Source organism: Haliotis asinina, chromosome 7 (genome assembly GCF_037392515.1).
Source record: "Haliotis asinina isolate JCU_RB_2024 chromosome 7, JCU_Hal_asi_v2, whole genome shotgun sequence".
Classification (NCBI taxonomy): domain Eukaryota; kingdom Metazoa; phylum Mollusca; class Gastropoda; order Lepetellida; family Haliotidae; genus Haliotis; species Haliotis asinina.
In genome coordinates, this window is record NC_090286.1 from 34,319,791 (window position 1) to 34,391,879 (window position 72,089).

Sequence of the window (72,089 nt, forward strand, 5' to 3'; positions counted from 1 at the left end):
ACTTGATAGAAACAGCGTGGTAGTAATGTATCGATGGGGTTACCGTCATTTGTGGAGCTTGACAGTGTTTTGTTCCTATTTACATGCACATGGCTTCATTGGAATGCATGGTTCTGTCATCTGGAACTGAAATGTAACGTTACTGATATCAGGATGTTATACAGTTACTGTACAGAATTACCAATATTGACCACAATTATGAAGGGAATATGCATCGTTATGTTACATATCTGTGGGCACAAGCAGTGGGATTCAAGTAAATCAAAACAGACATTCATCTATTGTTTTATTTTTTTTCCAATGTACATCAGAAACATGGAAATGTAATGACCTAGGGCATCAAAACAACATTCCGAAATCTGTGTGTAATAAAATGATGCACACAATCAAGTGACCTTGTTTCAACTTCTTCAATGCAAAAGCTGTGACCAAACCTAAACAGAGAATTGTCCTTTCTGGAACTACCATTGTCGGCACCCTTTCCATATTCACGAAACATGTATATTTCAGTGTAGACGGTTATCAAGGTGAAAAATTACAAAGAAGAGAGAGCATATACATATAAAGATGGATGTATGGTTTCGTCGGTAATTTCTGACAACAGCGGGATGGGGTCAGGTGAAGAGAAAAAGACCCGGACAAGCCATAAAGCTATTATGCAGGACGGATTAAATGGTAAAGCTGATCGGATGCTAGCTCATAACTGATTTGTGGAGTCTGTCGCTTGTTTATCTCTTTGCTTCCATATTCCTGGGTCGTCTCTTGGGGCGGTTGTTCGCCACTATTTCTCCCATTGTAACCGACAGTTCCTTAGTCGGATTGCAGCCCAACCCAGGCCATGCTATCTGGTTTCCTTTGCTTGGCTTATAGGTACAATGAATTGTTTACTGTAAACTCCTCTCTATCAGGGCGAGTGAATGGACCTGACCGCAGAGGCATCTGTGGGTCATCAGAGACGAAAGTCTGAAAAGGCTGAAAAGGGGTCGTGGAGTAGCCTAGTGGTTAAAGCGTTTGCTGGTCACATCGAGGATCTCTGTTCGAATCCACACACTCCTGCCTCAGCTGTGGTGATATAGCTTGAATATTGCTAGAAGCGGTGTAAAACAGTACCTTCGCTATAACTAGCCCCATACCAGGGAGTGTGTGAGCGTTTTTGGTTGAACGCCGCTTAAACGTTTGCAAAATTTGACGTGTGGGGAAATCCGGAAGGATAGTTTCGACTGTTAATGATAATAAGTGATGTTGAAATGGTGCTCCACTTTTGTATGGAAACTTATTAAGTGATATGTCACGAAATGACTAAAGTATATTGATTGTTCTCACACAACAGGACGCGAAATGGCTGATCCTCTTAGTAATTTTACGAAGTGACTGACCTCTGACCGTACCTGACAGTAACAGACACGCAGTGTAATTGTCGTGCTAATTGATATTTTGGCATCATGATGATATATTCTTTAGTAAACAAATATAAATTATCAGTTTGATTTCACGACCTCTGTAAAACAATGGAATCTACGTTACTGCCTTTTTTCTTGAAATACATATAAATTCAACGAGACATGGGCGGTTGGGTACACTTGTGGTTAAAACATTCGTATGCCACGAAGAAGGGCAAAACCGTTCGTTGACTATATGTCGACTACAATGAGGATGGAGTGTCCACGTGCATGTATGATAATAATGTTGTCACTAACATGACGGCATCGAACGTTCCTCGGGCTATCTATCAACAGCGGGTGTGCTTGCCCCAGTCTCGAATGTGCCACAAATCTATAATTTCTCTATGAGTCTGTGGACGTGGGTTTACAAGAAATCGGTATATGTTTTCTTGGAATTGTCTTCTCACCTGTCTTTATTCGCTAGACTTTTAGCCCATGTGTTTCTTTCTGAAGCATAATCTTTAGTCAAAACAAATGGCATTAGCATTGCTGCAGCCACTGAGACAATTTCCATGACATAGCATTGAAGTCAGTAATGTATTTCCCATGAAACCCCATAACTGATCTCTGAAGAAATACGTGTCAAACAAGTACGTCATTTTGTAGTGGTTTCGGTCCACCTCGCTTGGTCATTAGGTTACGCCGTCTGTAATTCATCGGGATGTCGTTTTAGTGCTTAATATATGAACTTGATATCAACATAACACGCTCCTGCTTATTCAAATTAACTTGGTCCTCTATGGCAAACGAGTCATATACTCATTATCTCGTGTCTCACCCTTTTTCCACAGTGACATTTTCAGATCATTGCATCGAGAATAGTCTGCACTGAAGAACCTTGATAAGGGGGTTAAATCATCTGAAGAGGTCGTCATATTCAGTCACGCTCCCGATGTTTCCTGTGAAGTAATTTCTCTCATCGAGGAAGTCATGAGATAGATTGGTATGTGTAGGTGTCGCGACAACCACCAAAAAGGGTTCCTTTATCGCTTTGCGAAAGGAAAGACCTTCATATGTGTACATGTAGGAGTCTTGTCAATATTGAATTTGACCAACCGTATGGCAAGACTAGTAATTCCCTGGGGCCCTGTCCTTATTTGAAGCTATCCAAGCCATGCCTCAGAAGGCTCTGTCATAGATCAAAAGGAACAGTTCGGGAAGTTTCAAGGAACCAGAGACGTTAGCAAGGCTTCCTTTGTGGTAATTACGTTACATGTTCTGTCTTTTATACTGTTAATATTTACCTTTGGCAGTCGTCCTATCGTTATAATGGTTCATGAAGACCAGTGGTTTTGGGATGCCTGTCATCTTGTTGGTGTGAAAATTGATTCAGCTTCAACAATACAAACAGTAAATTCGGCATGTCTCTTCTTATTAGGAGGCGTTCTTCTGAGAATATGAGAATCTTGTATGAATACAGTGTGGCGAATGCGTCTGATGTTCATAACAGGTTTTTAGGGATTGGGGGTATGTGGTAGCACAGGTCTTTATTCCACAAGAGAGTCGCTCATGGTGACCGCGTGGTCTTTGTTCATGCCGTATCATTAATAATCACTGATTTGAGTGGCAAAGATATGCCAAGAAACCTTACACTTTTCCATCGCAGCGCTACATATCATACACTAGCATCTAGCGTTGCGCGTTAGACGACTGTTCATGTAGGTGAAGTAAATGAAGCAAGTGTCTCCTGCCTCTGTAGTGGTATTGTTGGAATATGGTATAAAGGTTTTCATCATTCCAATTACTGGAAAAGTCTGATGCACACAAACCTTGAGCACAAAGTTCAAATCGTTGATTAGAACCCACGACTTGAAGCTTCTCGGTCGCCTTAGGAACGCACATCCATGCATCAAACTGCATAGTCTTAGATCACTGGCTTCCATTCTGTTGAGCCGACCCATAAAGATTCGGAGTAGAAAGGATCTCCAGCTGCCCATGCTTACCACAAAAGGCGACTATATTTGTCGTAAGAGACGACTGACGGGATGGTATTGGGTGGTCCGGCTTGCGGACTTTGGTGACACGTGTCATCGGTTCCCAAATAGGAAGATCAAGGTGGGATAGCCTTGTGGTTAAAGCATTCGCTCGTCACGCCGAAGATCCGGATTCGATTCCCCACTTGGCTACAAAATGTGAAATCAATTTCTGGTGTTCCTCGTCCTTATGTTGCTGGATTATTGCTAAAGGTGGGACAAAACCATCGTGAATCACTCACTCACTCCCTCTGTGGCGTTCAGGACAAATGCATGTACATAGATCGTCTTTTCCAGCCATCATCATACACCAGTAACAAGATTATCGATTCCAGCGGAAACATGCAAAACTCACATCGCGTATGTCTATAAATTATTTATCAACTCTACGCATGAGACTGACGTTAAAAATGATTTTCTGTATATTCATATCATACAATTAACAGGAGCGAAGGCTACATGGCTCTGACCCTGTTTTGTATGAATGCTATTTTGATTTGATAAATCAGTTATGTGGGTATCATTACACACATTAAACAGCGAGATTGTTGTAGACGCGACTAACTGGATTGGCCGGTCAACCCACGCCAACCCAAACCAATCTCACTTTATGATAATATTTGTCATGTTTGACATCATTGGGGTATACCAGACACTGGTATCCAGCTTAAACTGTAACATGAAATCTCAGTAGCCTAGCACTGTAATCATGGCATGCGCATGTCCAAGCAGCCACACACCTACATCCACGTGTTCGTCGAAATGTGTTTGCAGTAATCTAGTGGTCCTATGGCTGACATCATTTTAGTGATCCCTAAATTGTGGCAATACGATAATGAGAACCCAAAATATTGGGTCCCCACGTAGTCTTCGATTGTTTCATTCGTCGAATCATTTACTCACACACGTGCACGCACACTCACACACACTCACACACACACACACACACGCACACACAGGCCACGTGTAGTTGGACAGGAGGAAATATCAGTAAACAGGGATAAAGAAACGTACATTGAATTTTGTTGTATTGTCAAGTATTTGAGAAGAAATGCACTCATCTTTGTGTTATATATGTCGATGTGACTTTTTTCTTAGCTTCATTTAATGTCTGGCATGGGGCTGTTACAGAAACTTTGGGGCGAATTCTGGCTCTCTGAGAAATATCCACCATGTCCGTCAATGTTATTTGTGTCGAACATGGATTAAATGTTCAGATTTGAAATTGGCCATAGCTGCATATTATTCTTGCGCAGAACTACATCCCGGGAACATTCCAGCGTTATTGTTTGAGGTCAGACAAACCATAATGCTTCTGACTTTAACCAAACCAAAGTAATCAAACTGTATGTGTGTGATCTGGTTTGACACTCATCTTGCATAAATTCAAACCAAACAAGCGACCTTTTCAAGATACAACAGTTCAAAACATATAATCTAACAGCGACAGTGGTGTCATTCCTTCGTGATATTTCAATGTCAGCCTTGGTCCCGAAGACCCATTAGCGTGATGACTGTCTTTTGAAACATCAGTGGCGCTGTATGGCGTCTCTAGGAGAGACGGAGGCACGCTAAAGGTGACCCGCACTGTCTATTATTCATATCATTCATGGCCTCCGAATTGGAATAATTGCTCCCAAACTGTCCGTATTATGTAAAAGGTCTTGCGTACTAGGTAGCATCATTGTGAGGATGAAGTGCGCGTGCATGTATGTTTTCTGTGTTGTTTAGAGTATACTTACGCATTAAAGAGTGTATTCCATTTACTATTTATATACATAGGCCAGAATACAACTGCACGTAATTACAAACATATCTCATTGAATGAGTTTACGTTTATGCCGCTTTTTGCAATGTTCCAGCAACATGGTCTGTGTAACATACACATACTATATATTCAGTGATACCTTTCAAGGACCTTCTATTATACACAAAACCTTGACCTTGTAATGATGTAACTTTTACTTCGTGATAATTGCGTGGCCTTTCATGTGATCTATCCTGTCTGACATTGATTTATATCTTCGTGTCGTGACCTATGTAACCCTAAACCGTATAATCGATCTATTGCTTCCATATGTTTTCAGGTACACTGTAATGGATGTATTATATACCTCTGTCGAGCTGCTGTGTCATGTTCTGTGAATACTTTTCCATTGAGGGGCGTGATTTTAACTGGAATTTCGTAACAAAAGAGATATTGATTTTCCTCTGTACAAATTCGCGTGTATAGATTTTACATGGCAGATGTCGTTTCGTGGAAAACATTTTGAATGTGTCTGGCTCAGTTTTGCGGAATTTAGTGCTATTCATTGCATGTGAAATCCACCATTTTTAGAAAAAAATGGTGAGGTGCTCTGATGCTCTCTCCATTTGTTTGGTTGATATATATTTAGTTTTGCTGTTTGAACAGGTGAGGAGAATGTTTGATCAATAAAACCTCCCAAGAGTGTAGGTAATATTCATGGAATAATATATAATATTTCCATCTTACCATTACTCGACGGCAGAACGACTTAACTGGAAAGTTGAGTGAAATTCACTTAGCCCATAGCAAACCATAGCTACGACCACGGTATGTTGTCTTTCTAGGTAGCTGGCATTGTAAATTAGTAGCCGTTACTCTGGATTGGTGGGGCCAACCACACACAAAAGTTCAGGCTATTTAGTCATCTGCAAGTTTTTCGGTCTTGACAGGGTCGTGTAGCTGGGGTTTTTCATAGCATTTTAAGATTATTTCACGTATATCCACGCATTCCCTGGTAGTCCGGGCGTATTGAGATGTCATTCAACAGTTCAACATGGATACCCAACTCAAACATGGACACTCCGAGTCTGATATGAATATCCCACTCAGAAACGGTAATACTGATTCAGAGCCCAGTACAATATAAAGACCCAACTCTACACAGTACACTAAATCAGAACTGATAAGTGTAACATAGATACATGTCCATCTGAGACACAATATACTATCACTCAGTTGAATATGATGACATTGTCAACTTGGCATATTTCCACGAAACAAAACTGATGTAAAATCACGGTCGCTGGCTATAAAAGGGTAGAAGAATCATAAAGAGAAGGGGGTTTCGTCTCCCATATGTGAGGCATCACAGAGCACACATAGCAGATAGTGTTTAGCTATGCCACCAGTATATCCAGGGTTTGCTGGGCATTAGTTAAAAACTGCAACACACCGTACAAATTGAACAGGCTTTCTTGTAGATTTAATTAGGAGAGCTACTTGTCTCTCTCCTGTGAAGATCAAGAGTCGTTTATTTTCAATTAAACACTAGGTTTTCAACTTCTCGTAATTATATTGTCATTAGCAGAAAACGAAGTGAATGGTCTTTGTTCCGAACTAAAAGATAAGATTTGAAACATCACCTGCCGTAATAGTATACAGCAGTATAGCATCGTATAGCCAGAAGCAGACTCGCTTCGACGAATCAGGTCACTGTAACCAAATTAAAACAATGTAGTGGAGAATCAAAAGTAACACTTGCACGGAAGATTTGATGGTTAAGGTTTTCCGCTGCTCTAGACACTAGGGGGACACTAGAAATGGTCATCAAACATTGTACGTATGTGTGGAATCGAACCCGGGTCTTCAGTGTGACGAGCGAACACCTTAACCATTCGGGTACCTCACCGCCCCTGTACGAAAAAACCCACCCTCAGCAAACCATCGTCCATACTTCAATGAAGAAGGAATTGTTCCTCCTGTAAACACGTGCTCAAGGATTTGTGCATCCTAAGGCATGTTGCCCAACTCTGTTGTGAAAGTGTCAGCGGAAGGAGAAACGACGTGTAATTTCCCTCAAATCTCCGGCTTACTGCGTCTCTAATTTTATTCGATTAACTTCGATTTGATTTGTATTTATAGAATTTCCGTCTGTAACAGTGAGACAAAGTAATTAGGGATTAGCGTGTTCTTCATTGATCTGTAAAAATGGATCAAGAGAGCAAGGGAGAGGTCTAAATGGCAGCCACGTCCTGGTCTATGATCTTTACCAGCGCCATCTGTCGCGAACGTCCTGTATCTGCAGACATGTCTGTCATACCATGGAACAATCGACGATGCACTTGGACAATGGTTACGACCATCGTTGATGGGATCAAAAGGAGCTCTAATAGATTAATGTGTGTAACTAACGCACTAAGACCGATCCATGTGGACAATGCATGTCCCACGTTTATGTCCCACGATGCGACATTTTGAGAAGGATGCAGAGATGTTCCGTTTGTTATGTAAACCATTGCCTCCAACAGTTTCTGATACTTAAGAGCAGCCTTTAACAATAAACCAATCCTTAATTTGTGACTGAATTAAACACTTATACATCATCAGTAATTATGCACGATATAATTGTTCGAATTCATGACTATAGAAACTGACGGTAAAAAGTCTCTGAAGAAATGTGAAAATTCCTCCAACCATATCTTTTCATTACTAACATACTGACCCTGTCAGAATTAGTAAATCGAACGATCACGCTTTTGTTTGCAGAACACCTTTCGTAAGGGATTGATCACTAGGGCTTACGTTTATTTTTATGGCGTTTTTGTCGTTGCTGATTGGATACATCCATGTGTCTTGTCGTGGGATTGCAGTCAGTTACCTCAATTATGTCAAGAATGTTTGTTTGTGGTTAAATAAGAATGGAAATTCGTCAGGGATCTATATTTGCAAAGCACTGAAAAAGGCTAATAAGCTATAAGCTTATACCCCTTCCCGTCTCGTTTCTACCTTTTCCTTTCTTGAAAGGTATTAGGCGATACACCTACACCTTAAATCCGTATTTAATGTGCTGTTATTTTATGAGCTTTCCGGGGGAAGTGAGTGGTATTTTGATACACCACTTAAAATAATCCAGGAGGTGGGTGTTTCAGGACTACATAATCCGGAGTTCCAAACACGGACCAACGTTCGTAACCGATAGCAAAAGACAAACCTCACACATTTTAAAGCTGGTACAGTTTCCTCGCCATTTACCTAGAACTTTCGACTGAATCAATGTTTGCCTGCAGGACTGACGGCGAGACAGTGGGGTTACCAATGCACTCTTTTTCACTAGTTAGTCTTTAGCCGCCGTGGACTGACAAGACTGTTGCGAGCACAAGTCCAACTGTTGTATGCGTTGAAACTTCTGCACCATTCCCAACTGATAGGAACTTGAAATCTTTATAAAACTTGTCAAGTTGTTGATTTGAACAGTCTTTGGAGCACTCATCAAAGTGCATCATATCTCGAGGACAGAGGTGACCTAAACAATGCACCAATTCAAATCCCAAGTATTATAGCATAGTGTACAGAATCAGATTCAGCAATATGATGGGAAGAAGGGTAACAATATAATCCATTGCCTTTCTCAGGGAGTGTCAAGGCAAACTTGAGCTTATGTTTCTTTGGGTAAATGAATTAGATTCACAGTTGGCAATTTTGCCACACCAACAACAAAACAACACAAACCCAAAACAAACAAGCAAAAAATCACCATTTGCATGTGAATGTTGTGAACAGGTCTCATGCGTAAAACACGTTATCAGATGTACAAATATCTATCCCGAAACAGGCAGGCACCACCGATCATCTGAACCCCTGCAGCATTGTCGGATAGAGGATGTGTTTCACCTCATTAATACGTCATACCATTAACGTGCTATGCTGCCTAGCGATCGGCATTTAACCAGGCAAATCCGTACACTGTGACTGAGTCAAGTGTCTATGTAAAGGTATATGAAGATGAGGTGGCACAATAAAACCGGCACTTAATTATAAACCACAATATCACATCCGTCAGCTAACGTCACCGCCATTGCCAAATGAGCATGTTTCAGGAAGGTCGTAAGAATGTCAAAATCCATATCATTTGGCTTGTGTTACAACACCCATCTCAGGTCTTAAGCCATCAGCATTGTTATTTTCTATTTGCCATATCTATAATGCTTTTGGCATGGTGATGCATTGTGCACTTCGCGTACTAAATTACATCGGGGAAAGAGGACATTACAACAACATAGCAATACATAGGTAACAACATGGAGAGTTGGAACAACCACACAAACCTAACATCTGTAAGAGAGCCTGTCCCATACAACGATCTTACTACAGCGATTATCAACTCTCCATCAACAGGGAGACTGTCAGTGTCCATATAGATATAGTATTACTGACCTTGTCCAAGCTAAGGTCAAACTTGTACTAACAATTAACTTTTCCATTCAAGGTGATTGAAATGGTGCCAAAAATTATCTTATTGATATTATTATATAATTGATTTTTACTCCATGGGGAGGTGACATTTGGTGGTTCATTGTGGCCTTATGGTCAAGTGAAATTTCTGTACGCATTTACATTGCTGTGTAATTGCACAAGGCTGCCGTAACTTCGCAGTTAGTTGCACATCTGTGGACCCATCTTAAACCAGGAACTGTCAGGAAACGACGCGTGGCATTGAAATGATCTTCAGCCGTCCTTTGGTAGCCTGATCCAGACTAAGTTGCCACTTTTGTGACTGAACAAGCTACATAGACGGTGAAATGGTTCGGTAACGCTTGTGTTAGAATTATTTATGTTTACTCCTAAGTCTGATACGTTCCATTTGCTTCAGTTACCTTAGACCAACATGAACAGCCTTTTCCGATTCCTCGTTATTGGAGGACACAGAAAGGACGTTGTTCATCACCCTTAAAATAAATTTGTCGAATTGAACCTGTCCGTCGGTTGTTGCGCCTCAGGAAATGCCGAATTTGAAAGGGTCGTAGACGGCTACACCCTTTCAAACCAGCGTGTAACTATCTTTGCCCAATGCCATTTAGAAAGTGGTCAACAAATGCAACATGCATGCATGCATTCAGATTAAATTCCAGTTTCAATAACAGGATATTTTCGAATATCGGTCCAAAGATTGACAAGTACAATAATCTTAAACCAGTAAGATTAGTGCAAACGTAATCAAATCTATATTCTTTTATACCTGTCTAGATTACAGGTGAACTGGCGATGGCAAATTAAATTACAAAAGAAACGACCTGCTCCTTTCTTGCAACAGTCTGAGCTCGTCATGTCCCATATATACGTAAACACATTTCGAAATTCGCATCAAACGAATTTTGATGCTGAAATAGATGTAAATACCAATGTCATTAGCAATGTTCGCCGAGGACTGTGGTTCATTGATCGATCTGGCGAAAGAGACTTCTGAATTCTGTGTCATGAACGGTCCCACTTCACACCTGTTCTTTTGGATCATTCCTACCTGGAGATCATACAGTGTGTGTTTGGTGGAGTTGAACACCCGAATAACACGTGACAGTTGAATTATTGATGCATTTGTACAAAATATAATGATATAGGTCTGGGCCCCGTGAAGGTCCCGGGGTAGAATAGGCCTTCAGCAACCCATGCTTGCCATAAAAGGCGACTCAGCTTGTCGTAAGAGGCGACTAACGGGATCGGGTGGTCAGGCTCGCTGACTTGGTTGGCACATGTCATCGGTTCCCAGTTGCGCAGATCGATGTTCATGTTGCTGATCACTGGATTGTCTGGTCCAGACTCGATTATTTACACACCGCCGCCATATAGCTGGAATATTGCTGAGTGCGGCGTAAAATTAAACTCACTCACTCACTCATCCAGGTCTGGATCCATCAGCGTCAGCATTTTGTGTTCATGAAACACATTTACTTCAGTGTTCGCAGGTCAAGGCAGTGTAGACCTACATCATTCCTCCTAGTGCCTCACTTCATGTGGATGAAGTTCGTGAAACATTTTACACAGCTTCCACATTGATCCCTCTTTATGTTCCTCCAGTTTCGTCATTTTATCCAACTGATCTCCAAGCACTCCATGATTAACACAAAGCTATGCATTTCGGGCAATTTAAGTGGACATTAACCAATCTTCAGGTAATGTCCACACCGGAAATCATTAAAAAGTTATTTTAAACATCGATTTATGTGCAATACAATCACGACTCTGGTGTACCCATGCTTACGATGAGGCTATATAATTTCCCAGGCAAGCACGGGACGTTCCCCGATGGCATTAGACGTTCATGGTGAATGGTCAAGGTCTGCATCAATATTTCTATTTCCTTACCGATACGAGCATTTTTTTATCCCAAGTGGATTGATTCTCTCGTGAATGGTGGATTTGAGGGAATGAACTATGCCTGTTAATAGAGTGACCTTGAATGGGCGTTTCTTCAGGAAAAATGCCATACGAATTTCAATATCCGTACTGTGACAGAACAGGAATCACGTGTTCCATGTTGTTTTACAGATAATGAGAAACAATATCCAGAGACACGTACGTGATTACGTCACCACGTCCTCTTGTGTATGTCGATGGATCAGAGGTCAAGAAAAATAAATATTTAATTGTGTTATCATACTAGAGATTGCAAACACTGAATGATTGGGCACAAATGGTAATCATTTCAAGTTTGGCATTCATAACCAACTATGTGCAATAGGACGCAATACACTGTAATACAGGTTTTTTCATACACGATTGTAGTCGTATATTATGCTCCTTGGATCCTGTGTGATCGAATGCAAAAGGTTCAAAGAGCCTTAGTAGTTTGAAGTAAAGGGTTCTTTTAACACATTCGTTTCTCTCAATCATCGATCTTTTAGGAATGAAAAATCGAATGTGACACAATATATCTTATAACGGAATGTGTGGTCGTGAGCTTTAATATAGTGATCGATACTCCCGGCTCGCAGTAGTTCCTATTCACTGCATAGCGGACCTGATAAAGACTTTCATGTTGTACCATGGAGAGAAGTCAAAACAGCATACAACTCCAACCCGCCATATGAGTATTAAATACACCTTCATTCGAAAGATACCATATGACCTTATGGTAATGTTAGGTGGTTAAAATTTTGTCGTTTTCTGTATTGCGTTCTTTAAGTAAGCGTTACATCAGGGTGTCAGCTTGTTTTGGAGGAACACCCGAAGTGATGTAGGGGTTAGGGGTTGACCATAATTATCTGAAAACAAGGATAGGGTTCTGATAGCTGAAATATTGCTGAGTGAGGCGTAAAACTAAACTCACTCACTCACTCGCAATAAAAGTAGCTTATGCCCGGCTAGCACAAGCAGCCACATATATGCACGTCTTCACATGTGCGAAATATTCGCAAATACGATCCCATTTTAATAATCAATACAATAAACAACATAATCAGCGTACACCGGGATAATGAGCTAGGTTTCCGAAGTAAGGCAGCTCAGTTCAGATTAGCAACTTTTTAAGATAATGTAGTGATAGCAAACCAGCGATTATAACCTGGACGACTTTATGATTCGAATCATTAGTCAGTGGATCCTGACAGTCTTGGGTTACCTAATATCAATGGGTTACACGCGTTCAGCAATATGTATGCTTTTGTATCATTTACTGGCTTTCCTGCATTGAGATGCAGATACCTTGCTACTCAGAGGTGGTAAATCTTCTCACTCTTCAAAGACTGCCGACTTCTTTCATGTTACGGCACACGGGGCCCTCGGTAATCGCGTGTGTAAACATACAGGTGCTCAGCCATTCGGATATACGAGACAAAAAATACACATAATTTAGTGTTTTGTATGTAAAAATGACCGTACTGTTACGGAAACCGGATTTCCGGATAGGTGAGTAGTTTTACAACATTGTGAATTCGTTTTAAGTAATTTTCGTTCGGAAGGCAAGTTTTCCGGATATCTGAGGTTCGGATAAACGTGGCCCGACTGTATATTATATTAATGTCTTCCCCAATATGTATTATATGATTGTGGCAACAGCACGTGGTCTGAATTTACTCGTCTTACCGTTGTTCCTAGGCTTTTCCTTTACACATTATAGGTTTATGACTTGGGTTGCCTGGACTCTTTCGTGTTACTTTCTGTGCGTTGATCAAAGGGATTGAGTTTAGTCACAATTAACAGGATGTTATCTAGACTTTCAGCCAGCTCGGTTTTCTTATTTGCCAATCCCGAAGATAACGCTTAGTGGTTCTTGGGCGACTGGAAGAAGTCTGAGATGATCTGGGAAGAAGACTTTACAGTGTGAAGTAATGCAAGGAGAAATGGTAAAGATATATATATTTCATGTTAAGTCTCCTAAATCTCGACAGGTCCCTACATTAGAGCCTTTACAGTACGGAGTAACGTAAGTAGATATAGTGAGTTGCTTAAAATCTGTTTTGGAAATTATTTCAACAATATAGCATTAATAATAAGTGAGGGATTATGAAATGTTGTCATCGGTTCCCGAAGAAGTTTTTTTTCCTGAGGCTGAGGTCCATCCGTGAGTGCTGACCTTCGCCCATTGAGCTAGCGGCTAAAACGCTTTCTCGTTATCCTGAAGATCCGGTTTTGATCCCTACATGGGTAGAATATATGGAGTCCATTTCTGGTTTTCCCCACCTTGATATTGCTGAAATACTGCTAAGCGGCGTTAAACTTGACTCATTCACACATTCATCTCGTGGGAGACATGAACGCCGAAGTCAAGGACGACCGCTGTGTTCGCCGAACTGGAGTTGTCGCTGCAATTAGAGTGGACTATTACGGATCTGTCCGAGACCGACCCATTTGTACGGATTGTAAACAAGTCCGGAATAGAGAATTTGAGCCTGTTACCGTGGACACTACCGTTTTTTTCTATGGGTTACAGTTTCGATCGCGTGGTGAACCAAGGGAAGACGACTTTGTTGGTAAAGAGATCTAATTTACAAGTAAACATCAGAAAACGACATTTTTTACCTTATCAGTTCTTGTTTGGTATTGTCTCAAGTGCAGGGATTAAGATATCCGTGCGTAATTGTCTCGTACAGAGAGCAATCAGCTATACACGATATCCCCTCCCGTTCCCTCCCCAGCCCCCCAACACACACACACACCACAACCACCAACGCCCCCATATTATATTTGTGATCATAATTAATCATAACCAATTATGTCCGATACTCGTTGCATTGTCGGATAGTTTTCATGTATGGATTTCACTGCAGCTAATGGAAACATTCTATTTTTAACATTTTCAGGAAAGTTTCGTCTCGTTGACAGTGATTGGTACGATGTAAAACACACAACATTAGGGTCAATACAATGTTTATGATACCATACTTCCGTTTTACATCCAAAACAGTAACTTCCGGTTGTCTTGTGGTCTCAGTTGATTAAAACCCCAAAATCAATGTTATTGTAGTCGGGTAAGTCCGAATTACGACGCATTGTTCTCATAGGAAATAGATTATTGGGACTGTTATTTTAATCCATAATTCATAATTGAAAGAGTCTGGATTAGATAGCAACCTTTAATGATGAATTAAGAACAATTTTGCCAAAACTCCGGATTGTGGAGGAAAACGGATTGCACAGAGGTCGGATTTGACAGATTCCATTGTATCTCCATCAAATTGTCACTGGGTGATTCATTCTTGCTAATTCGTATAAACGACTGTTTTCACCATTTTTTTCAGGCATGACCCGTTATTTATCATGTTAACTTCCCTTGGTTTCACTCCCATCTCGTCTTCCATGGTTGTGTTCACCCTTACAATCGATCAGCACCATGTTTGTGCTGAATGCAGTGTCAGAGTTGCTTTTCGTATCCACAAATGGCGATCACATGTATAGGCTTTGTGTTTCTGTAAAAGGACGAACCTAAACTGTGTAATATATGGCATGACTTGCTTTAGAAGAAACAGTTCTTACACATGCATACCAAGCAGTCGCTCTTTGAGTGCAGCAGCGATGATAAAACCTCACCTCAACCTGACACGGGAAACGTTTCATTACCTACTGGCGTCACAAAAACACACACGTAGCAATAGGACTGAAACATGCCGATGTGACGTTAAATTTTAACTCAATCTCTCACACGAAAACAACATAAACCCAGCCTCGGCGGGTATGTTAAATGGCAGACAAGAGAAAAAGGTGCAGACAACGGTCCATAATTCCTTTGTTTTTGTGACCGGCAGTGGCGTAGCTACCATTGTATAAAAAAAGTACGGGTTTCCACATGATTGTGGCTAAAAAAGACTGGACAAGTCCTCAGTATTATCGAAATTGGAAACTTTGTAACCTATCGGATTTACATGAAAATAATGGCTTGCTGTGCGCCCGATCCTCGGGCCAGTTAGCACGTCTGAATATGATGGTTCCCCTCATTTGTGTAGCTTGAACGTGTTTTGTTCCTATTTACATGCACATGCCTTCACTGGAACGCATGGTTCTGTCATCTGGAACTGAAATGTAACGTTACTGATATGCTAAAAAAGTGTTAGTAAAATGGTAATATTGAGGGCATTTATGGAGGGAATATGCATCGTTATGTTACACATCTGTGAGTGCAAGCAATGGAAATCAAATACATCATCGATGTCAGACATCGATACCTCTTTGTGACAGCAAATTTCCTTTTCCAAGTACATCAGGAACGTGGAACTGTAATTATTTTCTTAACGATCTATGGTATCAAAACAACATTCCGCAACCTATAAGTAATAAAATGATGCACTACGCCTCCCAGCGAAACGACAAGAACTTGCAAACGCACTCCGGAACGAGTGGAATAGGATTCTGAATGACGTCATTCGTCGGCTGGGGACATCGATGAGACGGCGAATGTAGGGATGTATTGCTGCTAGAGGTGGCCACACTCGTTCCTGAGGATGTGTATGCGTGACTTGAAATGGCTTAGACACTCCATGACTGACAGTCATTAAATCTGTGAACTGTGCTGTTCCTTGCCCTCTGTCCTTTACATGATAAGTGCTCTTCATCTGTGATGGGTTTCTCATAAGACACTGTTGGTGCATTGTTCCAAATGCTGGCTTCATTAAATGTACTATAACTTAAAACATTGTATGCTTTGCTTTGATTTTATCGATCATTAAGAAGGGTTTTAACTTTACTTTGCCCATTAGTTTACATAAAGTTGGATTGATAGTTTTGGCAGTTTTTTCTGACGAGCAGTGGTAACCGCAGGCTGAGACAAGGTGAAGAGCCACAAGGTCATAAAGCCATTATACAGGAAGGATTAATTGTTAAATCAAGCTGATCGGATCCTACTTTATAACCGATTTATAGATTCTATCGATTGGTGTTTCCATATCCCTACGTAATCACTGGTGGAATCCGACTAGACCAGCATGAGTAACAATCCATGCTATAATATCTTGCATTTTGTTCGCCACTGTTTATGAATTTCTAACCGACTGTTAGTTACTCGGTTTGCAGCCAGATCCCGGCCTTGCTATCTGCTTTCTTTGGCTTAGAAGTATCATGGATCTTTTACTGTAATTTCCTGTCTAACTGGTCAGGTGAATGGTCCTGATAGCAGAGGCATCTGAAGGGTCACAAAAGACGAAACTCTACATTCATCATTAAGGGTTAAAAGGGGCCATGGGGTAGCCTAGTGCACGTGCACATGTGTATGTGTCAAACTGCTTACATGTTGTTAAAATCTGCGTACAACAGTAGTTGTTTTAAAGCGCCCGTAAACAGGGAATGTGTAAATAGGTTTGGTTGAACGCCGCTTTGAATTCGAACTTTGTGAAAGTTGACGTGGGAGGAAATCCCGACATGAATTGGGTATTTTTTCATGAAACCCACAAGCATGAATTTAGCTTGCAAAAGAAATTAAGATATCATTACCGAGATACAAAAACATGCGTCAGAAATGATAATGGGAAACACAAAAAATCGGATATTTAAGCGCTGTTCAGAGTCTCGAAAATTCTGCTTAACACTGAAGAACCTTTTTCCTGTTATTTCACATACCATAGCATAGCCCTGAAACATCACGGCTGACAAGTACCACCTTTTTATACAACAAACTTCACGACAATGTAGAAATCCCTTACTCTGCTGCAGTTAATGAAGTTGTTCGGTTAAAGTTAAAGATATGTTCCGGGGCTTATATGTTATTAAGATACGGACTTTGTCATGAATATTAATGTTGGTTATTAGTATTACACAAACAAGGAAATGGGGAAGTGATCGATTGACGGACAAAATATATAAGGTAAGGTGGGGGGGGGGGGGGGGGGGGGGGAACAATGGTTAATTTCTACAGTCAACTCTTTAAACATTAACTGTGAAACAGACAGTGATGGATACTGAGAACCGAGCAGGAGTCGATGTGACATAAAACAACATCTTTCTTATAATTACTCATTACATTTACATACAACACATTTAACGATACGATCAAATTTCGTAACTAGTCTGATCGTGAAAAGCACATGTTTTACTTTCTTTATTTCAGTCTGATTGACTGAGGTGTGTGTGTCATACCAGTTCATATTTTACCATCATGAAAATATATGTTTAGCAGATAAATATGAGAATTTGAATTCATGCCTTCTGTCAGAAATGAAACGAACGAATCTACGTTATTGACTTCTCCTAGAAGTAGACTGAAATTCAAACAGACATTTGTGATTGGGTAGACTATATTGTTCAAGTGTTCAACTTTGCAAGTCTTGACCCTGGTTGCAAATGCCATATTCAAATTGTGGTTATGCAATGCAAGCGTCAAGTTTTGGATAATTGCAATTAGCAATTGCGTTTTCTCGTGGAAATACGACACCAATTAAGCAGAAGCAAATTTCATGTTACAGATGTGAAATCAGTCGGATGAAGAAAATGAAGTAGTGGCATGTTAGATGATGATCAGCAAGTTGTAGTAACTTGAGCTATAAAGTCACAAGTAGTATCAATTATATATATTTCACAACCCATTTTAGACTTAGAGGTCGATCTGTACTACCAGCAATTAGACGCAGTGCTGTAGAATGAAACTTTACTGAATGCAGTACACATATCAACCGGGATTTATTCAGTGTGTGTCGTGTGTGTTAGCTACTTTAACTCTATCTGTGAAATGCAAGAAATCTTCATAACTAACATGCATCTATGTGAAATTGGCATCTCCATGGCACCTTTTATGAACTCTTCCTTGCTGATCTCCGCATTGGAGCCAACAGTTGGAACAAAATTGAATAGAGGTAATTTTTACCAATACCCAATCATAACTAGCTGGCTGTTGCAAGTATCATTACTCATAATGCTGGTCACACTTGCTGCGTCTGAGTTTTGTGCCCTTTGTAAGCCCTGAGGACAAATTAAATTTCATGAAAAAGAGAGCAATAATCTTAACTTGATTTGATGAATTGCAAATCAGTTACAGTTAATATTTTTCGATCCACATCACTGTGCTGACATGCTGTACGCTACGAAATCAGGTTCTAGCACTATGCTGCACCCTCGTATATCAATGTCATCGTTTGATCAGGTCTTGAATGAAAGAACTTCGTTGTAACTGTGGGTGAAAAATGTATTTCTTTTTATATTTAGCAACAGCGCCACCATATGTGTTGATTGATTTTAACTGCATTCTTAAAGTGGTAATTTTACAAAATGCTTCACGTGCTTCCATGAAAGATATCCAGCCACTTAACAAGAACAATTTCCACCTGAAGTATCGCATTAACTCATCAGTACTTTACCTAACAAAGCCCGCCCATGGTCGATTCATTGTGTCGGGAGATATTATGCAACGTCTTAAACTGTTCATGATCACGTAACTTTGCCAAATGAAAACTACTTGAAGCGTGTAATGTCCACGCCAACAACAAATGTGTTCTATGTTGAATGATTTAACATGACGCTGGTATTCCGTGCCTTGTGTTATTTCATCCGTCAGTGTAACCCGTTCATTAAATCTTTGAACAGGAAGCTTATCAAAGTTGATGTCGGAGTCAAAATGAGATATTACAGTGACATGAAGAAACTGAAGGCAAGTTCTTGTCCTTTTGATTTGTACATTGACAACTACGTTGCGTGGTCAGAAACGCCATTGGTTTAGCTATCTGTTCATGTATGGGATTTTCATGCGGGTATAATCAGTACATTCCTAATACATGCGTATGCAGTGGGGTAGTCTACTGATTAAAGTGTTCGCTCATCGCGCAGCAAACTCGGGTTCGATTCCCCACATAGGTACAGTGTGTGAAGTTTCTGATGTTTCCTGTCATTGCTGGCCTGTTGCTAGAATAACGCTAAAACAATACGCGCACACACTCTTTTTCATTGTACTGAACGATCGTCTTTTGTGATTTGTTGAGTAACGTATTTCATTTGGATAATATAATGTGAATGAGTAATTTAGGCTGCGTTTTACATATTTCGGACACGGTGTGTTCGTTGCGTGCGTGAGGAATGTCATGTAGGGTTTAGTCGTTTAAACTAGTGTTGCATTTTGTTCATATACATCTCTTACCATGATAAAAATGTAACTTGATGAATAGAAGTCTAATCTTCCTGTGATAGTTTTCAGTAAATTGAAAGACTTTTGGTCTGATGGGATAAGAATGGTTGATCGATTTCATCGAAATGGGTCTCAAAAATCAAAATTCAGATACACGATATATAACGAGGAGATTAATGATGAAATATTTTGTGCTTACAAAAAAGTAAATTCATTCCTTCTTCAACAAACTGAATTTTCGTTACACGCGAGTTTTGTCAATGTTTTCCTCTTGGACTTGTCATCTGCCTTCATTGAGTCACGTAAGCCTGTTGCGTAGGCGGGTAGACAAGCCTTAAAGGTAGTGTGTGCTTATGGAAAATGTTTTAGTTTCGCCATATATTCTCTTACTTTTGATCACATAAAACGAAATGAGTCTGTTGCCCTGTCGTTGATTGATTTTAAGGTGGTTGTAGGAAGTATAAGATCCCAGGCTTAGTATTTCAGCATGTTTCAGTACGAAGTGTGTAATGGAATGAAAAGATAGTCTCGCTGCTCAAGGACAGGACCGGCGAACAAACACCGAAGAATCTCTTGACCATGAAATGGGCAACGAGTGAATACACCTCATGTCTATTTGTCACCCACTTAAAGACATACATTGTCGACATAAGAACAGTGGTATATCTCTACCTCACACCTCTTTCAGATATCGGACAATTTGGACGTTTTGTTCTACGAAAATGGAAGATGAGAATCCGTATCTCCATGAGGCACTGCTGCTAAATTCACACCTCTTACTATGTGTTGCCGTCACGTGATACAAATAATTGGTATCCATACGGCTGAATCAGCGACGCTATGCTTTTAGGACGGTGCATTTAATCTCAATATATATGGATTTTGAGAAAAACGCAACCATTGATTTGGTATTTAATCTGATAATCTACCCTTAAATCCCAAGTGCTTTACACTGTATTGGAATGTTTTAGCTTCGCTCGCCAGTTTTATATTTCTAGCTGTGATTCTCTGGTATTTTTACTGTCCATCATTGACGGGTTTTAATCTTCCAAATGTTTTCACATTTATTGTATATATTGTTCTCGTCACGATATGGCTGAGATAATGCCGTTATGACGTTAAATATTAACTTAAGACATCTCAACACACTAAAGATATCTCCTGAGCTATATGTAGTGTTATATAAAGCAGTTCAAGAGTTTGACATGACTAATATGATTGGGCATTGGAGTCTGTTTTCTGATTTTGTTTTTTTATGCGAATCACTGTTTTTGAAGCACATATTCATATAAAGTTATCGAAGCTCTTGCGAAAGAGGCCTATCAAGAGTTCAAACGATCGTCGGTAATGGAAACCTGATAGGTTCTATTTACTACGCAAAGTTACAGCTCTTTCAATGTGATATTATCATGAGAATTTGTGTTCCATTACTGTTCTCCCTCTTTATAAATGATCAAGAATCATGGTTAAAACATTTGATAGTAATGGTGCCAATATGTCCATCAATAATTATGAAAAGTGATTTCCATACAATTGATGGTACTTCTATATGCAGACGGCACAGTACTATTCGCTACCTCATCGTCAACCCTGCAAAGGCCCCTGGACCTTTTCATCTATACTGAGTCAAAAAAAGAAACTTAACGTTCTTTCTTCAGGACACTGTAAAAGAGGAAGAGATGATAAGATGGTTCAATTCTTATTACTTCATTGCTGACTTCTGCGTGATATACTCGATCCACTGACAGTGCCACAATCAGGACACACCGTCGTTCCAAAACATGGGTATACAGAATGTCAAGTCACATGAATAAAATTTGAAAATAATTGTCAGTTCAGTATTGTGTATGACCGCCCCGCGCATTCACCGCTGCCAAACATCGTCTCCTCATCGACTGCCTGATGCCTGTGAACACGTGGTTGGGGATTCTGCGCCATTGCTCTTGCAAGGCAGCGCCATGTTTCTGCAAATTCTGAGGTTGGTTCCTAAGACCACGAAGCCTTCTCCCAAGTGCATCCCACACGTGCTCTATTGGATTAAGGTTAGGGGACTTCGATGGCCAGTCCATGACGTGATTCCAGCCTTTTGAAGTAAATTTCGTTTCAACATTGCGGTATGCGGCCTAGCATTATCATGCTGGAACTGTAGAGCTAGGCCATGAGCCGTCATGAAAGGAACGAGTTCAGGGGTGAGCACCTGTTCGCGGTAAGCAGCAGCTGTGAGGTTTCCACGGATGACCAGATGTCGACTTCCTGTACACAACACTGGGCTTGCCGTTCACGACGTCGTATCCAGATTCTATGCCTGCCGTCCGTGAATCGGTGAGTAAACCAGAATTCATCGCCAAAGACGACTCGATTCCAGTCTCTCTGGGTCCATCGGGAGATGACGATGGGCCCACAGCAGACGTTGACGTTGATGAAACAGCGTCAATATTGGCCCACGATATGGACGTCGAGAATATAGATTGGCAGCCCGCAACCGATTTCGAATGTTCCGTAAGGACAGTCGACCTCTAAACATCTCAGCTCTGGTTCGTGTAGCCGGCAAATCTGTCAGGTAGGTTGACGGGCTTCTGCTCGTGACGTCACATGCGGACGACCCGAACTTGGGCGATCAGAAGTGGTGCCAGTTTGTTGTAGACGACCTCGCAAGTCATACACAGTATGACGGCTGCATCCCATTGCTCTTGCGACGTCAATAACTGATCTTCCCACTTGCAACATGCCAACGGCACGTTCATGTTGCACATTTGACAATCGTGGCATTTAAAGTACCGTTAGAACTGTGGTTTAAAAGTGTTTTTTTTTTCAATTCTTAAGGCCAGTGACAACACGTGTAAATGAAGAATATGTCGATGCGAAGATCACGTGATCGACTGCACGTGCAAAACCTGATTTGACACTAACGTCATTTACACGAAGAATGGATTGGTTTTGCTAACTTTTTTCTAGAGTCGAAAGATAGGGGTCCCATTTCGGATACATAGATGTATCATCAGAGAAAAAATATTCATTAGTTTTAAAAATTACATTTTATGAAGTTTCCTTTTGACTCAGTATATTATATATGTGTTAGAACAAGTTTTAGGCACGTTGTGGCTGAAATATTGAAGACCTGACTCTCAATCTTAACTCACTTAATCACTCACATGACATAAACCAGTCATGGCCGAGATTAAGATTGGCGTCTGAAAATAGTTTGAATCCGTCGCATCAGTTCTAAAGTCAAAATGCATTTTGCGCTGAGTGCAGCTTAGTCACAACGAAGTGTATGCTTCATCGATGTTAACAGGCAAAATACAAATGAAGGTATAAATAAATAGTGAATACTATAATAGGTCAAAGTAACTAACAAAGTAATGTAAAGAAGAAGTGCACAATGCACAGCATCGTAATAATGATACCATGTCATGTCTTATTCTTTGAAAAGTATACTGGATTAAACACAGAAAACAATGTTAACATCAGATTCACACTCCAGTTTATCGGATAATTTCATCATTTTTTTTCTTATTCCTAATCATATTGTTTCAATTAGATATACAGTGGAAACTGTCAAAACCGGCATCTGTCTAATCCAGCAAGTTGTCAACACCGGCATAAAATCAAAGTCCCTTCCCGGCTTGTACATTCATCATCAGCTCAGCAATCCGGCACATTCTCTAAAACGGATTATATCCTCAGTCCCAATGTGTGCCGAATCAGACTGCTTCCACTGTAGACATATTAATCTAAGTGACGCTGACATTGTAAACGTCAAATTCAATCACAAATTTTCATAGAAAAACACATTTACAGACAATCGCTGCTTTTTGACTGAAATTTACGTACAACTTAAGTAAACTCACCTATTGCAGTATAGTTATCCACCGCAAAGCATTTTGTGGTGAATATTATTTTGGACTCCGTCCGTGGGTGCAAATTAGTTTTTTTTCCCAAGCAGAAAACTGTTCAATGTTTCTTCATCAAAATTTGCCACATAGACGGTGAAGTGGTGCCTTTGGTAATTTTGGATTTTGAACAAAACATTTTGTTAATTTTTGCATTTCCATGGCAACATGTTTTAGTTTGATTTCTACTTTCTGGAGCAGAACTTTCAAACATTTCAAAACTCTCCTTCTACTTTTCGGTATTAATGAACCTAATGACATAAACCAATAGTACCACTCTTGGAATATTGCTGATTGTATGAATAATTCTAAATAATCACAAGTTTAGGATTTCGAGTTAGACTTAGTCTGTAGAATGATACGGCCGGAATACAGGTGGCATGTTTCTGATAACAGTAATAACTCGTAATCATATACACAGTTTGGGATTTCGGGTTAGAATTGCTCACAATCACGATAATACAGCTGGATATTGCTGACAGTGGTAATAATCAAGAACACAAAGTCACCAATATCCTCCATAGCGGCACAATACTCTTCATGAATATGTCTACTAATTATGATTATTACAGCACGTCAGTGTTTTGGTGTGCATATGGCAGAGTTGAAGGAAAGTATTGTTAAAGTTTATAGAACGCTACCACCAGATTTAGGCGAGGTCGAAGTTGTTGATATGCAAACGCATACAATATTTTATTCAGATAGCTAAACCTACCAGAAGGCACAACTATACCACCTGACCTATCTGCCACGTTTGGTGAAAAAATAGTGAACAGTTTTAAAGTCCTGCTCCGTAAGAGAGTACAACCACCAATTTCAGCGAAAGTCAAACCTGTTGACATGGAAACCAAAAAGAATAAAATGCATTCATCTAGGGATCATGGTGAACATGGAGAACATACGCACCACGGTTGATAAAGCTAAAGTTTGGAAGATCTGATCTGAACGAGACAACAAAACCACATGCTAATTCATGTTTCCATGGAAACCGTAAGGCACGTCTAAGAGTCATGCTTGACATATGAACCAAGCTTAACCAAGGTAGCATGTATAGTTTTAGGAGATCTGTCCGAACAAGATGACACCCACATAGTCACAGAGTAGGTCCATGGAAACCGCAAAAGTTAAATTCATACTTGTGTCTAATCCCCCGAATGCACATTTATGAATCATGGTTAACATATGTACCAAGTGTGATAACGCTAACATATAGTTTGGAAGATCTGCTCCAGACAAGATGACATCCTCATCTTCATAGTCACAGCATAATCATGTTTCCATGCAAACCGGGAAAAATATCAGACCAATCCTCAAAAGGCACATCTAGGGATCATGCATCACATGAGTACCAAGTTTGCTTAGGTTATCACGAATAGTTTAGGAGATATGCTTCAGTCACTTCGTTGGTGCGGGGGATACAAAGAATAGGTCCACATAACCACTTTCGGAGGAAGATGCTTTGGGTATAAAGGAGCTACTAACTGGACTAAATTGAAAATGTCACTTCTCATACTGCCAAAGAAATTCATAAGAACTTGTTAACTTACGCATTTCATCTTCTTAGCTTAAACCGCTATTTCGGAATGATTTGGTTAAATTAAAGCACTGACTTCACATACATGGTTAATTGTGTTTTTTGTCTTGGAACAAGTCAAGGCATTCACTAAATAAGAGATTACCCATAGCCACCAAGGGAGTCACAAGAGAAGGGACAAAAAGAACTTAAACATGTAAAGTTTCTTCGAAAAGGTTTTGTACTTTACAGTATAGGAACAGGAAAGTTTTGATATAGCGCGTTTACCGTTTGCAAACCCCTACGTTAACAGATAAAGTAAAACGACATATCCCATCAAAGGCAGAGTGATCGTCCGACTATATCAAATCCAAATCAAGTATGGATTTGGGAGTGAGAAATTTAATTGAACCATGATTGTATATGCTGACAAGAAAACAGCCATTGTCATCGTGCAGCTAAACATCTCTTCCCGTGATTCATTTCGGCGAAAGGCCGGCACCAAAACGCCACTTTGCTTGAATGCTAAGAATGCCACAATCCAAACACGTACCTCCTTTGTCATTTCGTGGCTAATTATGTATTAGAATAAATGTATCGTCTGATACACCAGGCAGCTGATGAAAGCGCTGTATTTCGTTTCGCAGCACACTCAAAAGTCATTCAAAACTATTCCCTTCCCATTACGCTCCGCCACGTAGTAAACCAAGTGAAAGCAGGCTGATTTTCTACGCTTTCCTCTCGTCCAATCTCAATTTGTCACTTTATATGGTCTGAGTGTTTTTGTCAGAATTGTTATATGCATCCTCGACCAAACTAAAGTTCTTGCTCGGGGCAGTAAGAAGACGGAAAAACTGCTGTGTTTGTATAATGGACCATTGTATGTTCTTCAGTGTCATGTGCAGTTGATCTCTTTTATTATCCCTCAGTTCATATATTAATATATAAACGAACTTCCATTTATAAACAAAATAAAAATTGTTTACCAAAATGGTTGGGATTTCCGATTTAGTTCGGTTCATCTGTCCACCAACTGATCCTGTTGGATCGGGTGTCTTATTACAGATTTACATAAGATACTTGTATCTGGAAATAGTATGGCTTCAGTATGATGAATTGGATGATATTTGTAGGTTTAAGCGAAAAAGATCTTTTTGAATATGTATGCTTGTCAATGTTCACGTCTCATTGCAACGTCTTTGAAGTTCATGTTGTGGGCCGTAAAGGTCAGCAAAAGTTTATGGCTGCAGTGATATTCCTTCTGTCACCAACACGATGTACATAACTGAAGTTCAATTTCCCCAATATTGCCATGTCACAGCAACATTCTAAATGTTTGTCATATTTGTATGACCTTTGTAAAGGTTTCCATGTTATATCATGGTAAGAAATTAGAATACGGAGGTAAAAGGAACATGTTGTAGGAACTTCTTTCACAGCACGCACGCATAATTTCACTTATGATCACAACGGGCTCAAATGTTCAATCGGGCTCTCTTTGTGAACATGCTTACGAGGATTGATGTGTAGATGATCAAATCTCCTTGCCCAACACTGGAATTCTATGTGATGGACATGTCCTTGTCACAAAGCTAGTTTCCAGCATCTGGACCTTACAGTAGTGAAGAAGACACAGTTGATCTAATGCTTAATGTCCTTGATTTGTTTTGTGTCCACGGGCTAACTTCAACTACCATATTGTCATAAAAGGCCACACAATCCGCAGATTTCGGAGAAGTTGAAATATAAAACGTTTCACATTGCGTTTCAGAGCCGATCGTCTAACGTATGCACAATTATATTTCATTTTAGACGTAGCCTTTCATTCTCCTTTTTAGTAATTGCAGGGTTTTTTTCAATTTTAAAAACAGATATTACGATTGCAAGAAATGTATGCTCTTTAGTGTGTATTGTTAATACAAAAACAAAATTGCAAATCACACTGTAATACGAATAGTTTGAAAAGAGATGCAGAGTTTCACATCAATAAGTGAGTAAGTGAGTTTAGTTTTATGCCGCACCGAGCAATATCCCAGTCATATGGCGGCGGTCTGTAATTAATCGAGTCTTGATGAGACAATCCAGTGATAAACAGCATGAGCATCGATCTGCGCAACTGAGAATCGATGACGTGTTAACCAAGTCAGCGAACCTGACCACCGGGATGCGTTAGTCGCCTCTTAACACAAAGATAGTCGCCTTTTATGGAAAGCATAGGTTCCAGAAGACCTATTCTTATCATGATCTTCACGAGCCTCTTATCAATGATACTAAATATGTTGCTTGACCTTGTATGAATTGGTAAAGTTAATTAATGTATATAGATTGGACCTGAGAGCTTCATGGGAACGCGTTTTACTTCACTGCCATTACAACACAGATGGTAGCCAATCTTCAGAACAAAAATGTCTGTAACGGTCAGGGTAGGTATTATTACTTTACCTTTGTTTGCTTCACACAAAGGAGAGTGACCAAGTGTAAATGCACTTGCACGCTTCCTCAAATTGCAGTGAAGCATGAACTTTCAACTTCTGTTTTACACGAAAAAGAAAAGATATTTCCCTACAAACATTTTTAGCAAACTGTGTCTTCTGTACTCACTTATTTGGTTTCATTTTTTACGAACGCTTTGTCATACCAATAAACACTTTGTATCGGTGATCAAAACTGTGTTTAAGCTGAATCTTGAAGAAACATATGAAATTTAATTAAAAGTTTGAAAGCTTTCTTTGTGAAAGAACAAAGCACGCTTGTTAAACATTTTTTTCGAATTGGAAAGAACAAGCAGTGTGTGGTCATCATTCAGTACAAACCTTGTAAACGATATGTGATGCAGAGAGAAGAATTAGAAATGATTGTGACATAATCAGTTTGTTGTGTAACGTTACAATCAAATACAGGCAGTTGACAGTGAAATATGTGTTAATATCATGCATTGGCTTCAAAATACACTCATTCACTCATCTTATTTGAATTAATGACTTTACAAGCACGGACTACTTGGAACCTATTCTGCCGACAGTGAAACCGAATCCCATTGTGTACTGAAACCAAAGTGGAAACGCAAAGCATGACTCCACAGTACATGATATTCTAATATGAAAACGCACTTTAAATTAAGCAGCTACTAAAATCCAACCAACCACCGGCGGATTTATAGGGTTCGTCACCATGTGAGCTTGTTAATGCGGTAGAAAGTCTCTCTCAAGGACATCCTGATGAAACACAGAAACATACCTCGACAACATAGGCATTAAACTTGACATGATAAGTGTGCTGAGACCTTAATCTTTGGCAACCTGCAACCATAGCAGCTATGTCTCTTGTAGTGTTAGGGAAACCATCGGTGTCTTAAACAGCCCAGCGTTTCATTCTCTCATTTGTAGCTGTTGTGTCACTGTCAGCAAGACTGCGATAGATTCCTAACTTCATTCGTAAGGAAAACGATTCTGAAGACGCAAATCTCTATCAGTCAAGCTGTGTCATCGATATGCATTTGAATAGTCACCATTCACTGAACATACCAACCGGAGCACGTTCACGTGAACCCAAATGTATCATCGATGAGCGTATGGTCGCATGTATTAGACATCCGAACAAGACCGTTTTGACATGGATGAAGAATTGGTTTCTGAAGGGAAAACTAGCGTTGGTGAATCGGCATTTAGTATGTCACTTTGTGTTTTGTGATGCATTCAGTCAGAAGTCGGATGTTTTCGCTTTTCATGTATAATTGTGTTCAACATGGTGTCATTCAGAAAGCCAACAAAACCATTTTCATAACCACCTTTGCTAAAGAAAGGAACCAATATAGTGATTCTGAGTATATTATAAGCATTATCAAATATTATTTACATGATATTACGAAAATTATACGGAGGATATTATATGAGTACCCATGTCATACTATGTTTACAACACGGGTGCCTAAATGTTGGTATTTCCCGAGCGAGAGCGAGGGATATACCAGTATTTGGACAGAAGTGTCGTAAACATAATATGATAGGGCACAATTATAATATTCTGTCTATGAGCGAAATCGTCAAACTGAGGAAAACGAACCCAATTCTAATTTCAAACATAGCCTCTCCACACGTAGAACCAACCAGAAGAAACGTGACGTCATAGCATTGTTCATTACATCACGCCACCATGTCAAAGTGACATTTTGCCGTCGGGTATCATTTGGTCAAATATGTACCTCGATGTGTTCGACCTCGTAGGTAATAAATTATCATTGCTACTCCACATCCTTCTCAGTCAACCATTCGCCTGACAAACAACGGGGAAATAGGAAATATCAGTAGCTATGGATGCTCTCATATGGACCTCTAAATATTGGAGCATATCAACAATTCATGAATGCAGAACTCATTTGTTTCACATGGGAAACAACAAAAGTCTAAGTATCTTCTTATAAACAGAGAGGTGAAATTTTGTACCAATATACCACCATGTACCATTCTGATGATTTCTATTCAAACATGCCTATAGGAGGGTCAAATAAGGGAGATTTTTCAATTATTTGTCGGTCATCTGATGAGCTCCCAAATGAATCACGTGTGAACCAAACAGCGCCTCAGGGTGTACAACCTACCATAGTCTTTAATGGTGTTAGGCTGCTTATAGTTATTAATGTTATCCTCATGAGCATCTACTTGATAGGGTTTTTTTAAGGATAGGGGCTTCAGTGGCATCTAATATTACTCTTGTAGTACCAATATTTTTACCAGTTGGTGGTGATCAACAGTCTTTCTTGATATATGTCCATTTGAGTTTAACTGAAAATACAAGAACTGTATCCATGTGATAGTAATTTGTGATACGGTGGACTCTGATACACTGAAGACCAAACTTAATCTACATCATTTTTTGCCTGACGCAACTTCATCAAAGTTCGCCTTCAGGTGACAGAGATACATATTGATATGTGAGTTCATAAGCAGCTAGCCCAAGTGAGTAGAAAAAGTACACGAAATGATCATAGCTCTGAAAACCAGTATCCTAACGGACAGCCTTAGAGCTTTTTTTATATACATCATGCCGTTGTTATATTTACCCAAAAGGGTTATACTGAACTGAATGACCACAAAGGTCACTGTCACACAGTGGATCATAAGTAGCAGACACATTAGAATCTGAAGTGTCCTTAAACACTTCCATCTGAACATCTATGGCGACAGTGACTTCAGTCTCCCTCTGTGGTGTTTCCTCTTGGGTCGAGATGATGTCCGCTTGGTATGAGTGAAGGATGAAGGGACAGTGCCCAGCTTCAACGGTCTTCTTTCTCCTAAAAGATAACAAAAGTGTTTAAGGATTAATTTGTTGTTGTTTGCATTGATTGTTTAATGCCGATTGTCAGTTATTTCATTGAAAATAATTGGCAACTGACATTGAACATATAACAATATGAAATAGCATCATTTTGTAGGACGAAAAATGAATAAAAGTTTCAGCTATTTCATTGAAAATAATTTGCAACTAACACTGAACATACAACTACATCATAACTAATGTTTTTGGTTTGTTCAGTTCATGTTATTATGAATACTTTTGGTTTATTCAGTTCATGTTATTATGAATACTTTTGGTTTGGTCAGTTCATGTTATTATGAATACTTTTGGCTTGTTCAGTTCATGTTATTATGAATACAACGAGTGACATATTCGAAATTGTTAACATTTAAAAGCTAACATAATTAACAAAGAGCTAAGATATAAATAAATGATGTATGAAAAAGTTAAATACATGAAACATATTTACATATCTGTTACTCAAGGAAGTGTGCAGCTTCTGTGGTTTTGCCTCCAGTTCTGGAAAAGAACTCCCTAAATAAAGAAAAAAATCTCCATCACATTGATATCATCACCAAGGAAATGGCTGAATGAAGAACTCATGCACCAACAACAATACAAGGAGAAAATTCGATTTTTAACTTAATGTTAAGTATCTTACATGCATTTCTACAGGCGGTTACTGAGATATATTTACTTATATCGAAACTATTAAAATAATTTCAATGAAATATTTTCCCTATAAAAATAATATATTTGAAGGTGAATTGAAATATTGGTGACAGTAAGTGAATATATGCATTTCATGTTTCGATTCTTCCTCAAACTAATCAAGCATGTTGAAATTAAAATACTTGTCTTTGGATCCACTATACTGAAGCAGGATTCGTATGATAAACATTGTCATTGTTAATAACCTCCCAACACTTTGCATTTAAATTGTTCATCCCGAATAAGGTCTGTAGTTTCCTTCTTGCTTCTGTGAAGTGTGACCGAGAATTTCCGGATTGCCAAAGTTTTTTCGTCTCGACTCGCCGCACAGCTACCTCAGTTGTAAATCAGAATCACAGGGGTATCTGTATCCTCTAGTGTTGGCACAACCAAGTATAGAACAACATAGCGGTATGAAATAATCAGGCTCCGTTTTGCCGCCAATAATTGATAGTACGTGCACGCCGCCTGGTGCAGAAAAATTGCTGGAAAACTTCATCGCCTTACCCTTGCATTATCAATGAATGCAAGCACATTCAGTAACAGGACGACTCTATCATCCTTCTCTTCACTCTCCGTTTTCATTCCTGAAGTATCACAAACGACAATACTTGACTGGAAACGTAAAACGCTATTTACCTGGAACTGAAAACTGATTCAATGTTTAAAATCATTCATCAATCAATCAATCAGTCATTCCTCCTAAATGCTAAGTTAAACATAGACTGGATATGAGGGCGAGTGAACTGAGCCAGAGTGACTTCTTATTTTTTCTGATCTCAACCACATTACGTACTTGTCCTTGATGGACTAAACGTTTTGTCGTTTGCAACAGTTATCAACCTCTGGTGTGTGGATATCTTCATATCGACAATGTATGTCGTTAACTAGGTGTCAAACGGGCTGGGGAATTTCAATATCGTTAGCGTCACTCGTTGCTCGTTCTGGAACAGATGAAAGCAATAAAGGGATGCTTTTCATTTCAAGTGAATGGATCTTTTCAGCAACGAGCTCCGCTAATGTTCCAAGTCTTCAGTCCTTCAGATTTGTCCTTGCGGACAGCTTATTCATACCGACTCATTCAAAAACATCAATTCTCGAATCTTCGACTCCCTACTCACATCTAAAATCGACCATCGGTTGGGAAAATGAAGTATTCTGTTGAACCAAATCAAGCGCAGGTTAGCATATGGCCACTAATATTGTAGTTCAGCCCGATTGAAACATAATCCATGCTTGACGGACAAATGGATGATAAACGTATCTGTTTGAGGTTTGCATGCGTTGGTGGTTAATGATATTGCATCGACAACTTTGTTTTTCAGCGTGTCAGAACCAATATCAGATCACAGAAAATCAAATCTGCATTTATCGTGTCTGAGGTAACCAAAAATGTGAACCTACATGTTTCCACTAGTATCATTTTGTTCAGTTAGTGGTAAGTTCTTATTGTCATACACCACAAATGCATACATTATCTTGGGTACTTTAGGAAACGTTATATATTTCTACAATATAGTATTTATAGTACAAACTACAAGCTGCCTTGTCATGTGTGTGAGATAAACTATACTCCTCACAACAAATTAAGCAACAGATGTTTTCAGCCTTAAAGATAATGCTTGTTTGTCCTTTCTCAATGTGCAAGACGTCAAAATCCATTTATCATCTCTTCATTATACATTGTATCACTGTCAGTATTAAATTAAATCAAAGTTCATGATTGTCCTGTATGGAAACCAAAGTGTTTGTATGTATGACTCGCATCTGTTTGCAAAGTAATGGTCGAATCCCGAAAAAATGAGACAAAATTCTGTTCTGGCCTATTGCTTGTGTGTTTAGTTCATGAACCAATTACCCCGATTAAAATTAACCGGAAATGAAACCGGAGAAATTAGAAATTAATATAATAAAGGAAGTAGATTACCCTCAGTCATACTGGTGCCTGCGGAGAAGCCTTCTTCCTGTCTTCGTCTCTTATCACAAATTACACACATATGCTGATTTTCACACACTGGCATCTGAATAAACATCGCATGATATTTGTTTTCAGTTTTGAGAAAGTGCCTGCATGTTTGAAGTTGTTACTATATCGGAGATCATCGCTTTATTTCCCCCATGGATCATGAAAAAACATTTCTGACGCCACCATGTGACCGATTAATCGCAAGTTATAGACATTATCGCCATGTGGCAAGTGTCGTGTGGTTCCGATCCACGAAATTTACATTAGGACACATTGTTACCATCTATGCGGTTCTTTGAGAAAATTGTGTTTGAACTTTGGATTTTCTTTTTGCAAGTAAGAAAATAACCAAAAGTTTTGTACAAAGTTATTGAAAGGAAACAGCACAGCCTGCACGAGAAATGTTTGGATTTGGGCCCAAATACCGCATGCTGTTATACTGATGACAAAGCCAATCTTAACTATATAGTCTCTGCAAAGATGTCAGTAAACTGGAATATGTATGTCAATTTTGGACACACATGGAATAACGGAAGTAGAAAAAACAACTGATGTCTGTGTAAAGTTGGGTGAAATGTCATCCAACTGCAAAGGTGTTTTATTCTTGGCTATTTTATGTTATTGTTCTTCCGGTAAGAATGATTGTAAGTAAGTGGTGTCGGCACCGATTTAAAGCTATTTCGTATTCAGAAATATATGTGCCCTAATGATCACCAATGTAGGTTTAACAGCTTTTGACAGGGACTTAAGACGTGCATAACCGTTATCGACTTTTATAAAATATATATCAATTTTATTTGACTTCGCTGAACAAGTAAAGGTCACGTCGTGTGCTCTTTACATTCAACAATGCCAATTTGAAATCTAAAAGGGTCGGATACCTGATCGTAGATGGGCGTCATTAAGTTTTGTATGGAACGGAAAGCAGATCCAGAGTTTAATATTGCAGCATTCAAACGTCAGCCCAGTCGGTGATTTGTATCGATATGGCGTGAAAGACTTTTATCAGCTTAAATCTGCCATCACAAACAGCACCGTGCATTCCATCATGAGATCAATGACAAAAAACGTTATTCTTCTACTTGTAAAATACTGTCACTGCACCAGGATTCTAGTCAAAGCGGTTTCCAATACTAAGACCATTTAAAATACACAGGAGGATCATTCTTTGTGGAGAGTTAAAAATAATATCATGCTGTTAGAATGTGGCATGTAGAGCACTCGTTTATGGTGGCACAAATATTTGAGTTGTTGAAAGAGCCACCATTTTCAAGGACGAGTTGTGTGTCGTCAGTGTGTTACAATGTTGTTGGGTTCGAATCTCATGTCCGCTGTGCTTGATATGTGTATGTTATGCCTCACTAATTATACATGAAAATATACGATCTGCATCATATACTATCCAGGGCCCAGATTTTCGAAGTTTTCTTAGCTCTAAGATATATAGTCGTAAGTTAATGCTAATATATGGCGCTAAGACCGCTTCGAAAATCTAGGCCCTAGTACGGTGGAGTAGAGGAGTTGTTACAGCGTTGGGTCGTCACGCCTAGAACCCGGCTCCGATGCCCCAGTACATGGTGTGTTCCCCATCATGCTTTTGCTGGAATATTGCTAAAAGATGGATAACACTAAACTTACCTACTCCCTCAACTTACTCATTCACTCCAGAAAAGAGAAAAGAGAGCAGTGCCATACCAGGTTTATACACCCGTACACACATAATCGCAAGCGACGTGGCCCAGTATTTTTTTTTTAAAATATAATTCATTTTATTCCAACGTAAAGAGAAATGGGTTATTTTAGTAGTGAATAAAATACGTGATAAAAAAATCTAATCTGCTGTGATTCAATTCTGAAGGTAGCAGGGAGTAATTTGGTGGACTCTCAGTGGCACATGACGAAACTAAATCTATTACAATCACACCGACTTTATGCATATGTTTCCCGCTCATTTTTTCCTCACATAGCAAGGCGAAAATAATTACGTTCTCACTATGTTCCATCCATCAACTAAATCTGATTGCAGTTTGTAAAGATTTTAGCAATGACAGGCAGGCTAGCCTATTTCGGAGACCACAGTTATTGCCTTGATGCCACTCATGACTGGTAGAAGCAACATAGTAGTACTTTACCCACGGACCTGTCATCAACTTTCCTTGTTTAAACCCTGTTCACACAAAACATTAGAAATATGAACATGCAAGTGTATACTCCAGTGACCATATGATATAACATCGATAATCTACAACATGTAGGTAAATAAATTATGTACAAGATCAAGTGGCTTTATTTCAAATACCAAAAAGGATCAAGCATATACATGTAAATAAACGTAATGAGCCCTTCCCATATTAATATAGCGTACATTAACAAAGCAAAGGATTATACATATTCCTTATATATATATGTACCTCATGTCGGTATGTCAGTGACTTCCACAGGTGTATACGTCATATATATATATATATATATATATATATATATATATATATATATATATATATATAACGTTGAGTTTCGTCATTTCTTCTTGCATGAAATACCTGGACTCATCTTGCTATCGACTCTAGGAAGGACCCGAAAGTAGCGAGTGAAGAAATGTATTTAATGTATTTGGTTGAATGCTGCTTTGAACGTTTTACAACCTACGTGTGTCGAGGAGTGTAACGTTTGATATAGGAGGAAATCCCGAAGTGAAGTGGATCTTATTTAATGAAACCCATGGGCACAGTAGAGCTGAAAAACCTAACACACCTTCGGACTGAACCGATCCATAAACCAAGTGTTTCGTCCTTGCCCAAGGGAAGGAATTGGGCTGATAAACGACCCATCTACGTCAAAGTTGTTTGTCAAACCTGTAAGGGATTTGAAGTTTTTCAAATATTCATGTATTTATAATTTCTGTATCTCAGGCTTTACACTGTGTAATTGTCTAAAGCAAATCTCGCTGAGGCTTTACATGGTGTCTGATTAATATTGATATGATATCTGGAGGCATGTAAAAAAAATAGAGTCATTTGGAACCGAAACAATTCATACTACCTTTCTGTTTACATTCCTGTTCGTTTCTTTTCAGATTCAGATTGACGAAAGATATCAAACCCAGTGCTTGAGCACTCGCGCAAACTTTGTTGAATATAGGGACATAAAATCGCAATTTGACAGACGCTATTGCAAAAGATCATCTACATTTTGTTCAGCTTGATAAAAACTGTTGGTAGATAAAAACATGCGTCAGAAACGGTAATGGAAAAACAATAAAAAATCGGACATTTAAGCGCTGGTTGCAGTCTCGAAAACCTTCTTAACGCTGTAAAAACCTTTCCTTCTTATTTCACCATACCATAGCTTAGACCTGAAACATCACAGCTGACGTGTACATTTTTTTATATTTTCAGCATTGGAGGCCTCTTTCTTCCACTGTCTAAACAGTAAATTGCGAAGACATGCTTACATATTGATATGTCCAAAAGCAAACCTCGTGACAATATAGACATGCGACACTGTGCTTCTTTTAATAACCTTGGTAAGGGGAAAGATTTAGCCTTATTTCTTATCAGTATATTGACACGGTAATTAGTATTAGTGATTAGAAAAATCTGGAAATAATCGATTAACGGACAAAGTGTAGCAACATATTATAGAGAGGGTTTGGAGTGACAGAAGCAAACACTTGCCATTGGTTTAATATTCAACACCTTTCTTTAAACCAACTACGTTGTACATAACGGTGATGTGATAATTATCCAGTGCACTCATCTCCAAGCAACATATTTACACACGCATCACTGTTTAATTTATGTTGTCAACTCTTAAAAATTAATTATAAAAAAAGGACAGTGACGGATATTGAGACCCGAACAGGAGTCGATGTCATAGTCATCTATGCTTAAAATCACAGTCTCACTCCCATTTGCAAATCAAGCGTGCGCTCTTCATTTGACAATGCGATCAGGGTTTGTTATGAGTCGTATTTTGAAATGTAAACGTTTGACCCACTGCAGACTAGTTGATATTATTAGACAAACGATGTAAATGTCAATTTGTCATACTAGTAAACGTTGATATTTTGTCACCATGATGATATATACTTTTGGATAGAAATGTAAAAACATCATCTTGATTTCATGCCTTCTGTTAATAATAAAACTCATCTAGGTTACTTGTTTCTTGAAACACACATAAATTGAAATAGGCATGGGCGATTGGGTAGTTGTGTACTCAAAGCGTTGGCACGCCATAAATATGGTCCAGGTTCGATTCTCCATACTGTACGTTAGGGCGTCTGACACCAGATAATCGGCCTTTCATTAAGGTATAAGTAACACTGACGTAATGCTGGAATGTGCCCATCTTGGTACAACACGCGGTAGGTTACTGAGCATACAGATTTAAAGGTTGCAGACCGATCCAGTCATTAACTTCAGCCCTGTAGCACTGAGCAGTGATTTGATTGACTCTTTGGGCTTGATTTCTTTAACCCCGTAGCGATTTCTGATTAATCCGTCCCGGAAGTCTGTGACCACTGCTGGCGTGTATGAAGGGGGTCCGTGTTCCACGTTCATTAATACTTCATTTATGTTAGTTCCATGTGCGAGCAAAACATGAAGTGATGTGGAACATAAATGTGAACCACCTCTGGCATGAGCTAGAGCATTGAGCACAACTGTGTGTGTCTCAAATCTGAATTATACAGATTTTCTGACACACTTAAATGACAATGGAAAAAAATGGAAATTGCAGAACACGGAAGGACCCGAGCTGAGGTATACCGTTGTGCTACAAGCTATGTTTTGACAGGCTACGATATTATTTTCCTTCACGATCAGTTCATGAATAAAACACGCCATAAGATTCCAGAGTTGGAAACAATTTTGATTACACAATTGATGTGTTTCTCCACGTTATTTTTAAACAGAGGAGCTTTGCATGCATCATATTACTGAATACATGGTTCAGTTTGGATTGCCAGAGGGAGACCGTAAATATTCATGTCACATCGTCAGAGTGTCCATAGGACTGAACAGTAAGCTTTGTCACCATATTAAATGAAATACTAGGTTTATGTTCACTGCACAATGAAATATGTTCAGGTGAAGTGGCGCTGGGCTAATGCTGCATATTTTTTTAATGTTTTATCATGATCAAAGCAACTTCAATCAATCTGAAGACGCCACGAGGACACAAGATAAATAATGTTAAAGTTCAAGAATTATTGTTTATGCATATTGTTACTTGTTGAATGTTACAGTGGTATTAGCTGAATAAGTGACCTTTACATGTTCTGCAAAGTCATAAAGTCTGAAATAAATTTATGTCTTTTTATATGGAAGTACTAGCTGTCATCTCTGAAATCTTAGATATCACAGATATTCTAGAAGTTGATATCCCCTTGGGCACCTATCATGACTTCTACCGTGCTGACCTCCCCGTTAAGGTATATATATCCCGTCATGTATGTATAGGAGAATGTCCGAAACCTCGCTATTATTTTCTCACGTGAAGCTTGTTCGAGGCCGTTAGGCCGAGACAAGTTTCACGCGCGAAAATAGACATCGACGAGGCCGTTAGGCCGAGACAAGTTTCACGTGCAAAAATAGCGAGGTTGAGCACTTTCTCCAACTTAAAACAAAGTTCGATCAAGTGCATAACTGAAACCAATGTTCTTGTGATATTCACGAGCCAAACTAATGGAGGACTGTTCTAGCTGTACATGGCCATGACCAAACGTGTCGTTAAAACACGCAAATAAACGTGCTCAACTATGGGACGGCGGTCGTTATATATTCACGTACATCATGACACGTGCATCAGTGAACATCGTGTGACTCGGTAGGCCTATGCAGTATGAGTGATTCCGACATCGACGTGTTTGTTACGCAACACAGTTTCACAGACACATTAGAGGTTAATTCAGATTTTGAGATGTTATTAAATTCTGATTGTGATTCTGAATGCACTTCCAAACTTTGATGTGGGAAAATGTGAACTGGATGATGTTGAAGGTGTTTCTTCTGGTTCTGATACTGATTTGTTCAAAGCAAGCCAAGAAATTGAATCCAACCTTTTTAATATGTTGCCCTGTAACCCCCCCCCCCCCCCCCCCCCCCCCCCCCCCGCAAGTGACAACATTAAAAGAAACATTCAGCAAGGTTTGGCCAGCCAGCATCAGATTTTGACATTAAGAAATTGTGCGACTCAGCATATTCATCGAATACTGAAAGCAACAGTAAGTGGGCACTTCGTTTGTATCAAGAGTGGGTGAGAGAACGGCGTAAGAGGGGCAGGAGAGAGGATATGGATTTAAACCCTGACATTGTGTCACTGGCTCAGAAGGAATGTGAACTAAATAAAACCTTGATGTTTTTCATAGCTGAGGTCAGAAATCAAAAGGGCGAGGAATATCGTGGAAATACGCTTTACGAAATTGTCTCTTCTCTTCAGTATTACATCAGAAGAAATGGCACGCATTTAAACCTTTTCGAGTCTCCGTTCTTTCAGGGATTAAGGTCTGTGTTAGATGCAAGAATGAAGTCGCTGGCTAGACATGGAATTGGAATAGAGAAAAGACAGGCTGAAGTGATCAGTGTAGATCAGGAGGACGTGTTGTGGGAGAAGGTGATCTCAGGGGAGCGCAGCCCACAACAGCTATTAGATACAATGGTGTACCTCACTGGTCTCAATTGTGCTCTTAGAGCAGGCGATGATCATAGGTATCTCAGAACGGGTCCAAACTCACAGTTCTGAATATCAGTAGGTGTAGATGGGTCAAAACGTCTCAGATACATGGAGGATGTATCCAAAACCAACAGAGGTGGCTTAAATCATCGAAAGTGTGAAAGAAATTGTGCCTACGTCTCCCAGAATTTAGAGCGTCCAGAGAGATGCCTTTTCAGGCTTCATGAAAAATACATGTCACTCAGGTGAGCTATCAATGGATTTGGCAGGAAAATATGCTTCCTGATATATCTTCATAGATTGTATAGACGTCGGAGTCTTCTGAGCTACGCGCAGAATCAGTGTCATCTGCTCTACCTTTTACAAACCAAATGGGTCTAGTCATCGCCGTATACAGCGCTTGCTTCTCGTAAACCTCTTTCTGCTCCGGTCCATCTTATCCTTGTTTGCTAGTAAGAGGCAACTAACGGGTCGAGTGTTCAGGCTCGCTGACTTGTTTGACACACATAATCGTATAATAATTCCAACTGCTCATGTTACTGATCACTTGTTTGTCCAGACTCGATTATTTACAGACCGCCGCCATGACGACACAATATTGTTGAGTGCCGCGTAAAAGTAGACTCACTCACTAACGCATAATTAAAATGAGATGCTTAAACCTATGCAAGGGACAGTATCATTAATCACTTTAACTATACTATGTTTCACACTTTGGAAACGTGTGTTTATAGTAATTACATTTGAAAATTGATCCTATTTGTAGACCTAAAGACGGAAAGTGCACTGCATTTTACTTGAGGCCCCTGAAATTTATTCGAGAAGATGCATGGTATGCTGATATTCCGGTTGGGCTGCACCCTTTGAGAGGCACTGTCGGACGACTGTGTAAAGTGGCAGGATTTGGTGGATTTTATTCAAATCATTCACTGAGGGCGACTACAGCAACACGTCTCTATGATTCTGGCGTAGACGAGCAGCTGATAGCTGAGAGGACAGGACACAAGTCTCTGGCAATCCGAAGCTACGAGAGGACAGGACACAAGTCTCTGGCAATCCGAAGCTACAAGGCATGGCTAGCTGATACATTTGAATGTTGTTTGTATTGTTTGTTTTTCCGAAATATAAAGAATGAAAATCTTTCCGTGTGCATATAAGAAAAATCTCAAGGGAACTATTTCCATAACCTATAATTCATTCCTTTATTGCAGAGGATCTCAGCAGAGATGGAAGCCCGCGTAGATGGCGTCATTCAGAGGAAGTCCAGTAAAAGTACATGCGCGGCTCTATCGACAGTCAGCAGGCCTACTGAGACAGACACGGCACCGTCACCAACAGCTGCACCACCACCAACAAGAGTGATGACGGCACTGCTTCGGAAAAGGAACGTGACTTGAAACTTGTTCTGAGGGACGGTGTTGTCTTGTCGCTGACATTCTGGGTTGAGAATAAACGTTATACCGGCCATGACATAATCTAATGTTATTTATTAAGACAGTTGAGAACATAAAACACATTACCTGGTGTAAGGTCGTCCGGGAATTTGTCACAACATAATTTTGTGCAAATCTTGCTGTATTATGGGAGGGTCATCGCTCTTCTTGAACTATGGGAGGGTAATCATTCTATGAAAATTATGGGACGATTTGATATTTATACTCAAACTATTGGAGAGTCAGCAAAATGATTACATCTATTCAAATGTCAAGAACGTTCACGTAACTTTGTTTTAAGAATTATGATTTTGTAAAAGTTGGGGTTTCTATTTTGTTTTGCTTTTGTTGTTCTTATATTGTTTCAGGTTTTTTTTATTGTTTTGTATTGTTTTGTTTGTTTGTTTTTCTTCTTTTTTATTTTGGTCGTTGTTTTGCTTACATATTTTGTTGTTAACATCGATGATGTTATCGATGTTATATTACGTATATATTGAAACACTGGCACTGAAACTGTGGATACTTTTCAAAGGGATTCTAAGATGTGTAATTTTAGAGTTAGTGTGCTTACATGAAAGGTAGCGAGCCAATCAGTAAAAAGCAAATCCCAACTGTGGAATCATATTTACTTATCAGTACTGCACCTAACAATGTTCGCCCATGGCGGAGTCCCTGTAATTTATGGTGGGTTTAATACTGTTTTTCCCAGCATGAACGTTATCTGTAATACACTTGCGGTCAATTCCTGATATACAGATAGGCTTGATCAAGTGGAAATATACTGTCCGAATGATTGGGATGGGACGCGTCATCAACCTCAAAACTCATACACGTATGCTTAGAAATCTTAAGTTAACAAAAACATATATCCCCTATTATAGCAAATGTCAAGCGATTTTTTTCCCTTTAGGTACCATGTCATGAACACACTTCAGAATATTATCATTGTTTTCCCCTTCGGCCTAGCCTGTTGTCATCTCCCTACATGTATTGAAACACATAGTGTTTCGTAGGCGGTTTCTCTTAAGCAAGCGTTAAAAGATAGCATGTGAACTTCTTGTAGATGCGATTCGATTCAGCAATAAACAACATATTTTATAATTAAAAAGCGAACCATTGCCGTGTTATTTTGTTTCCTGTAAGGCGACAACCTAGGCTCACTTACGTTTGATCAGGCAATATTTCCATTGCCCTTTCGATGATCGATTGTAGGTGGGTGTTGTGAGCATGAAGATTCCAGATTTGATATTTTAGCATGTTTCAGCACGACGTGTCTGCTGGAATAAAGAGATCTCCCCGCTCGAGGACATCTTTTGACACTGTCATGGGCAACGAGTGGTCCTAATGACCTTGAAATTGTCCAGTCTATTTGACACCCAGCTAACGACACACCGTGTCGACATGAAGACACTGACATTTCTCTATTTCTAAACTGCTGCAGATAACAGACATTTTGGACGTTTTATTCCACGAGACCTGTGAGTGAAAAACGGTATAAATATAGGGTACAGCAGCTAAAATGTATGTTTCTAATATCCTTTTCATCTTAGAAAATAAGCTGACATTAAACTTTTTCTAGATGAAACCGACAATTGATATCATATACAGTTAAATATGCGTGTTTATGAGTCAGATGTATTAACCAGACGTTATACCAGTATCATATAAAATCGATCCTGAAAACATCTAAATCGTATTAAAGGAGACGCTCTGTGGAGATCACGAAACCTAAAAACTATCAATAAAGTTCCTCAAAGGAGAAGTAGGAAGGCTAAAATATCATGTGTGTGATGTCTGATTACGACTTCGCAATATTTTAATCCTACGAAGAATCAAGTTTGGATGGTTTCATGCACCCATGAACAATAATTTAGCATTGATATGGCGCATGGACAATGTGTTTAAGACACTTCAATGCTTTCTGAAATCCAACGCAAAACCGAAAAAAACAAGAACGTAATCATGCTGAATCTTAGATTCGAACCACGACCAAAGGTTTTGGTATGCCTAATCATGCATGGCTCATGATATACAAACATACATTATTCAGGAAAAGGGCCCTTAATACAAACAGTGTATCAGTGCATGAATCATGCATGCCAGTAACAGATTTGGTTTCTCTTAGCTGAGCTTCTGTAGATAACTTAGTGTGAACACAATACTTAAATACCTATCAAAACAAAAGACAGTTGCAATATTCAGACCACCACCTTTCCATTTTTCAAAATACCCAAGAGTTCAACATCTCTGAACACCATGACTGGTTCCTACAATTTAATAATAATATATAATGTTCTCATAGTTCCAACGTGATCTCAACTGTGTGGTTCCCCATGAGAAACGTTCAGTCATCACAAACATGATGTACATCGAAATACGGTAGTGTGTACAAACAGTTTCATATGACACAATGATATCCAATGATGCTTCCCAATCTGGCTATGTTATATGAAACAAATGAACGACTTTTTGCGTGCGTTTGTAATAGATGTCACTGGCGGGACTTGATAGGGTTACCCTTTTCCGACCTTTTGGTGTCTCCTACCGTTGGTAGCGATTCATGAAGACATGTCTATGATATTGTATCTTTTTATTACGATATAACATATTTGTCTCTTTTGTTAACTCTCCGTGTAACTGTCCTTAACGCAAATGTCATGGTGTGGCACAAAACCAAATGTTGCAAATACACAATGCCATGGAGAAGGTGGTCAAAAGTAACATCGTATGTTTGCGATTACACGTTCTCTATAAAGCACATGTTTTAATAATTTTGTTGGTATGAGTCCCATCAGGATTCGAACAAGCACCATAAGAGTCGGGTACTTGGCCGCTTTCTAAGTGTTTTGGGGGTTTTTGTAAAAAAAAATTATTATAAAATAAATAAGTGTATGTCGTAGTATTTTAATCTATGGGGTGGGGAAGGAAAATATGGAAATGCAATCCTGCCTGCAAACACAAAAGTCAGCAATCAATGGTTTGTTGTATAAAGATATATCTGAGTTGAGACATTTTCATAACGTTCCTTAATTACCTTCTGTAATCACTTAAGCAGAACGCATTAACCCAAACCTGAAAATATACCATTCATTTACACGTCATAGCGTACATTTTTGACATGGACCTAGAATAGTAAAGTGCGTGAAGTCTTCATGTCCGGATGTCTTAATGAACTACAGTCACATTTATGATATTCCAGATCAAGTCTATAAGTATGCACATTCTAAGACCTTCCGATCCTGTGGCCACGCAAACATATCAAATGCTTTCTCACGTTTGTCACATTTACTCCCACAAGATCAAATTTCTCTTATTCGACTCATCACTAGTTAACCAGTCCATTTTGCATTCTCCCTACAATTACACCCAACTTCAGAGTACTTAAGCGCACCAATCATTTCACGGTAGCCGTCCATCACACATGTTGCCATGGGTCTTTTTACTTATATCTATTCCTTAATATCTGTTGCTGGTAATGCAAGTAGTTAACAATAATCTCAAATTGGGATTTCAGGTTAGAATTGGTTACAAGTAGAATACATCCTTAATACACCTGGAATTGATTGTAGTAAAACTGAACACTTGAACAATAAGCCTACAACGCCACTGTGGGAAGAAGTACAATGTAGCTACTTATTTGATTCATATCATTCGCTAAAGATATTTATCGAAACGATTTTTCTGACTTATTTCTTTGATGTGGGGTTTTCGGAATATTTTTCAACTGAACGATGATAAAACTGAAGCGGAAACATTACATGTACACTTAATTAGATCTCATATCTTTGCAAGTCTGGGAACAAGTCAAGAGATTCATTTTTAGAACCAAGATTCGATCGCTAACCAGACTTTTGCCAACACAGGAGAGTTTGGGAGTCACAAGGGAAGGTAAAAAAGACGTTAACATTTAAATTTGGAACACAGTTTTTGAATTTTGCTGCACATCCGTGAGATGCAAACGTTTTAAGATAACACATTCAGCATTTGCGAAGTCCCTGAAGATACTGGTATATATAAAAGGAACAAAACCTGTTAAAGGATGCCATTTCAAAACAAAACTTGACCTAACAACAACATATTAAACATCCATTTTCACTTTTACATTTGCAGTAACCTGTTTAAATATAATTCTGTTAAGTTTGTTTACCTGGGCCCAGATACCTCGAAGTAAACTTAAGTCTCAATTATGACTAAAGTCAGAGTTTTTTCCTATAATTGAAATAACGCATACGCGCAGGAAAATGTATTTCCCACAGTGGACTGAAGCCGATATGTAACTCAAACATTGTAGACAATTTGGGTTTGGCGGATAGATTACTTGATTTGTTTGGGATTTTCAATTTAAAGAATGCAATGAAGTTACAAATTCATTTCTTTCAAATGGTGAAGGGGCGGTGGGGTAGCCTAATGGTTAAAGTATTCGCTCGTCACGCCGAAGACCCAGGTTCGATTCCCCACGTGGGTACAATGTGTGAGGCCCATTTTCTGGTGTCTCGTTGGAATATTGCTAAAAGCGGCGTAAAACCAAACTCAAGTGGTGAAGCTCAGTTTGAAATTTGAGTAAAAACTTAAGTTTGTTCCGAAAAATCTGTGCCGGGTCTCCGCTTTAGTTCACTTGAGGGTTTGTTTAGTTATTGAACACATTGCAGAACTACATCAGACACACAGAGTTCTTTCTGGCAACCTATAGTATGCTGAAGTTAAGAGGGTGTTTAAATCTGAACGTTCACCGTCAAAAGACATCACCATTTTCAAGTATTTGTTTGTCCATTTTCACATCTCACGGCCACGTCCTGAATTTCATATGATACCACTGAAAATGACCACTTAAGGAGGTTGGATACAATTTTTAAAAATGTCAAGAAATTGTCAAATAGTATCATTTGGTAGAAAAATCTTCGCTAAATCTAATTTTGTAATACAAAAAGCACGTCTTCTCGGCATTTCTTTGACAAATGGCGCCCCCTTGTGGCACAGTCTGTAAAAAGTAATGTGTCAATAAAAATTCTATTAAAAGTAAATTGTTTACTTTTATTATTCAGTATGTGTTTGTTTTTTTTTTGTTTATAAAGATATTTCAGTATTGATATGAAATAAGGTAACAAACGTAATTTGTATGTAGGATTTGAAACATAACATAATTTCGAAAAAATAGATTCATCAGTGAACAATAATATTTTTCTATTTTTTCGTTTTAAAATGAAATTGTAGATATTAAATTCACGCTAGATGAACATTAAATAATTAATTATAAGGTATATAAAAGGTATCAGCATTATTTCCAGTTGAATAGCATATCAAAATTATTTCATAAGGGTAGATAACTCTTGCCCAGATTTACGTCAAGAGAGATCCTTGTGTGACCAAAATATCATGGAATATGCTTTGAAGCAAGATAAAGGGATACAACTGCGAAAAAACACATATACGCGCCCCCGCCGCATTCGGTAGGCGCGCAAACAAAGGTATCCAACCTCTTAAACAGTTCCTGCCAGTGTTGATATTCCCTTTGTCGCTAAACGCCAAACGATTTGAGCCAGTTGTCATCAAAACGATGTATATTGCGAAAGTGCGGTTTGTAAACAATCCAATGTCAATATGTAAAGTTGGAATAGAAGCTAAAACGAACTTGTATTAGGAACCACTTCTAACAGAACCCGGGGCGATGTTGTAGCCTAGTGGCTAAAATGTTCCCTCGGTTCGACCCTGTTCGATAATCCACATGGATACAATGTGTGAAGTCCGTTTCTGGTGTACTGATATACATTTTCTTGTCAGCGACGCTGATTATGAGATGTAACCTTACTGGCACGAAGCGACAAATTACATTCATACATTTAACGTGGACTTATGCTAAAATCTTCTGTACTTAAATTTTTGGTTACATGTTTTTACCACACGAGTGAGCAGCAAATACTGGTAATTAGATTCTTTGTAACAAAGTCAGCCGCAGCGGACTATGTGGTCAGTGACAGCGGCGGTCAGGGTCAGGACGACAAACACGTTGTGATTTACTACCGAGTGACCACAAAGAAAGGGCCCGTGTAAGAGTTCTTGAGTATCTTCGTAAAATGCAGAAGAAACTGAAAACCCTCTTAAAGCACAGTGGCTAGAGCGATCAGAGATAGAGGGACATTCTGTTTATCCACAGAGTGACCACAAGATAACCGGGGAGAGCGATGACTTATGCCGGAGCCCTTGTTGACTGGTCAAGGGCACATGTAGCACACAGAAACCCACGACTCGGAGCCACAAGCAGACACAGTCTAGACACGGTCCCGGAGACATCATCTCAGCAGCAGTCCAGTGCACACCTCCGCCGGCTTCTGTGCAGTCCTGGTCCTGACGTCACTTTGGGCCTATGATGCGGCAGACATCCTGCTGGGAATAAATATATCTATCTCCCTCTCCTTCTGCCGTTGTCTCGTACTTTGTTACGCCTTGTGTTCATGTGAATCGTATCAAACTTAACGAATTTTGATGGAATTTAAGAAACGGATTTCACCTTCTTCTACTTGGCTGGGTCTTTAAGAAACCTATCAAATTACATCGAATGTTTAAAGTCTTTTGATAAAGAACTGGTCACGATTGTTGAACACCGAGAGCTGACGCTACTTCTAAATTTCAATTGACCACCTTTTGTAGAGTCCAGGGCGGTGGGCTATAGTGATAAAGCGTTTGATTGTCATACTGAAGACCCGGGTTCGATACCTCACATGGGTAAAATGTTGCATGCCCATATCTGGTGTCATCCGCAGTGATATTGCTGAAGAATTGCTAAAACGGCATAAAACTGAATACATTCCTTGTATTCGACATGTAAAAATATAAGTGACGTGATCTAAACATGGACACACTTTATAATTAGTAAGGTGTGAAATCACATACAAATACCAAATATAGACAGTTTATAATTAACCTTTGTTAACTTACTGATCGTAATTGGAATTGACAGTTTTACCTGTTTACAGGTTTGGACCACTTTGTGGAAAACATTAAATATTATCGGAGGTATAGCTGTAATAGATTGATAATAAATACATTTAGAACGCAGACTTTGTCTTCAAATGATAGGAAACATGGGGATTTACGACTTGTCAACATGTACTTTGTTATCGTTTTAATGCTACAGTAAGTCTCTCAACAACAACCTCATCACACAGAGAACAGCATAGACATTAAGTTTGCCATGATTAGTGTCAAAGCGACCTTGGTTATTGGACAACCTGCAGCCGGAGCAGCTCGTGTCTCTTGTAGCGTGAGGGAAACCATCAATGTCTTAGACAGCCAAGTGTTTCGCTGTATCATAGGTTTCTGTTGTCATTCTCTAAGCCAAGATTGCGACAGACTCCTCACTTCAGTGCACTCGTACAGAAATTTAAACCGATTCTGAAGACGCAATTCTCTCTTTGAACCAAGATGTGTCATCGATATGCATTTGAATAGTTCCCCATCCTTTGTACATTTCAACAAGAGCACATTCATGTGAACCCAACTCTATCATCGACGAGAACTGTTTCTAAAGGGCACACTGATCATTGGCGAATCAGCATTTGGTCTACCACATAGTGTTTTGCCGTGCATTCAGTCAGTAATGTGTTTTTTTCCTTATCTGATGTTTTCGTCCTTTGTGTATAATGGGGTTCACGTGAGGATGTAACATGAAACATAACAAACCCTTTTCATAACTTTCCGAAACCTGCTGAAGACAGGAACCAGCTGTGAAATGATTCTGACTATATTAATAGCTTGTCACAAATGTTATTAATGATAGAGGATTATGGTGGTGTTTACGGAATGAAGTTCGTACTTCCGTAGAACATATTCTTCAAACAGCGATACATGACAAAGAACGGGGAAATAATGCACTGCACCTGCTATTTTTTTTTCTATCTCGCGGACCGCTAACTATTTGTGCATTTGAACATTGAATGTATGAATATAAAGGTCATTTGTATCATATAGGAGACAAAAAGTTCCCGGTACATATGTTAGGTAATGAAGATTACATCATTAAATGCAGATATGTATTTCGTTACAAAACGACTTAAATAATTCGTCTCTGATGTTTTAATACACACATTGTATGGTTGCGATATCAACTACAAATTACCTAACTGCAAACGTAACCCGTTTAAGTTTAACTTGCATGGATATTGATTCGGTTTCTAAGAACTATTTACAATATAACGTCCACATTTACCTTAAGATAGAAGGAGTCAGAGAAAGATTGAAGTTAGCCTAAGTGCCTCGTGAATTTTCTGATCTTATCCAGATTACGTACTTTTTCATGGCTGACAGAAATATCCAAAATGTCTGTCGCTTACAACTGTTTTAGGACAGAAAAATGAATGTCTTCCTGTGAACAATGTTTGTCATTAAATCGGTAGGAAACAGATAGGAGGGTTTGGCCCATTTTGACGTCGTTAGCGTCACGCGTTGCCCATCCCGGAACAGATTGAAGCAATAAAGGAACGCTTTTCATTGCCACGTGAACTGGTTTTTCAATGACGTACTGTGCTCCTGATCCAAGTTATCAGCCCTTGAGAACTTCTTTTGCGCACAAAGACAAGACTACAAAAGATGCGCTCTTCACTAAAGTATTAAGTCGCAAATCTTTGTGTTCCCTGCTCACACTTAAAATCGATGATTCTGTTGAACCCGTTCAAACACAAGTGAGCATACGTTTTTTTATCATGTCTGTACCTAAATCAGCTGAGAGATAAATATTTTAACATGCATATTTATCGTCTCTGAGGTAACCCAAAATTACAACTGGTGGCAACGTATGAGTGTACATGTTCCTACAGGAATTCCGTCCGTCTGTACGTACGGATTGGAATATTGTAAGGAACCGTTGACTGGATTCTTTTCATGTTTGGTATCAAAGTTTATCACAGTAAAAGAAGGGTCTCAGTCAGGGTCTCATGTCAAGATCACAAGGGGTCTTTAGCGATTTACCTTGTCAGCAAGATATCTCAAGAACCGTAGGCTGGATATTTTTTCATATGCAAGCCCAAGCTACATCTGGGGAAGGTCACGGTGGCACTTTGAAGATTTCAGCGTGTAAGCTGCGTGTTAAGCTTGTCAGCGAGATATCTCAAGAACTGTTCTCTTTATTTTCTTCAAAATTCAACACCACGCTTTATCTACTGAAGATGCAGTGTCCAGTCAGTTAGGTGACTTTCAATTAGTTTTCAAGGTCGTACGTACGTACGGATTCGAATATCTTAAGAACCATTGATTATTGTCATATTTGGTATCTAGGTTTATCACAGAAAAAGAACGGCCTCAGTCAGGTTTAGTGACCTTGACCTTCATCTCAAGTTCACAAGGGGACTTTAGAGTTTTATCTAGTAAGCAGGATATCTCAAGAACCGTTCACTGGATTTTCTTCATATTCAACACCTAGCTTTATCCAGGGATGCCGCAGTGCCAAGTCAAATTTGGTGACCTTCAGTTAATATTCAAGGCCACCGCGACTATGTAGTTTTTATTAGTAGTTTCATACACTGGTCAAAGTCTAAGTGACTCTTCAAAATATTTTTGTGTTTGAACAACATCAATGCAAGATATAAAAAGAGTTTGAGAGTAATGTTTTTGCCGATTATTGTATTATTTCATCTTAAACTAAAACCTGCACTTTCAGTTTGATTTGATAATATGCGGCGAGGGATTATGTCACTTTAGTGACAATGCTTGTTGTCTTTTAAATGGTAAAGAAACTATATTACATGATCATTGGTACTTTGCAAAACATTAGACATTAGATGTATTGGTGAGATTTATACACGTTTCGTTGTCCTTTTTTGTGGATGAAGCTTTTTATAAATCTCTCAATTTTGAGAAATTGTCCTGCCCCTTTGAAATTGTGTCAGTATATGCTGCATAGATTTCGGAAGCCGAATCGTGACACCAAATTACACAGAGTATATAGACAATTTTCTCTATTTGGGAGGGGTTATGTATGCTTCCAACTTTTTGGAATTTGAATTCAAGAAAATTCGCGTGTTCGAAAGCATCGCCTGTACGAGACATGTTTGGATTCGTCCTTAAGTACCGCATGCTGCTATGCTGATAACAATGTCAACCTTGGTTTCAAATCCTTTTGACACACATGGAATAACCGAAATAGAAAATAGACTATTGAATTTTGTGTAAGGTTGGGCGAAGTGTCACCCAACCGCGCTGGAATTATATCTCACGCTGTACTAATCTCCCATACCTTAAAGAACTCTGGTGTGATTGTGAATACCAAATATTAATTTGATGATTTATTGCCTCCCTGCTTAATATTATTGGCGCCTACTTGAAACGATGCGCGTCGAAATGTGAAATATTGCTGGCATTAAAGTCTCGTAATGATCACCAATTTAGGTTTAACTGGTTTCGGTAGAACGTCTTTTAAATACAGGTCTCCTCGTCTGACTGGATCCACATCTAAAACCAAGATGTAATTTGCCATTGCTGTTTTTGTGTTGTTTTAACTATATAAACATCACAGCTTGTCACTCTAATAGTTGCACAGAAGGTCAAGACTTGCATAACTGTTGTCAATTTTCATAAAAAAATGTTTCCATCTCTTTCTGACTTTATGACTTCGCTGAGCAAGTAAAGGTCTTATATTCTTCGAATACGCTATTTACATTCAACAAGTGAAATTTAAAATCTAAAAATGCCGGATACAGGATCGTAGAATCACTTGATTAATTCTGATGCTTTTTCATGCCGTCTTCGGATTTAGATAACTTGTATTTAATCATACTTATGATCATAGCTGCGGTATCAGCATTATCAAACAACTCTTCTATTTAACATATCTATGTTTGTATGGAACGGAAAGCAGGACTAGGGTTTAATAATGCAGTATTCAAACGTCAGCCCAGTCGATGACCTGAAACGATATGGCGTGAAAGAATATTTATCCACTTTAATCTGGTATCGCAAACTGCACCGTGCATTCTGTCATGCAATCAATGAAAAAAATCAGTTCTTCTCTTTGAAACATATTGTCACTGCACCAGGGGTGTAATCAAAGCTTCCTCCAACGCTAAGACCTCCTTTAAGGAGATCAAAATGAATAATAATATCTTCAGCTGTTAGAATGTGGTATGTAGAGGCACATAGTATATTTAGAGGTGCCCCACCCCCAACCTTCTTTTTGCTGGAATATATAATGATGGTAAAATTTGAGACAACACATGATTGAACATGATGTAAATCAAACAACTGATTAACAGTTCCCGTAACGTACATGCTCGTCTCATCGGTACAGAAAGCAATATACATGTTCATTACATGTTGTAATCGTGCATTAAGGTTTAAATGTTTATATTTCGTAGTACTTTGTCTCGAGAGTTGTAATGTGCGAGTTGATAATTCAGTAATATGTATTGCATCCAGTTATCTGAGGTCACAGAATGACAAATTGAGGGCATGAGAGAAGGTGTCATGTTCTTGCGACAGATTGCAAGATGCGTTAACGTCTTTCACAGCAACATCAGTAAGCCGCTGAAAACACAGCGTGGGACAAGGTCAAAGTTGCCACTGGTCGCGATCGACTCAAAGACAGATTTGATGAATGTTAGTCTAATACTATTGTTACAAATGGCACCTCAGGAACTTTGCTCTTCAAATCAAGTCCGTCAACTCCTTACGGGGGTGAATGTGTCACTGGAGCTGAATGCGCAGAAGTATGGCAGTGACATCATAGAGAACACTCCAATGACATTTCTGCATGCCATGTTGAGCACATCTACCACTAATACACGCCCTCACCGAGCTAGGATCATTACCGCCCTTACGAGGCAGCATAACCTGGAATCTATCGACTGACTAAGTGTAAGTCCAGATCTTAATCCAACTGAACACGTGTGGTGCGCGATTGGTAGGCCTATTTCTGCCATGAACCAGCTGCATAAAACAATCTGCCCATGCCTTGTTTTTGTAAACTCGTGCTATCGATGAGGAGATACCGAAGAGACGATGGCGGATACGCAGTACTGATGACCCAGCCATGATTTCAAATGTCAAATTCATTGGATTCCAATGCAATTCAAGGAGTTTAAGAAGATTAATATATTTTAATATCTAAAAAACTGAATACTTTTTTGTACGTCCATTTCTGGTCAATTTACTTCTAACTTTCTCCGATGGAATCAATCATGTTGATTTCATACATACGCTGTAATGTGTTGCTGCAGTTACTTTCCAGCTTGTGTAGAATGTATTCAAACACCATTTGGAACTTCAAGGTAACGTTACATTTTGCGTACCAAACATACACGTGAAAGCTTTCGTAGCGTCACATTTTGTGTTTCTTCAAATTTTACCACCATTGGCGTAGAACTATACTCACTAAAAAGAGTGAGTGTGTAATGAATCTGTTTGAATGCCTCTTCGAACATTATTCAAAGTGGATAAATTTGATTTGGGAGGAATTACCGAAGTGAAGCGGGTTTTGTTTGATGAACCCCATGGACACAATAGTGCTGAAAAACCTTAAGGCACCATCGGACTGAACCAAGACCCAAACCAACAAACATAGATTTTTTGTCCAAGTGACAAATAAGTTATCAGATGAAAACCGAAAATGTCATGCCACACCATCAGGGCATCGGTAGTACTGATTTAGGAGTGCCTCCATATCAAATACTAGCTCTATACTTAGTATAAAAGGAAATATTTTCATATGAGGAGGCGTTCTAATACTGCATGATTTAGGAAGGATTATTGTAAATGAATTTGGCTTAGGCCTCTCTGAATACGGCACAAGGAAGCTTGACAGTTAATCGTAGGGCTCTGCGATTGCATGTTGGACCTCTTTCAGATTTAGATAGCTTCGTGTTGAATTTCTACACAATAATACAGTACAAATCTTAAGGATAACAACTTCTTGAATTTATTTCTCACGACGTTTCGGGGCTTGTTGAAGGTGATAACAGTTATGCCAGATTTGATCGTGGTTTAAAATTTTATAATAACGTTGCTGTAATGCAATAAAAAAAAGTATTCCATAATCGCAGCGATCAATTGCGTTTACTTCAGGTAAAACAATGCAAACAATCGTTGGAGCTGATATTCATTCCAGTTAATATTGCCAATTCACAACTCAGCTCCTCTTATACTTAGGGGGATAACACATTTATACTACCCGTCAAACGTTTAGACTCACTATATCTTATGCATGCACATATATACATACATCGAATTTCTACACTAACTTAGGGGAACCAACTGCATCTGTTGTGCAGATGATTTGCATGAGGATCAAGGGGCAAATTGCTTAAAAGCATATTGTACTTGTGAACGGCTTCTTCAGTTGTAAACGTTTGGTAAGAATTCTCCCATTTTCACCGAGTTTCATCATTTATTGAACTCATGACATTGTTCCCTTCCAACGTCACTAATTAGTTCTACAATACATCAGTTTATGTGTAAACAGGTCCTTTAGAAAACATGGAATATTTTGCAATATCTACTTCTTTTCAAATGAGTCTAAACTTTTGATGGACAGTACACGTCATGAGACGTTCTTGGAGGTGGATGAAGATGTCGCAAGTCACCAGTACTTCCTGCAATCAGTTTCAATGTTGATAAATAAGACTTCGTTAGACTTTCACTTATCAACCGGGCGTTTTCCTTTTTCGATCAGTGTCAGCAACCCCTATTTGCATATGCTATTGCACAGTTGTACTGCCTGTGTCAAATGCTCGAATCTCTTTGGTAACTAGCGTCTATGATGATATCAATTTGACGTCACACATATTCAGGACGAAGGCATCCTCATGTGCACCTGACGTGAACTCATCCCAACTGATCTGTCCATAAAGTGTTTAATTTGGAATTGCAGGTTGAGTGGGCAAAATCAAGCCAACGTAGTTTGGCCAATTACTGAACGTACCAGGAAACCTTTCCTGAACATTATATAACAACATATTCTAATATCTCTGACTTCTGTCAATGAAATACCACTGCACAATATAACAATACTGATTGAAAATATCAAAAACATATATAACAATACTGACTGTTGTTGAGGATTTGTTTCGTTTTGATAGTGTTAGCATCGATGACGTTTGGGACGCGCATAATTCCTTTTCTTGAGAAACCATCACAGAAAGGGGTTTTGTCACAGGTTTGGAGGTGAAAATAACAATAATCACAGTGCGGCCGTGTCTGCCTTTGTGAATGTCGAAAAGCGCGGGAACCCGTTAAGACAAATACATTTCATGACAAAGAGTGTAAAAATCTTCAACGTTATTTGATGGAAACCAAATCACTGTGGTGACACTATTCGCTGTCAACTAATATTCTACCAATGTGCTGCATCCTCGTGTATCAAAGTCTTCGCTTGATCAGATCATGCTTGGCAGGCCGTCCTTGTAGTAACATGGGATGACAAATGTCTTGCAACAACAATACCGGCTGCGTGGATAGATTGTAACTGTACTCTCAGGGATACAATGTTACAGACTGGTTTATGTGCGTTTATGAAAGACAGCTAGCTAATCAACAAGAACAATTGCCAACGGTGGAATCATGCTTACTTATCAGTACTTCATCAAACAATGTGGGTCCATGACTCAGTGTATGGGTCGATACATTTTGCAGTGTCTTAAACTGTTCGGGAATAGGTCATGTTGCAACAGCAAAATCTACTTCAAGATTCTTATGTCCACGTAAACAACAAATGTATTAAATTGTTGCATTTCCTCGCTAACTGTATCAACCAAAACTTCATTACATAACACTTAAATAATTTTATACAGCAAAACATTACTTCTGTGATGTTAACATTAACAAGAGGAGGATAACAATTGCACGAAACAACTAAAAAGGCAGATATCATAATGTTCCCCGACAATAAATATTCACATGAGCATTAATTAAGCACCACCAAAAATAATTGTCGATTGTAACAAAAGGGATCAAAACAGAGAAGTGAACCAGTTATACCCAAATACACATGCAGTTAGCATGAAATTCACGTGCTGACTCAAATGCATGCTTTTCATGCTAAAGTTCTGTCATGGTACAAGCGACTGAGGGCTATAGAAAAGTGAAATGAAGTATTCTCATTGCTTTCTTATCGACGCATCAATAAATGAACAGCGCGGAATGTTTTTGGACATGCCGAGGCGTAGGCTTTCTGAATATACCCGATGGCAGATTGTCGGTATGCATGAAGCCGATTTGTCCTGTCGCAGCACTGGGCCCGGATTGAATATCAATTAATACTGTGCCCTAGTTTGCCTAGTGAGACGCAGGCCCATATGCATGGCCAGTGTGAAAGATCTCAGAGAACAAAGGAGACTGGGTGTTCGTCTCTCAACCACCGTCATCCGAAAGATCCGCTGCACGCCGTCCAATCAGACGTCCCTTACTCACTGATAGACACAACGCTCAACGTTTACCGTGGTGTAATCAACGGTAAAACCACATTCTGAGGACATGGCCCAGGCTCCATTGGTCCGATGAAAGCCGTTTTCTTCTTCGTGTTACTGATGGCCTTTGGAGAAGGAGTAATGAGGCTTTATCAACAGCGGATTATCTATGAAGCTGAACACTTTGGAGGTGACTCTGTAATGGTGTGGGGGTGTATCTCCTATGACTGTAAGCTGAATCTTATCACCATTCAGGGGACACTCAATGGTCAGAGATATCAAAAGGAAGTACTGGAAGCTGCTGTTGTCCCGCATTTTGGTAACCACCCCATTGCCAGTCGGCCAGTATTTCTGGACGATAATGCTAGGCCCTGTCGTTCCAGAGCTGACAGATTACAGTGGCCTGCGAGAAGCCCTGATCTCAACCCAAATGAGCATTTATGAGACCATCTGGGGCGTCAAGTCCAAGTAAGAGTTCCACCTGTTCAAAATCTACAGGAATAAGCCCAGGCTCTTCATGACGAATGACGGATTCCAATGTTGCACCTCCGGTCTTTGATTTCCAGCATGAGGAGGAGTGTTGCAGTTATCCGTGGGAGGACACTGATATGACCTTTACTGTTGGATTAGGATTGAACAGTGAACGTTTTTTGAGAACCTTGTGTATGTTGGACCACAGACATTGGTCTATACATATACTGTTCCCCAGATACTATTTAAATTTCCCTAGAAAGCATTTTGGGCCAAAATGGTTCCAAAACTGAAATAGGTAAAGATTTAAAGGCCAGTTAAGGTGAATGAATGAGTTATGTTTGACCCATTTACACAAAGTTAATTATTATATGTCTATGTTTGATTTTATGGGGTTGCAAAAGCTGACTGAGTACGTAGTATGTCCATTTCTATGTCCCTTCACTTGTATTTTTCTTCATCACATATTCTACAGACTGCACAGAGGGTGGTCAATTGAAATTCAGGGGAATCCTCAACTCGTGACGCTCATCAATCATGCCTTGTTTTTTTTCTTTATCCAAAGGAAACTTTAAAACTTTTAATTAAATTTGATACGATTCAGCTAAAAAAAATTTGATTATCAATATTTTTACGTGGTACTCACTGGTGTGGTAAAAAGCATTTGAACAAAAAAAAACCAACAGTAAGTAAGTACAGACGAAACAGTTGCCACAATAGGAGAAACAAATCCACAAACACTACAAGAGCCAAAGTGGAAGGTCTGTTTATCGTTGCAACATGATGAAACATGTAACAACATTAAGACAAGTCACCCTCTCTCCATTACGTAAAGTTGAATGTATACTTGGGCAAAAACTAAAATAACAGAACGTAACCTGATTTTAAAAATACATGTTACTGTCACCTTCTCGGACATTTAGATAAGCTGTCAGCTCTTGGAAGCTTACCGTGCAGTTCCACGTTAAATACATTGCTGCTTCATGCCAGTCAGGCCACATCTCATAATTAGTATAATTGATATGAAAACTGCGTATCTGTTTTCAAAATATTCTTATTACTTTATTATTCACAATGTGTTTTTGTAATATTCATTTATTTCACCGAGACATAAAAGTTACCATAAATGTAAAACATGTTAGAGTGTCTGTAGCTAATGTTGAATGTGGACTAGAATATATTGTCCTTTTATCTGGTCTGCAGTTGTGCAGTCATGTAACTTCTGTCATAAAACCACAATGTAATTACACGAGAATCCATGACCTAGGTCAATGTCAGTATCTCGTTTTAAATCTGAAAACTGCTCTAACATTACTGACCATCTCCGTTTATTGGATCAGAAGCTGAAGTTGACTTTGCGGTATTCTGTTCCGTGCTTGATGGAGGGCTTGTTCCTATGCATGAAGGTTTTCTTAAGGAATTTTTGGATGACCCATAATGTCAGGCAATTGCAAACGCCTCCGTGGTGTAATGGTTAGAGCATCTGTCGGGACCGAAAGGTCCCTCTTTCGATTCCCGGTCGTGTCATACCAAATTTAAATATGAAACTTGTTGATCCCTGCGTGGCGCTAGGCATTAATAGTGTTATGGTTAACAATTTGCGGCGACAAAAAGATATTCGACTTTCCGAAAATTGTTGTTACTTCCCCTTAAAAGGTAGCTTAGAGTTGTCTCCCCTCAACTCACTCCCTTCCGGTCAGTATTTGATCAAAGATGGCGGATGTTCTTAATGATTTACGTGGAGAAGAGGATAATTTTGAAGGCATGACAGTGAAAGAACTGCGTTATTATCTGGCGGAAAGGAACCAGAATGTGTCGGGGGTGAAAGAAGGATTAGTAGTGCGTGCTAAAGGTGCTCTTGAACTGGACTCACGTTGCAAAACCAAAACGTCGGGTACTGTATGCCAAATCTCAATTCGTTGACAATTGGGTGGGCAAATGATATGACCATGTTGCCGATTTTTCACGGAAAAAGACGCATATAATTACTTAGTTTGAGTACACATCGGCCTGTAGATTCTAAACCGAAGGCTTTACGTCAACTGAAGGCTGCATTTTTTATGAAGATGGCCATGTCCATAGTATTGCCCTTCACGCTATCAGTGACGGTTGCGACCCCATGTTTATATGATGCGCTGTCATTCCTTCACTTCTAACGTCAGCCAAGAAGACAAACTCAGATCATCAAGTTTGGGTGTGTCTGTCCAAGGTCACAGGTCACGTCAACTCAGCATATTGCACATGTGCATCTGGGTATTTACACAGAGTAATCATGTAATCATCAACACAGAGCAATATTTTTCATCACTGTCTTGTTTCATACCTTCAGGTCTATATCGTCTTCACGATGCTACGAAACTGTATATTTAAAAACTAATCCAAGCTCATGATGTTATTTTACCTACATGTTTTGTTATTATGAATTTTTCTTTTTGAATCTTCAGCTGTGGGATGGGGTAGTCTAGTGGTTAAAGCGTTTACTTGCCGTGTAGAAGACCAGGGTTTGATTCCCCACATGGGTACAACATGTGAAATTGTGAAGCTCATTTCCTGTGTCCCCACCTTGATATTTTTGGAATATTTGGAATGACTGGTTTGACATTGTTCTATTCAATATCTTTATGTTGTCCTTTTCTATTTCAGAGCTGGCGAAGCTTGTAGTCATGTATCAGCACTTCTGTATGCTCTAATCGATATTTCCCAGAAAAAGGAAGATGGATCATTGTTCTCTACATCTACCAAATGTAAGTGGATGGTTCCTCGAGATAGGAAACTGGCTCCGATGACATCAGACAACTTGCAGCTGATGCAGAAGGAGTATATTAAAGTGGAAAAGGGACAACAAACTGGAATGTTACTTCCTCATCTGCAAATGACAAATCTACGTTGTGTTTGGACAGTGGTATGCCTGTCATCTGTAATTCCAGAGATATTTTTCATACGTGTGTCCTCTCTTCTGAAATATTTCTGAAAGCTCAGAACAAGAATGCCATCACTGTATATGGTATCTATTTCATATTCAATTGAAATATTGTCGCTACATTATTTTTAAATTGCAGGGAGAAATAGCAACGTTGAGTACACATAAACATAATTTGCTGAAAGTGCAAACACAACAAACAAGCCACAGAACTATTTCATGCAGCATTATCATTTCAGTGAACTGACATGCTTTTGATAAGTGTGATCTTCTTTAAAGATGACAACATTCAACTGACAGATTATACATGTTTAAAACCTGCTTAAACAGATTATGTTATTGAACTTTGAATGTTGCATGTAATTAACAACTAATAATTGGAAAACCATTTCCAATAAAGCCTTAAAGGAAATATGTGTTCTATTTGTGACTTCAAATTCATGCAGTGCAGAAATAAGAGGCCGTTACAAATGGTAAGTTACAAGCAGAGTTCTCTCCTTTCAACAGAAACTTAGGTTTAAAATACCATTTTAATCCCGCAGTCTGCATGGCCGTTTTGTACAATCATATAGATCAGTAAATTGGACAAAATATTCCTGATATAGAAAGTAAAGTTCTATTAATCAACTGTTTATTAACAATTATTGTAAGCTACATATTTGAACGGCCTATGCCATGGCTAATATGTTCACTAACTAATGAATTATATATGTATAACTCTTACATTACATCAGCTAGTTTGAATATGACAATTAGAACAGATAACTTACTGATGAATTGTTGAATGTCTTGTTGGGAAACAAAGACGGCACCATACTGTATGGGGATGGTCCGTTCAGGCCGTCAAAATGGTCTGAGCACACTCTTGTGGTGCGAACTCTTTCCTCACCAGTCTCAATCGGCGAACCCATGCCTTCCTCAATCGTACCTCAGAAGGCACGGGAATCTTCCGTGAGCCTACTTCTTTCCCCCTATAGTTTCTACAAACGCAACAGTAATATCGACCCATTGTGTTCGCACGTCAAATAACGTCAATGTACTGATCGGAAGTGGTTCCTTCACGATTGGAGCGGATAATTAAAGGGAGATAACTCTGAATTACTAGAGTTTTCGGAAAGTCGAATAAGAAGGCCCCTATGAACCAGTAAAATATGACACCAACAAGTCTAAAATTTGTCAATAATATGTATTGAGTAAGAAGAGTAAGATACAAAATTTTACAATAGAGGTTTCCAGTACAATGCATCTGAGGCAAACCTAAAGTAATGGGTCACAAATATAATATCAGCTTGGTTTTCAGTGAGAAACAGTTATGCTAAATGTCAACGGCGAAGAGGCAGACAGATATAGATAGACCGAACGATAACACAAGTCCGATATTACTCCGCGTGTAAGTCCGCGTGTGTGTCGTCAACACAATCACCATCCTTATATATACACAATCACTGATATGTGAGCATTCCAGCGAAGTATGGAACCTTCGTGATCGGTTTCGTTTACTAACAGTCAAAACACACCAAAGGGAGGCAACTCTAAACCGCTATCTTAAAGGTGTGCCGCAAAAAAAACCCATTTTAACCGATGATGCAAAATACGACCCATAAAACTACCCCTCAAACCTCTAAATATTGTGACTCGATAATAGCTATCAGTTAATCAATCGGAGAACTGTGTGGCAGCAATATTCATCTGTCTAATGTACAAACACAGCACAATGCCGATATCTGCATCTTCTAACAGCGTTATTGCCACCAGATATGACTTATGATTAACCCAGCATAAATCTAGCAATTCTGACAAAAACAGTCAGATCAGACACAGACACAAATTTAGAGAAAACGTACAAGACTAGCCTGGCCTGTTTCAACTTGATTTACCGCATGGCTGAGCATAATGGGAATGAGAATAGCGTAAATGATTTTTTGTTTGCTGATTCGTAAGTCCAGTTTAGGTCTACTACGTCAGACCATACATTTATAACCAAATAATCCACGCAATAAAGGAGTACGTTACTGCATTTCCTATGTCATTATTGGCACACAGAATGTTTCAAACTGGGTGATGACAAAAAGACTCTTTTGTCTTGTTATTTATACAAATACAGCTGAAATGAATTTAACAATCTTGAATTCATCTTTGGATTTGTCAATGTCCAAATGGCATTCTTTAATAGGTTTTGTTACACGAAAGTTTAAATGTTAACGACCTTTTTGTACCTTCCCTTGTGACTCCAAAATTCTCCTGCGTGGGCACAATTCTAGGTTGTGATCGAATCTTGCTTCTAAAAATGAATTTCCTGACTTGTTCCCAAACTTGCAAAACCATCAGATCTAATTATACACTAGACATGTGAAAGTTCCGGTTCAATTAATCATTGTTTAGTTGAACTATATTCCGAAAAAACGTTTTAAGAAAAGGAACAGCTCAGAAATCGTACTGATAAATTTCTGTTTGCAGAATGGAAAGGGGTAGCTTGATTCTAGTCGACTAAGATGCTGCATTAAAGGTGCTAACTTACTGTTTATTGGTCCGGTATTACTTCAGTCCAATGCATCCTGCTTGGAACCAATTCTATTATGAAATCCCAACTGTTTCTTTTTTTCTAACTAATACTACCAGCATTAATATTTTTATTCTATTCGGGAACAGATAAAAGTGGAAAGGCTCTCAGAAAGTGTTTGGGGAACTTAAATACTCTGAAATTGGGTTAACCACAGATGAGTCGAATAAGGGAATTTTGATCTTGTGGGAGTAAATGTGTGATAACCTTGAGAAACTGTTTGCGTGGCCACACACCAGGAACGTCGTAGAATTTGCATATTTACAGACTTGATCTGGAATATCATAAATGTAAATGTAGTTAATTACGATATTTGGAATGAACACTTGACACACTTTACTATTATGGGGACCATCTCAAAGATTTATATTTTGACATGTCATGTAAATGAATGCTATATTTTAAGGGTTGAGTTAGTGTGTTCTGCTTTAGTGGCTGCATAAGGTAATAAGGAATGTCATGAGACTGCCATAACGCAGATAATATATCTTGATACATGAGACTTTTGTGTTTGCTGGCATGATTGCATTTCCATCTTTTCCTTCCCCACCCCAGTCATTAAAATACACATATTTACATTATATAACCCATTTAGAAAGTGGTCGAGCACCTGGGTCTGTGGATGTGTGGTCGAATCCCGGATACGACTCACGTCAACAAAAGTATTAGAAATGTAAACATGTTGCATGTGACACCTTTCTGAATGACAGTTTGCATTCGTAGCATTCGTATTTTCATATACGACAATATTTGTGCCAACCGCAGTTACACGGAGAGTTAACACATGAGACAAAATATGTTGCATCGCAATAAGAGTGAATGAGTTCAGTTCTACTCCGCACTCAGCTATATTCCAGCTATATGGCGACGGTTTGTAAGTAATCGAGTCTGGACCTGACAATTCAGTGATCAACATCATAAGTGTCGATCTGCGCAATCGACCATCATAGTTGCGTTTTGTGGCAAGCATGGTTTGCTGAAAACATTCTACCCCGAATCTTCACAGGTCCATCATAATCAGAGAAGAAATTCGTTTATTTCATTAAAATAAGAAAAGTGGTAAGATATCATTGTTCTCATATGAAGCCGTTTGTATACACTAACGCTGTCTGTATCGCGGTACACGTGTTCATGAGACGCTTCACATGGAGAATGCTACATTTCGGTTATCACGTCCATATTAGGAACAGTTATAGCTTTCAAGGATGGTGGACTTCTAAGTATGATGGCAAATGGAAATTTAATGGTGTGAATATTGATACTGTGTTTTATTTATTCGCTATTCGGGTATTGTGTTCACACCAACTTATGCATATACATGTATCCGTATACGTGTCGGAGTCTAACAGCTTTGAGAAACTTAATCATTGTCATACATTGTTTTCATTTCCGTGGAGGAATATTTCAAAGACAAGCGGCTGCATATTTCTACTGTCACCGGAACACCATTTCTGCACTGGTGAGACGCTACCAGAACACAAATGACGTCATCAATCGGCCACGTTCTGGACGTCCACATGTAACAACGACAGGAAAGATGGATAAGGGTGACCCGTCTTCGCCACAGGTTTTCAGACTTCACTGATAACTGCCCGGACCATTCTAGGACTTCGCCGTATTCAACCCAACACAGTTCGACAACGTTTACGTCAGCACGGGATCAGACCACGACTTCCCGCCATACGATTTATCCTGACACAACGTCATCGGCAAATTCGCTCAAGGTGCCGAAATCAAGTCCGCAGACCCTTGTTCAGGTGGAAAATTGTTGTTTTTACAGATGAGTCCAGGTTTGACATTTCCCATAGGTGATGGACGCCAACGTGCCTATAGACAGGTAGGAGAACGTCATGCCCAGGCCTGTGTCTTGTAGAGGATTCGCTTTGGTGGTAGTCCCATGATGATTTGGGGTGGAGAAACAACACGCCAAAGAACTCTTTTGATGATTGTTCAGGACAACTTAACTGGTGTGGGCTACAGGGGTCAGATTCTTCTACCTGTGGCAGTTCCTTTTCTGCAACGAATGGGTTAACACTCAAATGACAATGTCGGACCTCATACGGCAAGGGTTGCTATGGCTTTCTTGCAACACCACAACGTTGACTTACTGCCTTGACCTGCAAGTTCACCGGATCTCTGCCAGATAGATCATGTTTGGGACGAGATGGATCAACGTCTATGCCGTGTTCCTTTTCCGCCAGATAACGTCCTTGACTTTGCAACAGAACTTGAGAGAGTCTGGCGTGACATCCCACAAGTCTTCCTTGCACGTTTGATAGGCTTTATGCGTCGTCAGTGCACTGCTGTTCTCAATGGTGATGGTGGACATACCCGTTATTCAGCTTGTGACATGGTCGCTTGACCCCTGTCCCGCTTGTGGACTCCTCACGTAATTGTGATTGACTTATCAATTGTAAACTTCTCCCGACTTGTGGTCTCATGACCCCTCCATTAAAGTTTATATGTACCTTTGACATTGTTATCGTACTTATCAAGTAGGATAATATTTGGACAATGTACATTTTCTTTATGTGGCTAGTATAGTTATAAACTGATGATGAATACATTTAAGACATATAGAATCTGTCGTAAAAGGGTTGTCCGCCATATACCTGGAGTATTGCTGAGTGTGGCATAAAACGTAACTCATTCAAACGATACTGAAACATGGGGATTTACACGCTTTGTTATCATGACCTACGCGAGCTTGTTAATGCTGCAGAAAGTCCCCTTCAAGGCCGTCCCTCTTCATCAAACAATGAAACATACCATGACCATAAACTTCAGTGTAACCATAAAATATGAAAACGTGAAAATTATTAACAACACAAATCGGACCACCACAAGACGAGCCATGTGGACTTGTGGGCTTTGTCATCGCGTACTTTGTGAGAAAATCTCTGCCGGAATGCTCACATGGACATCTCCATCAAACAATGAAACACACCATGACCATAAACTTCAGTGTAACCATAAAATATGAAAACGTGAAAATTATTAACAACACAAATCGGACCACCACAAGACGAGCCATGTGGACTAGCGGGCTTTGTCATCGTGTACTTTGTGAGAAAATCTCTGCCGGAACGCTCACATGGACAAACAAGAGAAACATACCATGACAACATAGACATTAAGCTTGTCGTGATTAGTGTCACAGAGACCTTGGTTATTGGACAATCTACAACCGGAAGCAGCTAGTGTCCTTAGTAGCGTGAGGAAAACCACCGATGTCTTAGAATTTAGTCCAGAATTTCATTGCATCATGTGTAGCTGTCACTCACTGAGCCAAGATTGCAATAGACTCCATACTTCCGTTCGTGCGGAAACCGATTCTGAAGGCGCAAATCTATCTTTCAACAAAGCTGTGTCATTGATATGCAATTGAATAGTCCCCGTCGATAGAACATATCAACCAGAGTACATTTCACGTGAATCATTATCTATCATCGATGAGCACATAACTGGTTGCATTCATTAAACATCGAAACCAGACTGTTTGGACATAAATGAAGAAATGGAGTTTAAAGGGAACACCGAGTAGTGGTCAATCGACACTGGTATACGACTTCGTGTTTTGCCATGTATTCAGTCAAAATCTGTTTCCTTCCTGGTCGGATTTGTTCACTTTGCATGTATAATCGTATTCTCCTGGGTTTCGTGGGGAGGTAACATAAAATCGTGTTCGCGAAGGTTCGGTTGGGAGGTAACCTTAAAAATCCCCCCCCCCAAAAAAAAAAAACAAACAAAAAACAAACAAACAACAAAAAACAAAAAACAAAAAAAAAACCGTTTTATAATCATTAGAAAATTTTGTTGTATTAATAGCTGGTGACAAATGTTATGAATGGTGGTTACGGAAACATGTGCGTACTGCCATGCGACATTCCCCTCAAAGAGTCTTTCACCTAAGAAAGAACAGGGAAGTAGGGAACTGCATGAGCTATTTCTTCTATCACATGAACCTCTTAATATTTGTAAATATTATTACTGAACGTACGAATGTAAAGATCATTTGTATCCCACTGGAGACTACATATTCTCGAAACACACAATTTATTCAGTGAATATCAGATTACATCATGAATACAATAATTTAATCTATTTACAGTAACGACTTCTACAATTCGTCTCTGATGTTTCAAGACACGCTTTTTTGTGGGTGAGGTATCATTTTAACATTCCTCAACTGAAAATGTTAAAAGTTATGGTTTAACTTGCATGATTATCGATTCAATGCCTGTTTGAGAACTATTTATAATATAAAGCCCGCCTTTAAGATAGATGGGGTCAGAGAAAGCGTGAAGTTAGCTAAAGTGCCTTGTGAAGTTTCTGATCTCATGCAGACTAAATGTTGGTTCCTGGTGAAATGAAATGTCCATAATGTTTGTCGTGTACACCCATTTCGCATTTGAGGTGGAATGACCCGGAGTGCTGTCGGAATGAAATGTTCTGGAGATTCATGGAAATTCGAGCTGAATTTTAAAATATCTGTCTACACTCCGAATGCATTCCAATTATTTGGGTTAATTGTTGTAACACGCCCGAATGTTTTGAACATGTTCAAAATTCGAGGTACATTCGAAGTGGAAAAATATCGAACGGCATATGAGGTACATTCGAACTGCATTCTAAGCATCCTCAATGCATTCGATGAATACCAGAAAAGATAAGCCATTTTTTGACTTTCAGAATGCTACAAATCCTTTCAGAATGCCTCGAATGAACCTTGAATTAATCCGAATGTAACTCGATTAATGCTGGATTTCAGGTGGAATATGATTCAAAGGTATCAGAATATTTCGATTGATATTGGAATACAGCTCGAATGCACCTGGAATACGTTCCGAATATGCTGGCAAAAACGATCCCTGACCCATCATAACGCCGCCGAATACACAAAAACGAGTCCACCCATCACTGAAACGACATATGACATCTCAGAGTCGCATCCTTGAATAAATTGAATACATTGTTTATTTTGACATTTCCTCACGAATGCGGTTCGAATTTTTGAAACATTTTATTCTGGCTGATGTTCCTTGATTCCCGTCGATTCGAAATAACAGTGAAAGGGCCTTTCCAACAGTTTTAGGACAGAGGAATGTGAATGTCTTCAAGTCCACAGTGTATGTCGTTAAGTCGGAAGCAAACAGACGGGTTTTTACCAATTCCAGTATCATCAGCGTCACTGGTTCATTTAGGAACCGATGGAAGCAATAAAGGAACGCTTTCCATTGTCAAACGAATGGATCTCTCGGCAACGTGCTGCGCTTCTGATCCAAGTCTTTAGTCGTTGTGATTTTCCTTGCACACAAAGACTAGATTACGAATGATGCGCTCTTTTTTTCAACAGACAATAAAATATCAATTCTCGAATCTTTGGGTTCTCTAATCAAGCCTAAAATCGAAGATCGGTTGGGAAATATTTTATTCTGCTGAGCCCGAAATTTTCTGTCGAACGCAAGTGAGCATATTGTTGCCGTTTTACACGATACAAAGTAACACAAAACATTTATGAATGGTCACTATGTTTGTTGTTCTGTCAAAAGTGTGTTTTGATTGAAATATTACTCATGTTTACTGAGAAACAGGCTTTAAGTTGATCTGATAGCTTCATATAGAGATTTAAGAATCCTGTATGTTTTAGGTTTGCATGTGTTAGTGATAACGGAAATTGTAGCGGCAACTTCCTTTGCTTTCATCATGTCTGGATCATTGTCAGATCAAAGATAATTTTCCCAATATGCCCATTTATTCTCCCTGAACTCAACAAATATGGCCATGGGCGGAAAATAAAATGAATGTCGACATTCCAACAGGTATTTTATTGTTCGGTTGCTTCAAATCTCCACATATTTCTCTTTCAATCTTACACATAAACGCTTAAGACATTACATGATCACTGGTACTTTGCGAAACATGAGACATATATATTGGTGAGATTTATAGACTTAGTATATTATGCTGTTGATCACAGGATTGTCTGGTCCACACTCAAATATTTACAGACTACCGCCCTAAAGCTGGAATATTGCTGAATATGGCGTAAAACTAAATTCACTCACTCACTATCTCACTATGCCATAGTATCTGCTCGCTGCCTTGTCTTTTGTGTGGGTTAAACTACTGGAAATAATAGTAAGAGATATATGTAAATTTTAAAGTTATGAATAATGATGCATTTATTCATTCACATATTGATAATATCAAAAATACCAATATCCCTAACTGTAGGGATGGAGTGCCTTAAGGATTGCCTTTGAGGTGTTTTTCTCAATTCATTTCTCTTTGACATCTTCTTATTACCTCTCCATTTTGTATGGTGTACCTTTCCGGTATTAAATTCAATCCAATTTTGATTTTGTTGTAAATGGAAGGACCAGTCTAATGCCTGACAAATATCTATTAGTAATGATCGAAGCCCGAGATGGAGTTCTGTGTTGCCCTTAACTCAAAGGGCGGTTGAAGTTAGAAGTTTTAATCTCTAATTATTTTGTCTTCCTGTTAAAGACGGATGTGTTTGAAGGAAATTAGAGACGCAGTATTTCCGAATGATTGGGTGACCTTAAGCGTATTTTCTTTCTTCCGTTGTGCAGGGATGTAAAGTTGGTGGATTCTGAAGATACACCAGGCATCCTGAAACTCACCGTGACTGTTTTCACAGGAATGGTGTTATTTTGTTGGTCTTGTTTTAATCCATGCTACATGGGCATGCTAACATGATCTCAACCAGAGAAAGGGACTGCCTGATCGATGAAGTCACCTTGTACAGCAACCATCAGTCACCCCAAGTGTGTATGCAACTTGTAGACGATATCTGCTGGATTAACATCGGGGATCCTTCTGTCTTTACACAACAACTGAAAAGGCAGAAATTGACTGACTGTGAATTCGAGTTTTGAGGGTGATGACACAAATCATCGATTAGTGTGAACGCTGTGGTAACGTGAAGTTTACTGAGAAACAGGCTTTAAGTTGATCTGATAGCTTCATATAGAGATTTAGGAATCCTGTATGTTTTAGGTTTGCATGTGTTAGTGATTACGGAAATTGTAGCGGCAACTTCCTTTGCTTTCATCATGTCTGGATCATTGTCAGATCAAAGATAATTTTCCCAATATGCCCATTTATTCTCCCTGAACTCAACAAATATGGCCATGGGCGGAAAATAAAATGAATGTAGACATTCCAACAGGTATTTTATTGTTCAGTTGCTTCAAATCTCCACATATTTCTCTTTCAATCTTACACATAAACGCTTAAGACATTACATGATCACTGGTACTTTGCGAAACATGAGACATATATATTGGTGAGATTTATAGACTTAGTATATTATGCTGTTGATCACAGGATTGTCTGGTCCACACTCAAATATTTACAGACTACCGCCCTAAAGCTGGAATATTGCTGAATATGGCGCAAAACTAAACTCACTCACTCACTATCTCACTACGCTATAGTATCTGCTCGCTGCCTTGTCTTTTGTGTGGGTTAAACTACTGGAAATAATAGTAAGAGGTATATGTAAATTTTAATGTTATGAATAATGATGCATTTATTCATTTACATATTGATAATATCAAAAATATCAATATCCCTAACTTATTTTGTCCAGTAGGGATGGAGTGCCTTAAGGATTGCCTTTCGTAAAGAAACTTAAGGGTGCTTTTCTCAATTCATTTTTCTGTGACATTTTCATATCATCTCTCCTTTTTGTATGGTGTACCTTTGCCGGTTTTAAATTCAATCCAATTTTGATTTTGTTGTAAATGGAAGGACCAGTATTATGCCTGACAAATATCTATTAGTAATGATCGAAGCCCGAAATGGAGTTCTGTGTTGCCCTTAACTCAAAGGGCGGTTGAAGTTGAGAAGTTTTAATCCCTAATTATTTTGTCTTCCTGTTAAAGACGGATGTGTTTGAAGGAAATTAGAGACGCAGTATTTCCGAATGATTGGGTGACCTTAAGCGTATTTTCTTTCTTCCGTTGTGCAGGGATGTAAAGTTGGTGGATTCTGAAGATACACCAGGCATCCTGAAACTCACCGTGACTGTTTTCACAGGAATGGTGATATTTTGTTGGTCTTGTTTTAATCCATGCTACATGGGCATGCTAACATCTCAACCAGAGAAAGGGACTGCCTGATCGATGAAGTCACCTTGTACAGCAACCATCAGTCACCCCAAGTGTGTATGTAGACGATATCTGCTGGATTAACATCGGGGATCCTTCTGTCTTTACACAACAACTGAAAAGGCAGAAATTGATTGACTGTGAATTCGTGTTTTGAGGGTGATGACACACAAATCATCGATTAGTGTGAACGCTGTGGTAACATGAAGTCGTTGGATTTGTTTTCCTACCCATTGTCCCTGTTTCAAGTTTGCAGCAAATGACAGAAATGTACCTGTCAGTCGAAGAAGACGTTTTGAAGTCGACATCAGACTCTTCAAGTAGATTTTCCTTTTATGCAAATAGATATCCAACAGCCTTTGCCATAACGATATACGTTTCGTCAATAGGGAATCCGTTATATAGATAGACTTCCCATCTGCCATGCAAACACATAAACCAATCTGTAAAACCTCTCCTCTGAGAATACAGTTACAATCTATCCACACAATTTGTGTTACTTTGGACGTTTGTCCTATGTGTAAATACTTAGAGCAACATTTGTCTTTCTTAGTCACTACTGTGGTGTTCTGCCGGGATATGGCTTTGATGAAAGAGTGTGTAGCACATTGGAACACCAGACTGCCTAGGGACATTTAGTTTGTAACTCATTTGTGTTTTTAAGAAATTCATTCATCTTAAGATTTTTCATTAATGTTATTACAAACGACAACGGAACCCAGAAATAGTCACCAAAACAAGCACAATGAATTATAATACTAGTCTCCCCGAAACCGGGACAATTTCAATGACTTCAATGCCGAAAAGAAAACAATCACGTACATCTCAAATGTCATCGATATTAACTAAGTACACATGCGCCAAAATAATTACCATAAGAAATATTACCGTGATAAAACAATAGGGCTAACAGTACCAGTCCGAAGGTTAAGGCAAGCGTGCGTTGTGTATCACTGTTCACATACATTATTCAGAGCAATCTTAGTTACAATCAATCTTAGGCCCCTACAATCAACTTTACAATCGCCATACAATTGCCCTAATCCACTTGCACAAAGACGATCTTAAGACAGCAAGGATTTACGATCGTAATCTTAACTAAGATCGAACTCTTCAACGTTGGAGGTAGAAATTTCTTAAACTCAACTCCTGTCTACAGTTGTCTTTAAGTGCACATAGCATGCAGCGCATATATATAAAACGTGGAACTGGTTACTGCGCTCAAATGACATTCCTTCCTTATTCGCACCTTGCAGATTTTTCATGAAAACAAAACAAAACAAAACAAAAAAAACCCAGAAAACCCAACCCACAAATATTTGAAGGAAATGATAACGTTGAAGAAGGAAGCGATAACGTGGAAGGTAACATGTATAATCACTCGTACCTCTGGGGTTATTCTCTAATTTTTCTACATTCTAATTTTT

General features: G+C 39.1%; 1 pseudogene; it reads left to right on the forward strand.

The window, feature by feature from the left end:
- Window positions 1-38,023: 38,023 nt before the first annotated feature.
- On the forward strand, window positions 38,024-41,231 carry LOC137291958 (transcriptional regulator QRICH1-like; annotated as a pseudogene).
- The last annotated feature ends 30,858 nt before the right edge of the window (window positions 41,232-72,089 follow it).